Raw genomic sequence first — 64,547 nt, forward strand, 5'->3', positions numbered from 1 at the left:
CTATTAATGGTGTTTGGTTCTTTTGCAATTCTTGAACTTGTGGGGGAGGGTTTGCATTTCAAGAGGGAGGGGCTTTATGGGGTTTCCCTTTGGTTATTTGTAAATGCAGTATTAACTACTTTCTAGAATTACCAATTCGGAATCAAAACATAGATCCATTTAATTATAATTAGTCAAATTGTACATTTGGCCTATACTATGACTAGTGGGCGTGTAGTATACGGATTTCTAACAGTTAGTGTCGTTTCTTAACTAGAATTTGACTTTGTGATGAATTGATTAGAGTTTAACTTCCTTTGGAAAAGGCGTGAAACCCATTTATGGGAAAGAAAGATATTTTGGGTCTTTGAATTGACAAACTGTGGTAATCAAAATTAGAAATCCATGTATTTTACTACGAATTGAGTGAACTATATGTTTATTTTTACATATGAATTAATAGGTGTACATTTAACTGATTATATCAACTCGTTTCTTTTTAATTAATATAGCCATGTGGTAAAACTATATTTTGGAGTTTAAATACTCTACCATTGTTTAAAGTATCAAAGTTTTTAAATATCTAGAGCCAATCCATATAATTGACATGTTCTACTTTAGCGATTATGTTTTTTTGTTCACTTGTTTTAATTAAAAAAGAGGAATTTTAAATTTAAATCTTTGATTAAGGTACATATGTTGCGGATTCACATTTTTAACTCAAAAAAGAAACTTAATTATCAAGTGAAGAAAGACTCTTATTTATAAGCTTAAAACTCATTTCATCTTTTACTGACATGAGATATATGACATTCTACCCAATAATTGTGTAATGTTTTTTTAACATTGGTTCTTTTACCCATAAAAGAGAGAGACTCATTTTCATCTAGATTTACCTCGATCTTAATATATCTCACGAAAGTCCCACATAAGTAAAGATTTTGATAAATTTTGATATCATTTGTTATAGATTCACGTTTTTAACCCAAAAGACGTACATTAAGTGAAGGGTTATGTTTATAAATTTAAGACTCATTTCGTCTTTTACTATTTTAAGATTTATGGCATGTGCACCAACCGTCAAATACTTACGTAAATTGATTGAAATGGGTCTCATATTCTCATTTGATGTCTGTTAGATTCACTTGTACTCATTTAGGTGTCATTTCCATTAACTATTTACTTAACAAATTGAGTGACCTATTCCTTTGTTTTTTTTTTTTTTTCTATTTTAGACTAGCTATTGGACTCGTGAGTTGTAATTTGTTCTTTTTTGTGCGTAATAATTATGATTAAAAAGGTTGTAATCGGAATTCTTTTGTAATCTTTTTGTGTTTCTAATTTAGGAAAGGGAGATGAATAAAAAGAGCTATTGTTTACGTGATTTATTTATTACAAGAATAAGTCTTTTTAGGCCAACTTGAGTGATTTTATATAACACCAAGCTACTAGATCAATTTAATTGTAACTTAGTCCTTAGTAATTCAAATTAAAAATGGGATAATATTTATATTTAACCTCTATAGTATAGGAAAAAAAGTGTAATGCCACTATAACAAATTTTGCTTAAAACAACACATTTTTAAAATATGCTACTAAAAATATTTGTAATAACACTTTTTAATATTTTTTAAAATATTTTTGTAGATCTAACTTCATTGTATAGATTTTTAGATGCATTATAAATAAAATGTAACAATAAAAATTACATGCATTAGCAAAATTTGCATTTTTTTATATTGCTACTAATAGTGAAAAAAGTGAAGCTAAAAATTTAAATAATTACATTTTTTAAAATTTTATTATACAAAAAAATATGTTGCCTAAAAAAATGTGATTAAAACTCACATTTTTTGTACTATGCAACACATGTACTAAAAAAAATTCAATGTGGTATATAAACTTTCATTCCATTTATCAATATAATATAACGTCTAATAAGGTTTAACAAATTTGATGTTGTATCAATGAGTCACTCAAAACGCTCAACATAATCAAATAAAAGTTACGTTATTCTTTTAGGATTGACGACTAGAATAAACATATCGTAAACATGTATCATAAACTCATTTAACCACCAAAATTAAGAAAATTATCGATAAAAATATCTGTCGATAATCTTCAAAATACTCATGACGTTAATTTAAATTTTTTTAATTTATTCTCAATTATCACCTTCTCATTAAATTACATAATTTTGTATCATTATAAATAGTCTTTGTTAATAATTTGAAAGGGTCTTTTATTTATTTTTTTTTTGAGAGATTAATAAACACTCTACTAAGAGCTTCTTTACTAAATATTCTCTCTAGCCTTATCTTCTATATATATCCATTAAGCTTATATACATCTCTTAAGGAGGAATACCTTGCCTACTCTCCCTACCTCTCTATTTCTTATTTCATTACTACAACGTGACGCTACTTCCACTTCACCTGCCCCTCCCAAGATTTGTCCAAAATTTCAAAATAATTGTTTTATAACATTAATTAATGATATGTTTTAGAATATATATATAAAAAACAAAAAGTCATCTGTACTTTTTACATAGTTTAATTTTTTCTATAAAAAAATCTTTTCTTCTATTAATAAATTGGTTGTGATTAATTGTTATTAATTATAGGAACTTTTAATCACGTGATAGTTTTGTAACTTTTGTACAACTTTTCCTACTGGTATTTTCCCCTTTTTTCTGTTGCCACATGCTCGTCATCTGATAAAACGTATTATTTTTTTTTCTCATAAATAAGTGTACCTTATTTAACCAGCCTGGCATCCATATCCTTTCGTATCCATTGAACTAGTCGTTGTGCTTTGAAATCTAATTAGCATACATTATTTCAATATAAAAGAAACTAATAAATAAACCAAAATTGATAAATAAATCGAACAATCAAACAAATTTAACAAAACCATGAGAAGATGAAAGCTAAAGTTTAAAGTATTGACTAAATATCGTCTACTTTTTAATTGTGTTTTTATTTTTTGAGTCGGTTTGGTCTATTTTTTAATTTAAAAATTATTATGAAAAATAATAATTTTTAAAAGTAAACTAAATCTATTAGATAAATTTACTTTTATAAGTTTTTTTTATAGATAAACACTTTAGTAAAACAATTTATATAAACTTTAATTTTAATTAAAATTACTATAAAAATATTTAATAAATAACTTTTTATTAATTACAAATCCCTTTATTCATAATAAAAAAGTTAACTTTATATTTTTTATTTATTTACAATAAAATTTTAAAAATATAAAAAATATGTTTATATAATATAAAGTGTATAATTAATAATAAATTATTTAAAAATAAAAATAAATAATATTGAGATTATTTTTAATAAATAAAAATATTTTTTAAATAAAAAAAAATTTAAAAAATAAAACATGTTTTCTTTAAAAAAAGAAAAAGTTCTTCTTTAGAGCTTTTCCTCAAACTCTTTTTAAAATTTTTTTTTAAAAAAATTATTTTCTAAGAGGTTTTTAAAATCTCTATTCAATTTGACTTCTATTTATCAAAAGTAAATAAATTGACAAAAATCAAGTCAAACAAGTACTCTGTCTCATTTACTTGCGCTTGACATGTAATATAAAAAATTAACAAAAAATTATCTCTTTTTTTTTCTTTTGGGAAAACAGCAAACAAGAATAACTTAACAAGCCAATGAACCTGCACATTTGCAATTCCTATAAATGAAGAATTTTAGACTGAAAAAGCGAAACTCAAAATCAAATCCAAAATACTGTTTTTAAGTCAAACAACTTGAGAAGATAAGAGCTCCAATCCAACCATAGTTGTTCCCATCAAAATTCCACCTTATCCTTGTCCCATTCCTTTCTTCTCCATTAACCATAGGTCTTTTTCATTCTAACTAATCCAAATCAGTCAAAGCTACAATAAAGGATCCACCCAAAACCATCTCCATCATTAGAACCTCAAATCTCAATTAACAATAATAATGACAATAATTAAAATTACAGGGATAAACTTAAACATTTCGACAAAAAAGAGAAAGAATTTTTTTTTTTAAAAAAGTGTGTTAGATTCAATAGGATAGAGAACTTATGTCGGTATTATAAAAACTCATTAAATTATTGAACATTCCAACTCTGCTTTATACAAGAAGAATTATATATTAATTAATAAATTAAATATTTAAATATTTATTTATTATATTTTTTAAAAAAATTAATTTATTTATACTATATGTTAAGCACATATGAATGAGGCAGGCAGCCTAGGCACATTTAAAGGACAAACGATTTTTATTCTAAAAGTGTCTCAACCTTATCACTGAGATAAGGTGTCGTCAATTATTTGAAAGTAAAAACGAACAAAATTTGTATGGGTGAGAGCAGGAGTTGAACCCCACCTGCTTGATGAGTACATGATGGTTTAGCGAGAAGCCGACGCTGGGATGGAACAGTTAAAGTAACGTTTTCCACACATTACCCTTTACCTGGGACAGTGCCGACACTTTGTACAGGACAGTGACTAGCTTTTTGGGCATTAGTCACGGGAGGTAGTGCCGTCTCAAACTGTCCAAGCTATTGAGGGCATTGACCTGTTTTCACTTGTCTGAAGGGGACCATTTTAACAGTTTTCGAAGATGCCTGTGTTCTCACTGACATCGAATTCTATGTTGTTTCATCTATACAACAAGTACAAATTTCACGTACTGGTCCACAGAAGAACTAGGTATCATTAACCTCAGTTATTTGCTTGTGACCTTTGAAAGTTACTCCTATTAATCAACCCTTTTCAATTACACAAACTGAAATTTGAATTTTATCATTCTACTATTTCAATCCCATCGTTTTATTTTTGACATAATATTTAAAAAAGTTATTGAGCTATCTAAATATATATTTATTTTTTAATTATCTTTAATCGAATTGTTATATTTTTATTTTAAATTAAATAAATTTTTATAAAAATTAAAATACTATTTATCTATCATAGACGATGAAAAATATTACACAATTATATTAATATATTATATTAATATATCACATCATCATTTATTATGATATATCAGTATGCCAACTCCACATGACATTGAATAACATGTACCGATTGGATTAATGATAATTAATTAACTATTAATATCTATTTGATTCAAAATAAAAATATAAAAATTTGATTGAACGTACTTAGTTGAATTCTTTTGAATAATTTAATAACTTTTTTTTTAAGTGTTATGCTTTTTGTTTTAATTTTAATGAATTTAATCTTTATGATTTTATTAAATATGACTTTAATAATAATTGATAATAGTATTAAATTTTTCTATTGATTTTGAAGACATATTATTTTGTTGAAGACATGACATGATGAGATGGATTAATTTTTTGATCACATTGCACGTATCGATCTAAAAAAATAAATTTTTATTTTTAATTATATAACAGTCAATGAATTTTTACATTAAAAATAAATGCTTTTTTTTCTATTAATCATTAAATTCATTAAAAGTTGAAGCTGAGAGATCAAAACCAGTGAAAAGGAATAACAAAGGGACCCAATTTATACATATCCACCATTCAAAATATATTGGTTGTGAATTGAAAGATGCTAGAATGTGGACTATGTACAACTGACAAATGCGGTCAAACTGACTGGGGAGGGTAGAGAGGACCACAAACCTTTTCTCTAGACTCCTATCTTATTAGTTTGAATGATCCCATTTGTCGAACTAGAAGTGCTCAAATTAATTTTTTTAAAAGAAAAATTAAAAAGAAACATTTTACGAAACTGGAAATTTATAATCGGATTCGAATAAGATTTGTAATTATTACCCAACTTCAATGCAGGAGTTTTTATTTCTCTAAACTCGATTTAACTCTTATTGCCAAATATCATAAATTTGGAAAATTTGGAGATTTTTTTACTATATCGAAAGTATTATTGTGAATAGCTTGTGACAACATTAGAAATATAGAAATGTAAGTATTCAAAGAAACAGAGGAGGAGGAAAGCAATTAGTTCCTTTCATGGTTTGCTTAAACTTAACGTAACTAAATTGTTTCATGCCCAGCTAGATAATTATGTCTAACTAGTGATGTAAGTCACACATACATTATGAGCACTATAGAAAAAGTTTAATCATGAAAGACATATCAACATCTACTTAGGCTCATTCAAAATTTAACTGGAAGTTCGAGAAAGTGCATCACCACCATGCGTATGACCTTTTTCCGAAGTTATCTTGATAACATAAGGAAAACCAATAATAGAAAAAAGATGAGAAACAGGCAAACTTCTGGAAAACCAAACTTTCAACAAATCTAGACTCATTTGTTGAAGTTTGAATTAGGGTAAATTATCTCTGAGTCCTTAAGATTTCACTCTAATTCATCTTAAGTTTATTAGTATTCAAAAAGTAATAAAATCTTGTGTTTTACCTTTGTTTTCAAAAAAGTTAACAGTATTTAATTTTCAATTAATTTTTTATAAAAAGAAAATAAAAACCTTTCGTTTATAATTTTTTTATTTTTTGTTTATTTAATTAAAAATTAATTTCAACGTTTTTTAAGTTTCTTTTATGACTTTTCTCTCCTCACTCAAATCTCTTTTTTTTTTTTTGGATTTTTGGATTGTTGTATGTATATTAATGTGTTTTTTTTATTTGTAACTTTAATTTTTGGTCTATATCTAATGACCAAGAGGAAAGACTTAGTAATACTTCAGATTTTGACGAAGGGGCAGATAACATACTCAGTGGGGTTTCCTGAGAAAATGTTGGTGGCATTATTTTTGGTCAGTTAACAGTGGTAGCTACTAGCTAGAATCTCTTTTGCTTTAATATAAACCAAGAAAGAGTTACATACTTTTGTTTTTTTTTTTCTGTTGGTTTTTCTATTTCCCACTTAATTATGTTGGACATTTTCAACAATAATTAATGAGGAAACAATCCAACATTGGAAACATAAAAGAAAGAAGAGTTCAATAAATAAAGCTGAGAATAAGTTCATAGTAATTAGGTTGAAGTGTTAAATGAACTATGGGTGGGCTTTCCTAATCTTGATTGGTCTTGGAAATAATTAAATTAATAGTACTTAAAATATTATAATGGCACTTGGCACTTGGCTATGTGGCACGTAGATAATTAAATAATAAACTATATTTATTATTTTAATTTATTTTTTAATTACAAAAGTGATAGACAATCAAGATTGTTGAAAATAAAAATCATGTCTGCTGGAAAATCAACAGATATGGCTATTTGAACTAAAAGTCATGTTTGTTGGAAAACCAACAATTTTCTATTTGAGATAGAAAATTATATCCGTTTCAATTGTGCTTGTTGGAACAGTCACCTGTGCCTATAAAAACTCTTCTTTGGATCAAAGGAAAACATAGAAACAACAAACAAACAATCTTTTTTTCCTTTCTCAATACTTTCTAGATTTCTTCTATATTATTTGGTTGTAGAAAATCATATAGAAGTTTAGGTAATCTTACCACAATTAGTTGATATTTAGTGGATTGATTACGTTAATACGAAACGTAAAAAATCACTAGACTTTATTGTATCTTCAAGGTTTTTTGTTTGTAATCTTTTTGCACACTATTGATGAGAACAAATAAAACCTTAAAGACAATAGCATTATCATATGCCTTGAAGCTATTTCCTTATTTTCCAATCATGTGACCCAACAAATTATGGGAACTTGGAACTGATTCTGTGATTCACTTTTCAATGAAGGAAAATTGTCAAAGCCTAGGTATTAATTTTGTTTCATCATTCATTGTATGTGCATCAATTACTTGGTAATTTAATTAGTTAGACTCTAACTATCGTGATTAAGAAACGGTTGCCAATCGTGATCAAATTGATCATACATGGCTAGATGATTTGAGTGAGAGGAGAAAGTGAGAAAAATCATAAATGAAACCCAAAAAATGTACAGATTTTTTTCTTCATTAATTAAACAAGCAAAAAATAAAATGATCATAAAAGAAAAGTTTTTAATATCTTTTTACAAAAAAAATAACTAATTAAAAATTGAACACTGTTACCCTTTTTGAGAACAAAAGAAAATCACAAGTTTTTTTATGAGAAAAAAATAACTTGAAGGTGCTATGTGAGAAAATGTCATACTATAAGGAATTTATGTGAGGTTATTATCCTATTCAAAATGAACAATGTCACTCCAAAAATACGAAACGACATTAACATATATTAAAAAAATTACTAAACTACCTATGACCCTAAAACACAAGAGACTAATAGAAAACAATGATTGACATACTAAAATCATTTGGTGCTTAGAGTTTTTTTTATTTTTTTAGAAAAAAAGGGTGTTTGAATTGGAATTGATTAATTAACAACTTTTGAAGAGGAGATTTGTTGGTGTATTTTTAAAATCAAAAGTTATGTTATATAATGAAAAGCTACTTTGGCTCAAAGGTCATATCATATAAAGTGATATAATGCGACTATTAGATTGTAAACAGATTTTCATATGAATGGTTATGTCTCTTGGTAAAATGACATTCAAAAGTTATGAGACAAATTGAAAAAACACTATAACTTAAAAGTTTAAATATGAAAAGTTATTATTTCAAATTATAACTCAAAGGTTATGTTTTATGAAATGAATAGTTGACTTATACATACTACATTTTTCCAAGTTGCCATATTATCAGCTCACACGATTTTCTATCGTATGTGATACATTCTCTATCCACTTATCAACTTAACCCTTAATTGTAAGGAATTGAAAATGTTTGATCTTTAATTGTTACGATACATTTGCTATTTAATTGAAAAAGTGTCCCAATTTTTAACTATGATTTAAACATTTAATCTAATTATAATGGTAAAACATATGAAAGGAAAAATTCGTATAAATTTATTACTACAAAGTTAACAAAAATTGATATAGTGGAGTAACAATACTACATATATATCTTGCGAAATATAATAATTTTAAGATGAAATGTCTATTTTTTCAATACTAATAGATCCAAAACAGTTAAAATGAAATCCTAAGATGTAATTTACTTTTGAATTTACTTTAGTCCTATATTGCAAATAACTAACCATATGAGTTGACATATATTAATGTTATCAGGATATGATTCAATGATAGGAAACATGAATACTTTCCTGGAATTAAGGGAATCACCTAAATAATGACATAATTGAAGCCAACCACAACAATAATAACAATAGGGAAAAGCTTTAGAACATAAAATCGGAGATGTAAATGTAGAAAGCTATTAAAAAGGAAAAATCAGTAAAGGCAATTTGAAATTAAATAAAGACTTTATACTATTCGAACTGAAAATTCAACATGTTAAGCAACAATCATTGAGTTAACTACCTCAAGGGAGGTGAGGTGTCATACCTCACAATCTAAAACAGTAGACAAAAGAAATGGATATTATCTATCCTAGAAACTCTTTACTGGGAAAAAAAAAGAAACTATCATAGTTCAAAATAAAATCATTAAGGCCATTTGTTTGAAAAAAGGGTTTCTTCTCTTCACTCTTATCTTTATATACTCAAAATTCGGTCAAAGAATCTCATAAGTTTTTATATTATAGAATTTTTATCAATTTAGTTCTTTAATTTTAAAATTGATTAATTTAATTTCTATAGTTTGAAATTTTGTGCAATTGAATTCCTTGGTCTAACTTCGTCCTAATTTATCTTTTTATGCTTTTTATCAAAAACACTCATTTTGCTTATTTCTTTCTGTTTTTCCCAAATAGGATTTTAATGAAATATAAAAAACAATTAAATTCTTGGTTATAAATGTTTGATCAAGTTCACTAGAAAAAAGGACGAAATTGCTTTTAATGAAAGGTCTAAATTTTTTTTTCTTACATGTTTCTCTCTTTTTAAATCTCTAATTTGGCTGGACAAAAATTGAAAAATAGATTTTAATAAGAATAAATTATTAACTCTACGCGTATATAAAAATATAGAATTCTACCGTTTATTTTGTGTTTATTATTTTATTGTCGATGCTTGAGATATCGGTTGATTTATTTTCCCATTTGATTGATCGACTTTAGTTTATATCTCTTGTGATTGTAGTTGTCCTCATGTATGGTGTATGTTTATTGTGAGTATTGTGGTATTGCGTAATTTGTTACTTGAGATCCAACAATAAATTGACACATAAATTATCATTCATTTTTTTTTTTGTTTTTTTAACCTATTTTGCAATGTATATCTATATACAAAGATACAAATAGATTAGCTTAATTTCTCAACGAGGCAAAGGTTGGAATCCTTACTTTTTCTGGTCATCAGCTGCCAGTTCCCAAGTAGAATTGAGATGATGAGAGAGGAGTTTGGAATTTGGTTGCAAGCATGAGTCTTAAAAGCTCAAATTGCACCCAAATTGGGGTCCAAAAGCCTCCCACTGCCACTGGCCTAAAAGCAGCCCACAATGGAACACAACTACTTCTTAATACAACTAGTTCTTGATAGTTTAACTCATATAACCTAAGATATCCAACCCACTTAATCACATTTATTGAATGTTCAACATTTAAAAGCTATAAAACATATTACAATTTGTGTTTAAATAGTTAATGTTTTTGTGTCTAAACAGATAAATCATGTCATGATATGTACAAGATCACTTATATTTTGATTAAACTTTTTAATTCTTTTGTATATTATAACTTTAGTAATAAACATATTTTGGGCGTGTAGAGATTTTACACAAGCACAATGAATAAATTGTTTTGTGTTCATATCCATTCATTTATGTATTATTTCCGTAGTTTGACACTACACTTTTATGATTACTAACACAAATTGCCAAAACCTTAATGCTGAAGTTTTTCCTTTATTAATTGAGAAATATTCTTATTAAAATTTTGAAAATATTTATAATTCATTGTGATTTTTAATGCAAGGAATTCATACAATCAAAAAGTAAAACTTATAAATATATTATATATAAATGAAACCACTAGATATTAGTGATGATAATCCTAGGCATTTTGTCACCTAAAGGAATTTGATTCTAGAAAAGAAAAATGTCTAAGGATATTAATGATGATGGATTGAGCACAAGTATGATCCAACTTTATATTGGATTTGTTCAATTATACAATGATTTGTTGGTTGATTTGTGTTTGTTATAATTGTTACTTATACATATAACTTCATCGAAAAAAAATAATAAATAACATTTTAACATTTGAATAGAATTAATCTCCACTCAATATACATATTTGAAGAATTAACCTTAGCTCACTCATATGGTTGATATAATGTCTAAGGATATTCCAAGAGGGGACCCATTTTCTTCTTCAAGAATAACTAGCAAGTTGTCTGTGGGTTTGAGGAATGATCGTGGTACATGGTACCTAAGTATAAAACATCAAGATTAGTAGAATTCTTTTGACTTAATAATAAAATGATATAATTAATCATAAAATTTTAAATATAATAATAGAACTCAATTAAAAAAGTTAATAGCTGAAAAAGAAATTAAAATTAATTATTTGTCACGACATGTTCGAGAAATAAAATGAGCATTATAAATACGATGTTGAAACCGTCTCTTGATAAATTAGCAATATACAAATTGTGTATTGCAATAGATTTCAAGTAACAAAGATCAGATTAATGTAAGCATTTTAATTGAGTCTTGAAATTAATATATTATTTAGCACTTTTCAATCAAATAGTCAATAGCATGATTAAATTATGAATTAGGATTTACAAACATATCATAAATTTGTGTTTTCAAAGTAAAACAAAAACATAAAAATTTTAAATTGTATAATAATTCTATTTAAGTATTAGATCAAATTTATATTATTATAGCTTAACTCGATGCTTTGACCTCATTTTTTTTTCTTTTTCCATTAATTTCTCCTTCTTTTACTTATTATCCTGTATTAGTTTACTTCTACTATATTCACTAGCAATGAAATTATTAGATAATTATAAGTTATCAGACCCAGTACAAACTTCTCTACACTTTCAGTTCTTTAGTGATTGTTTGTCTTTTATGCATGAACTTGAAATATAAGATGCCAGAGGTTGAGAACAGTATGGAACTTACCAAGTTTGATAAGGTGATCCTTGAGACGTAACAAATGAGACCCAATATCTGCCTATGCTTTGGCCATTAACCCATGCTTCACCTTTCCCCAGTGAACCAAGATTTAGTCCAAGTGACTCATTTCCTGCTGGTGCATCAAATGAAGTCTGTGACATTATTTGAAATTTTATGCATGGTTAGCATACTTATATAAAACATTTTATGATGTCAAAAATGCATCTATAATATATATTATATCAATAAATAAAGATATAATACTTGAAAAAATTTCCTAAATTATTTTTAAAAAATCCAAATAAACTCTTATATTTGTCTGTTATATTTAATTAAGTATTTGTACTTTTACTATGGTTAAATAAACTTATTTTTTTTTGAAAGATGAGTTTTTATTAATGATAAGCTGGAATGCCGTGGGGAAACTAAATAAACTTATAACTAATGGTTGATTAATTGTTGTTAGTCAAAACATGTCACTTTTATATCATGTGGTACTGACATGACATTGATATGGATGGTAAAAAATGTAATATGACCATTTTATCATATCATATGATCAGCGCATCACGTTATTGTTCATTATGATATGTCAGCATGTTATGTTAGTGTGACGTGTCTTAATTAAAAATAATTAATCAATAATTAGTTATAAGAATTTATTTAACTTAAAATGAAACTATAAAGGTTTTATTGAACATAACAAAAGAATAGAAACTTATTTAATTTTGTTTCGAATAATTTAGATATTTTTTGAAGTATTATATGTTATAAATAATTCAATGGGCTGTGCCGAGTTCCAACCGAAAACCTTAAGCCCAAGCTTGGCTCATGTTGGGCTGGGCTTAAGGACTTAAATGGGCATGCTAATCCTACTTAGTCATACCTTATACCACGCAAGGGGATTAGGAGAAGTAAATGGTCTCCACTGAACTTTGCTTGATGCTTGCTCCAGGTAAATTTGTAGTTTCTCGCCTAATAGTCCAACCTATGCAAATCATAAGGTGTATCAATAACTCAATTAACGAAAGCAAGGATATCGTTGTTGCATTTGTGTTTTTAGTGTGAGAAAAGAGATTACCTGGTATCCCCATGAATAGTTGGTTAAATCCTTAAAGTCCTGTATATCATGAATCCTTACCCTCCGAAGCCCGGCAACCTTACTCTCTAAATATGCTCCAGAATCCTTTATATCAAGAGGGAAAAAAAAATTATTATGCCAATGATAAACAATGAATGTAAAATTTAAGATATATTTACATGATATTTGCATGATATTAACTCTTAATTAATTAAGAGCTAATCATCAGCACGAAGATTAAAATAGTCGTACCGGTAATCCAACCATGACACTTAGGAGAGAGATGTTGTTGTTGCCCTCGTTCAATGGAATTGTATTCTCCAATGTAAAACGTGTGTTCTTATGACTTCCATGTGTAGATCCTACGTATTAACAAAATCAAGATTTTAGATTGTTGAGATTTTGCAGAATATATAAGGAAAATAAGCAATCATAATAATTTTTTTGACATATATAATATCTAAAAAAGTTCTTAAACTATTTAAAAAATATAAATAAATCTTTATTCATTTATTGCATTCAATTAATCTCTTATACTTTTACTTTGAATAACATAAGCCTTATGACAATAGTTGATTAATAGTTGTTACTCAAAGTGTCATATGTCATTTTATGTTATATGACATAAACATGGCATTTTCACCCTCTATCTTAACAACACATGAACATAAAACGACAACTGAGCAATTAGTGAACTATTAGCCATAAGGGTCTATTTAGTTTAAAATAAAAATATAAAAATTTGATTAAATATAATAAAAAAATAAGTGCTTATTTAAATTTTTTTGAATAGTTTAAGACTTTTTCAACATTATGCCAAATTCTTTCTTACTTGTTTGTTAATTATGAGTACAAGAACATACAGATCATTTACTACAAGATTAAACAAATATCTGTTATTCGTTCCTACTTAATCAAAATATTCATCGTTAATATAAAACTAGAATCGGACTTACCTACTAAAACACCATTGACAAATGCATGTAAAGCATGCCCAGCCGAGTCCACCTTTAGAACTGCTTTACTATTTGATGATTCATGTCGATACATGAAGGTGTACCAAAGATAATCCGACATGTCTTTTGTGGTATTCATGTGCTCTAACAACGTATTGGATCTTTTTGATGTTTGTGCGAAGGTGGGAATAATGTCTCTGAATTCTTCCCACATTTCGGAACCGTTAAACTTCATGCCTGTTGTTATCGATCTGGTGTTGTTCTCAACATTTATCTATTTAAGGCAAACAAGAAGAACAAACAATCAAATTCAATTATATGCATTCAAATTCAATTACTTCAAGTTCATAATTTTCTAAAATTAAATTTAGGCTTGCCTTGGCAGTGTTGTAGGCTACATTCTTGCAATCAGGTAAAACACTAATTGAATTTGGACTCAATTCATATGATGAGTTTTGGAAGGGCACAACAACAGTTTTTGTATCGTCATTGTTCACTAGAAAAGCAGCACATTCTCCTGATTCTCGTCGGTAGATGTAACCCTACATTACAACATATTTATTCAACATGTTTTCCATTTTTAATTATTTCACAAACAAAAGAAAAAAAAAGATGCAAAGGTGTAGATACTGAATATTTATTGTTTACCGTTTGTCGTTCACCAAGGGAAAACATTAATTGTGTTCCAAATAATATAGGATTTGAACATGACTTAATTGCCGCGTGCAACTCCTTCAAATGGCCCCATTTCGGCTGCCTAATCAAACCTACATGAATCAAGTGAGGCTATTAAATAAGTGTTTGTTTTTTTACTTCAAGAGGAATACATAGTATTTGTAGAAAAGAGATTGTTTCACTGTTTTAAGCTAGAGTTTTTACAATAGGGTAGAGGGTTAAGTGATTAAAACATAAGAGTAGTTGATAATAGTTATTATTACTTGTTGTTTTTGTTGAGTTTTAGTTTGATTAGAATTTTAAATTATATTTGATTAGATTTTATGTTTGTGTACAACATTGAGTAGTTGTATGGTTTTAAGCTTCTTATTTTATGTTGAGTCCTAATTTCCATTCTACTTTGGACTTTTATATTATAAAAATGGTTCTCTAATTTTTTGAAGTGTGAGTAGTGCTTTGGAAGCTCTAGAGAGGAAACAAATTTTAACTTTGTCTTTTACTTGAGGTGGAGCTAGAGTGGTGTAGGTGCTTGGGAGGCTAATAAAAAAGGGTGTACAAGGGATCTTGGGTTAGTTTGGAAAGCCATAGAGGTCAATCTTTTTTGTTTCTCATGCAATTTTCATAACAAATGAGTATCATAACTTTGGATTCAATAAATCAAGATTCAAGAAAGATGTCAAAAGTTACTAGTTACTTAAATTTCTCAATTGAGAAGTTTGAAGGGAAAACTAGTTTCACATAGTAAAAGAGAAAGATGAAGGATCTCCTTGTGTTGAAAAGTTTGATGTGCTCCTTGCTAAGGAAGGAGAAAGACTAACCAAATGGCATGAAGGATGTTAAATGGGTAGAGTTGGAGAAAAAGTGTGTGAGCACTATTCAACCTTGCATCGAAGATAGCATGTTTAATCATGCTATTGATAAGGATTTTACTCTAGAGTTGAGGGCAAAATTGAAGAAGATTTAGTTGGTGAAAAGCCTTTTCAATAAGTTACAGCTTGATGAAGGTTGCATCTTTTAAAAATGGTGAAGAATGGAGACCTCATTAAGCATATGAATAGATTCAATGGGATCATTAATTAGTTGAAGAAGGTTACATGAAGGTGGAGGAGCAGGAGAAAACACTGTTGTTCCTTACATCGCTTCTAGTTGTGGAATCTTTGATTTACAAGAAAGATACAATAACATTAGAATAAGCATCAAGCAATGTTAATGTCTCGTGAAGGTGGTAGAGATTTAATTGACTTGGCATTAGGGGGTGAGGTTCTAAGGAGGAAGTCAACTAGCATGGGATCTAATGGTACCAAGTTTAGATCCAATAGTGTTCAATGCTTTTGATACAAAGGATATGAACATATTCGGAGGGATTGTCTACAAAAAAGGATGAAAGTTACAAGAACAAAGGTGAGTGTTTTTTCATCACTGATGATGATGATTATGCGGTCCTAGAAATCTCAAAAGATATGTATGCAAATTCTAGTTGGTATTTAGATTTTGCTTGTGTGGCTTATGTATACTATCAAAAAGATTATTTTAATTTACTGCAAAAAAGTGTGGTCGGGAATTTGACTTTGGGTTATAAAGCAATGGTGAAGGTTATGGGTCTTGGAGAGGTGAGAATCAAAATGTTTGATAGGATTGTGCGCTTTTTGATTGGTGAGACTTATATCCTAAAGATGTGTAAGAATCTAATATCATTGAGCCTATTAAACTCTACACGGTAGGAATTTTTTACTTGTGGGCGACTGGTAAAAGTCACAAAAGGTAACATGGTCATGGTGAAGGGGAATTTGCATAATGGTTTGTATTGTCTAGAATATGAAACATCAAAGAGAAGTGAACAGTGTGCAAGAGATGGTAGTTACCAAAAAGAGCTTTTATTTGTTGGGAAAATGATGAAAGGTTCCTATGGTACAGACAATCATGAAAGGATGAAAAATCTTGCTAGAAATTGGAATGGTCATCGAGGTCTTTTTTTGAAGACAATTAGTGCCATGGACTTGATGGCTAATAGGTGCATTGGTTGTTTAGGGAATTGAGTGTTGGACCATGTTTGATTTGGTTTGTGTAGTTGGCGTAATTTTGAAGGCCAATAGTTTAGAAAGTTTTGTGCTTGGAAAGTTATTCAAGGTGTTGGAAAGTAGGAGGAATTGGAGAGTTGCAATTGGCTACGACTAGCGGAAGAAGTTTAAGAAGTTTGAATTCAAGTCAAACATGAAGATTTGTCGAGTTTTAGAATTATAAATTTTAATTGACTAGGATTTATGTTCATGTATAATATTGAGTGTTTGTACCGTTTTAAATTTCTTGTTCCACATTAAATCTCAATTCCCATTCTAATTTGAACTTTTATATTATAAACGTGGATCTATTGGTTTTAGAAGTGTGAGCAGTGCTTTGAGAGCCCTAAAGAGGGAACACCTTGTACCTTCGTCTTTTGTTCGAGGTAGAGATAGAGTGAGGTGGGTGAGTGTTCTTGAAAACCTATTAAGAGAGGATGTTCAAGGATCTTGAGTTGATTTGGGAAACTATAAAAGTCAATTTATTGTACTTTAATTTTTTAATACTTGAAGAATTGTTTCACTTTGTGGACATAAATAAGAAGTCAAATAACGTAAATTCTTGTATTTTTTTATTTATTTAATTTTTTTATATTTTTTCTTTGTTATTTCTTGAACGATTTTCATAGCAATTTTCAAAATTCGAAATAAATATATCAGTCCACTCCCAAGTTAGGATATTGATGTTGGGAATTACATTCCGATCGTATCAAGATATTTGGTAATATTACCAAAGTTTGAAATTAAAATTATTTATTTTAAGACAAATGATCTTATCGATTAACTCAACTTCCAGCTAATAGTAAATGTAGACAATGAAGTGCATAGTTATCTACTAGACTGCAATATGTAAGACGTACCATACTCATCAAGGGGTCCTTCGTCATAGTAACTTGTTGTTACGTATGAAGATGTGGTTCTCCCAAAATTAGTTCCACCGTGGTACTGAGAAGAAACAAGAGAACAAGAAACGTTTCTCTAGTCAGATGCAACTTGTAGGAAAACATATAACTAGCATAATATTTTTCAAGGAAAAAGGAATTTATTTATATCCATTGCGAGTACCATATAATAATTTACGAAGGTCCCATTCCTTGCAACAAATAGAGCGACTTGAAACGCAATGTCTTGGGGAGATCTTGTATTTGGTTCTTCACCGTATGCCTGATACCTTCAAGGGAAGCCAGTGACATTGATTAGAAGCAAAATATATTGCTTAAATCATTCGCTAAAAATAAAATTTGGATTTCACAACTTTGGTGCTGTGAGATTCAACAAAATCCCATTTTTTGTGAGTGGTGGAAAGGAAAACCAATGCATATATGTATAGGGCAATCCTTGCACATACCGAGATGTCCAATTCTCTGTCCACATCCAAGGCTTTTTAAATGAATTAGGCCCTGGAAATGACTCCCCGCATTTCATCCCATTGCAAGTGTTGATCTGCCCAAGAGATTGATCATGTCTGTCAGAAGCAGTCTTAGCAACATGGCATCCTATGTGTCTATTTCAGTAAATAATTTGTAAATCCTATGGTAAGAGGACCAAAAAGTTGAAATTGTAATGCCGATGTAAGTGACAATACCCTCAAACTTAAAGAGTCAAAGAAGTATTGTACCTTTCTACTTTTGAGATAAAAGTAAATTATCAAATAATTAAAACAATTGTGATGACCTATAAAGAGAGTAAGGGGACTAACCACTGGATCAGGAGCATCACTTTGCTTGCACATCATCCAGGGGACCCCAGTTTGAAGTCCTACGGCCATTTCTGCTGCCCATTTAACGTACGGAGGTCCTTTCTCATGAAATGCTGGTTCTACTAATTGGTACTCATTCTCAATCTACATAATTAAATATCAAAGCAATTGATAATTAATTAAGCCTTCGAAAGATAACATTGTGACATTAAGCAATGAATGGTCAGATATACACAACCTGTGATACTATGATGGGTCCCCCTTGTGAAGCATACAAGTTTTCTGATTTCATCATGTTAACGATTATTGTGGTAAAATTTTGCATATGCACCTGCGCCATCCATGAATGTGTCTTGGGTTCATACTCATTATGATGAAACAGGGAAAGAGGTTTTCCAGCCATTAATATACCTTAAATGGTTCATTGTCAGATCGGTATACAATGCCTGGGACATCATGTAACCAGAAAGGAAATCCACTGCAGAAGAATTAGCTCAAGTTGACTTAATTAATAATGATGTTGCAATTGCGGAAATCAATCATATGCATGCTACTCGATTATAAGTATTAAAAGCAAAGGTAAGTTTTCTTCTCTTTACCCATAATTCCATTCACCCTCAATAAAGGGGCCAATCCTGAGACTTGCATATAGGCCTTGTGCTTGGATTTCCTTAATGAACCTAACTAGGTCAGCTCTTCCATTGAAATTATACTGCAAGGAGTGGTGGTTGAAAATTCTGATCACAACAATTAAAGGAATATGTAGATGGATAACAAGAGAGTAAATTGCACTTGTTGTCCCTGAAGTTTTGATCAGAATGTCACTATAACCTTTCAATTTTGAAGTCATTTTTTATTTTCAAAATTTTAATTTATATTAAAAAAATTGACATAATATCTAAAAAAAATTTATAAACTATTTAAGAAAATTTAAATAAATTTTTATTCTTTTATTGTATTCAATTAGATCTTTTACTTTTATTTTAAGCCAGTTAAGCTCTTATAATTAATCGTTGAATAATTATTTTAACTAATGATAATTAATTAATTATTAATTTAAGAGATTATTTGATTTAAATAAAAGTATACTAACTTTATTAAACGTAATAGAAAAATGAAGATTTTAATTTTTTTAAATGGTTTAGAAAATTTTCAAGCATTAGTCAACCGCATCGTGAATCTTGTCAGTTACTTATCCATTAGTATCTCGACGACGTGTAATTATGTGTGTCACCAATTAGGAAGTTATTAATTGAATTAACAAGTGAACTAAGAGGAGCAGATTTTGACACAAAATGAAGGTTTGATAACACAAATATGAAATTTAAAACTATAAAGACGAAAATATAATTAGGCTAAATTTTTAGAGACAATTTGTGCAATTTTACCTGGCCTTTTTGGGGCTCATGAAGGTTCCAAAACACGTAGGTCTGTATCACATCTAATCCTCCCTCTTTGGCTTTGGTTATTAATGAAGGCCACATCTGCAAACAGTTGACATGCTTTCTTTCTTTATCATAACTATAAATATATAAAAAATTTATGAGATATGTAAATATTTATGCATGTTGCTGGAATTCACCTTTTTGCAATAATAATGATCTATATTTAAAAATATTTTACCATGCTTTTGTAGGCAATAGTTTTGTATTAGCATACCATGCAATATTAAGATTGATAGTTTTCATAACGAATTCTTTTACTATATTAAAAGTTGAACATAATTTGATTATATATGTTAAATTATTTTTTAAATTCTATTCAAGCATAATTTATTATAATCTTTTAATCATTATTATTTATATTAAAATTTAATAAATTTTGATGTATGGTGCATCACAGAAAGCAAGGTATCACTACATATTGAAGTAAGTTGGGCTAATAGCTTTAGACTTGTGGTGGTGTCAAGCTTGCAGAGCTCGAATGGACTCGGCCCTACTCACCAACCTTTGTAGGGACCCAAAACTCTTTTACCAGTTAAGCAATTTGTGGAGGATTACTACTCTATACGTTGTGGGTGGGTGAAATTTTTAAATTTCATAATTAATATTAAGTGATTGTTATATATTTATATAATTAATTAATTTATTAATATTTATAAATATATCGAATGAGACGCATGAATTATTTAACTTGTCGATGAAATTTAAAAGTACACTATATACTGATATATAAATGATAATTTTTTATTTTAAGATCTTAGTTTTAGACGAAATAGTTACCTAAAACATTAATAAAACAATGAATCCTGACGTTAAGAAAACCATAAAAGCGATTCAGGTGTCTACATGTGTACAAAGTTTTAACCTTACTCTACTTGAAAATGTTCACGATGTCTCTTACAAGTTCTTTTGTGATGGAGAACATGATTTGGTTAATTGCATTGTTTTAAAAACAAAATATGGCAACTTGCCAGTTTTAAATGCTGTTGACTGAATTTAGCAATGGAAGAGGCCAAAGCTCTAGCATTTTTGATGATTAAACAAATACAACTACAAGACATTGGCGAAATAATCAATGAGAAGAAATTAAGAAGCTGTGGACAGAAAGGAAAACGTAGCATATACTCTAGACACCATAGTTTCCTTTCAAGCAATGGTTTCCGCTTTCCTGTGTCAGATCCTACAGCAAATTTAGTCACCTCAATCTACCATGTCCTCGATATCCCAAATAAGTCGTTGGCAATTCAAGTAGAAATCTTGAGGACAAGGGGTCAACTCAATTATAAGATAGATGGTGTCGTTGACCAGAATTTGTGATCTGATCTATTTGGCAATGGACTCAACTCAAAGATTGAGTAATACCATTTTCGAACAATTGGATATATGCGGTTATTCAGAAATGATACGATCATTTATTTCTTTCTTACATGAGTAATTAGACGGTTTGATTGTTGGATTTTTTTAATGTTGTTAAGGTTCATTAGCAAGCTATTCAGTGACACTACCAGCTAGCCATAAGAGAAGTACAATCCTGACAAGTTCAATCTAATTCTGTTTAAGAAAAAGACTTGTTTGTCAAAAACACAAAAAAAAAAAAAATTGAACAAATTAAGTGTGTGATTTGCCATCATGTACACGATAGATAGACATGCACGAAACTACAAGGAAAGAAGAAATACCTCAGGGGTGCTTCGAGGGTAGTGTATAGAACCAGAAAATAGGAGTTTTCGCTGCCCTTGTATGATCAAGGATCTGCCATCGTAAGTTACTTCTCCTCCTTCAACAGTGGCGACAGCAGCAACTACTGCAAGTATAAGCAACCAAAACTGCCTTTCCATCACTTCACACACTTTGCACTCAATGCCCAAACCAAAGTACATTGGAGGAGGAGAAACTCTCTTTGTTGTGCTAGTGAAACTAGCCTTCGAATTCCCTCCAAGAATGAGGCTGGACTCTCCTGATCGACACTTGGTGGCCCTTATCTTATAACATAATACTAGCTCATTAGATTGAATAACACGTCAGGAAATCATAATCTTCGGGATTTGAGATATTAAACTGGGTCTTGTACCGAGAAACGGGAGCAATTAAATGGGGTTTTTGTTTTCTTCTTATAATATTTATTCAATGAGATTGGTATTAGGCTGTATAGTAACAAGATTATGAATATAACGTAAAAGCCACTTGTGAGACAGAGAGGGAGAGAGAGAGTTAGAAGGCGGCAGATAAAACGGTATAATATAATGTTGCACGTTAATTAACTTAGTTTTGCATAGGGATGGACGGTGGTTTCAGTGCAAGAGACAACGATAAGAAGCCTTTGATAGATCCGTCCAGTCCAGATAATGTCATGGAATTTCTGTGACAGGCTAGGCAAGCAGCCCATGATTCAACTTCTCTCTCAACCTCAATTTACTCCCATGAAAATGCCATTCTTGCACTTTATAGTCACAATATAGAGTTCATCAACTCTGATAACTCATTTCTCCATTTCCTTTTTTGAACTTACATATATATATATATATATATATATATATATATATATATATATATATATATAAATGGTTAGGACAAATCCAGGATCTTACGAATAACAGCCATTACGTCAAATTTGAATTAATTTTTTTTATAAAATAAGAAAATCATAAAGTAAAATTATTCAAATTCTGATTATGAGTATATTTTGTTTTCTTCTATGTGTATATAAATTTTAAATGAAATTAAAGTCTTGAACCTAAGAAATCTGTATCTTAGAAATATATATTGGGGCATTTTAGATAGGTTACCCAAACATAAACATATGTGTTTTTTATTTAAGCATGACCAGCCATGCATGTGCATGAAAACAACACATACAAAAATATTATATTATTTATAATTTGTTTTTGCAAAATTAGAGAGTAGGAAAAAAAAAGAAGAAAAAGAAAATTTTCAATGTTTAACTATTTAAAAGCTTTTAAGAAAAAATATAGTTATTGGACTTCCAAAGATATCATTTGAAAATAACAAAGTTTGTGATGCATGTCAATTTGGGAAACAAGTTAGAAGTTCATTTAAATCTAAGAAAGTCATATCAACTTAGAGGCCACTTGAATTATTACATGTTGACTTATTTGGACCAGTCACTATTGCTAGTCTAAAAGGCAAGTCATATGGCTTTGTTATTGTAGATGATTACTCTATATATATATGGGTATTTTTTCTTATTAATAAAGATGATGCACTGCCAATATTTGTTAAACATTTTAAAAAAGGTTAAAATGAAAAAGGCTTTACTATTTTTAATGTTAGAAGTGATCATGGTGGTAAATTTGAAAGTGACAATTTTGAAATATTTTGTAATGAAAATGGTTTTGATCACAATTTCTTTGCTCTTAGAACTCCACAACAAAATGAAGTTTTTGAAAGAAAGAATAAGACTTTTAAAAAAATGGCAAAGGTTATGCTTTGTGAAAACAACTTGCCAAAATATTTTTGGGTTGAATCTATGAACACTGCAACTTACATTTTGAATAGAGTTTCCATTAAAGCCGTAATTTCTAAAACCCCTTGAGCTTTACAAAGGAAGAAAACTAAATATTTCTCACTTAAGAAGTTTTGGATGCAAATACTTTGTTTTGAATAATGGAAAACACACTTTGGGAAAGTTTGATGCAAGAAGGGATGAGGCAATTTTCTTAGGCTATGCATTGAACCCTAAAGCATATAGAGTATTCAACAAAAGAATTTTAGTTATAAAAGAGTCAATTCATATTGCTAGACAAAGGAAGCTAGTGTTTGATGATGATGATACAGATGACATTAAGAAAAAAATGGAGAAGATGAGCTTATATGACAAAGAAAATGATGAAAAGAGCTCAAAGGAGAAAGATGATGAAAAACCACCATTAGAAGACTTGCAAAAAACTTAAGAATAACACAACAATCTTCCTAAAAGCTGGAGATTTATAAGAAATCATCCTAAAGAGCTAATCATTGGTGATCTTTCGAAAGGTGTCAAAATTAGAAGAAGATTAAGAGAAGCTTGTGAGTATCTAGCATTCATATCACAAGTGGAACCAAAGAACTTTAAGGAAGTTGAAAAGGAAAAGTATTGGATGATAGTTATGCATGAAAAGCTGGGTGAATTTGAAAGAAGCAAAGTTTAGACTTTAGTTCCAAGGTCAAACAACCACCCAATTATTGGTACAAAATAGGTGTTTAAGAACAAGATGGATGAGTTGGGAAATGTGGCAAGGAATAAGGCAAGGTTAGTTACTCAAGGATACAATCAAGAAGAAAGTTGTGTGAGAATTTTGAGAAGGAAATGTAGGAAGAATTCGAAATGATCATAATGGGAGAGCTAAAGTTCTTACTTGGTTTACAAATCAAGCAGTGTAAGGATGGAATATTCATCAACCAAGAGAAATATACCAAAAAAATGTTGAAGAAATTCAGTGTGATGAATATGAGTTAAATTAGAACTCTTATGAGTCCCTCCACAAAGCTTGACAAAGATAATAAAGGAAAAGATGTGGATCAAAAGCTTTATAGAGGTATAATTGGTCCACTTTCTTATCTAACTGCAAGAAGACCTGATATCTTATTTGATGTTTGACTACGTGCAAGATTCCAATCATGTCCCAAGGAATCACATTTGACTGTAATGAAAAAGATTTTTAGATATCTCTTGGATACTCAAAGTTTGGGCTTATGGTATTCAAAAGGTTCATATTTTAATCTATTTGGCTATTTCGATGCTAATTTTGCTGACAGTAAAACTAATCGGAAAGCATTAGTGGTACTTGTCAATTTTTTAGAAACATGATTATATCTTGGTCTTGCGAGAAACAAACTTTCGTTGTTCTATCAACTGCTGAAGTTGACTATATATCACTAGGTAGTTGTTGTACACAAATACTATGGATTAGACAGTAATTAAATGATTTTGAAATGGCTATACATAAAGTTTGCATATATTATGATAATATGAGCACCATAAATATCTCAAAAATCTTGTTCAACACTTTAGAACAAAGCACATAGAAATTGAACATCACTTCATTAAAGATCATGTGTTTAAAGGAGATATTAAAATAGACTTTGTAGACACCTTGCATCAATTAGCTAAAATTTTCACCAAACCATTGAGTGAAGAATAATTTTATAGAATTCAGAGAGATTAGAAATGTTTGATGCTAATGAAGTCTAAATTATGTTGAGTTGATCATGTTTTTTATGATGTACCATATGATGATCATGTTCATTCCTTGATGTAATTGATTAGAAAATGTTTTGATTAGTTAAAGCGGCATTAAAAGGGAAATAAGACTGACATTAATCAATTAGGACCTTCTTTAATTAATTAGAACATCTCTATCTTAAGTTATCTAAGCCAAGTCAGTGAACTTTTAATCTGTTAAAAGTTTCCCCAGTAAGTTAATGAAAGTCAGAAACTTTGAAAAGTTTTACGCTAGAGACACAATAATTAGTTAAGACATGCGCTACTTGATTAGAGCACCCCTACTAGTAAAAAATTATCACATAGAAAAATTTCAAAAAAAAAAAATACTGTGCAAGTGGTATGGAAAACCACTCACTCAAAACGTGGGGTAAACAGTTAATAAACTATTCTTAAAAACTCTCTAACTACTAAGAAACCATTCCCTAGAAGATCAAAGCCCAAAGAACTTCCAATTTCTCTCTCTCTAAAGCTTGAAAAACCTAAGTGCACTCTATAAAAAATCCCATGGCTAAAACCTCTCTCACACAGAAAGTTGTTGATAAAGGGAAAGGGCAAAGAGAGGGTGATAATCCCCCATCTCTTCCTTTGACAAAAAAGGGGAAAAACTCAAGATCCTTTAACCGAGAAGACGAGATAAAGTAAGAAAAAAACTTTAGTTAAAGAGAAAGGAACAATTGTTACGGGATTTTCACAAGAAAAAGTACTAGTTCCACTTCTTGATTTAGAAATACGTTGCATGTTGATAAGTTTAAGAAAATAGAGAATGCAATAGTTTTATATGGGAAATTCTTTGACTAGCCTAGCTTTAATGAAACACCAACAATAAAGAATTTAAAGGGGTATTTTGAAGAATTGAAATTGAGGAATCTGAGTAGATTTGGGGATAAAATGTTTAGTCCCTCTTTAGTAAAAGAGTTTTGCTCTAGCATTGCAGTGAATAGAACTACATTGGTTAATCAAAAGAAATATATAGAAGATGGGCTAAAAGTTATCTTGAGTGGTAAATAATTTCATATTAGTGCCAAAGACTTAAGATAATTCTTAAAAATAGAGTTTAAAGTAAGAGAATTTAAAATGTTAGAAAGGTATTATCCCAATCATGTTTAGGAAATAGTGACTGAAAGGAAAGAAAATTTTCCATTTGGAAGCTATGCTAGTGATATACAAAATGCATAGCTCAAAATCCTTCATTATTTTATTGCAACCACAGCATATGGTAGGAGTAGTAGCTTCAGCTACGCTAGTGCTCAAGAGTTATGGTTGATGGAATCTGTGTTTAATGATATCCCACTGAATGTAGGCAGATATATGATTAAGAGAATCAAAGGAACATTATTAGGAGATAAGGCTAACTTGGCATATGGAAATATTATTTCAGCTCTTGCAAAAAAGAAGCAAATTTGGAGTATAAGGTTTCAAGCTGGTTTAACAAAAAACAAATATCAAAGAATTTTTTTGAAGAGTGTTTTGAAGATGAGGTACAAGCTAGAAAGAAATTAGTGTATCAAATCCATAAGAGGCATACCACTTCCTCATGCCATTGAAACTCCATCCACCCTTTACTCAAAAGTCAAGCAACCTCCACTTCAAAGTGAAATGATATTCAATCTTCTCATGAGGATAGATGGAAAATTGATAAACTAGGCTAAAAAAATAAGCAAAATTGAAGAAAAGCTACAACATCTTGAAGATCTACTACTTCAAGGAAAAAGACTTACAACCTTTATTTCAGAGAAGTAAGCAACAGCCACAAGTGCCTTCAGTGAAAGAACTATAGAGTAGTTTAAGGTCCCTATATTTGACCATGAAGGTAAAACTAGAAAAGAACAACTTGAACTTGAAAGTATGAATCAAAAAGGGGATTTTGAAAAAGAAAAGGCTATGCAAGAGGAGAAGGAAAAAGAAAGAAAACCAACAATAGAAGAAATAAACAAGAGGAAAAAGTAAAAGTAAAATAGGAAGTTGAAAAAGCAAGGCTGAATGAAGAACATCCATCAGTAGAAAAAAGGAGCATCAATTCTCCCATGGAATCAGAAGAGATAAAGGTCTCTCAATTCATCAATGAATTGCTGAAAGAGGTTGAAGTTGATTAGAAAAGAAAAAGAGTAAGAATGGAACAAGAGGCTTAATTTGCCTAGAAAAAATCAGAAGAAACTATCACTCAACTAGTCCAAGACAAGGGGAAGATGGCAGCTGCTAAACCAACCTCTTAGAAACCTACTGGTAAAGGTAGAAAAACAATGGCCATTAAGACCACCATCTTCAAGAGAGAAAAATCAGCAAGATTGGCCTTGATCTCCACTACCTATCTTTTTAAGCTTGCAGGCCCCCAGATTATTTTATCTACCTTTTCATCCTTATCATCTAATTCTTTATCTAACTCCTTTCCTAGGCCTCTAAAAGTGCATTTTGGCATTGATGAATCTTCACCCTCATCAAACTTTGATTAAGATCTTTTTTGGATGATGACAAAAAAAGGAAAGATAAGATTAGAGAGTAAGTGTAGAAAGTAATGTTTTAGACAAAACAAACTCAATTTTTAGCTATGTTTTATGTTGAACAATGCTTATGTGCTATGTGTTGTGTTGTTGTGTTGAAGTTTATGTTTAGGTTGGTATGATGAAATTGTGTTGAATGGTTGAACAATGCTCTCTCACACACACACACATATACATTTTCTTATGATTCTTATGATTGAATGGTTTTATTTTTCATGCTTTTATATTGGATAATTTTATTGTTCATAGGGTACATATTTAAAAAGAGCACATATTCAGGGGGGCCAATCCCCAAATCTGCACATAAAATATTTTTTATATAGACATTGTAGTTTTAATCTAGAAGTGTTTTGTCATCATTAAAAATGGGAGAGAATGCTGATTTGTTTTATTTTTTATGATAACAAAATATTCCTCCATTAATATCTAACTTCACTATTTAAGTGTGCAAGATAAAGTTAATTCCCTGAATAAAATTAGTGTTTAAAGGCAAGATCACATAATAGATAGGTTAATCAGTTAAAATGAGAAAGATGAAGAGGGTTTGTGAAGACAAAGCCCTTGTAATTGATTAATATGAAGCCTTAATCAGTTGAGGCATGACTGGATGACAAGTTGAAACAAAACAGAAAAATCTTAATTAGCTAGTGCTGGACAAAGGAAAATAGAGGTGTGCTAATCGGTTAAAGCATTAGACTTGAAGAACCTCTAAGTGCCAAAATTCAAATTTGAAATAAGTTTGACTATTGAAGGGAGCCAAAATGAAGAAACTCAAATTGAAAATTTTCTAATTGATTAGAGCTTTTGTTAATTGGTTAAGATTGAGAGAAGTGAAGCTCCAATCAGTTAAGGGAAGAGTTAATCAATTAAAGGAAGTCTGCTGAAGTAGAGAAACCTGAAGACAAAAATCTCTTAATCAATTAGAGTTTTCTATAATTGGTTCACGCAAAGTACATAACAACAAGACAATGCAAGGCAAAGAAGCTATAATTGGTTAGAGCAGCCTCTAACCAATTAGTTGAACTTTGTTTGCCTTTTGAATTTAAACACTAGAAAACAAAGTAACATTTAGAATGGCATCAAAGTTTTCCCTAATGTCTAAAGTCTGTCTTAAATAGTAAAATCTAGCTCCCAAAGTATAAAAAGAAGCTCCAACAATCAAAGAAATGAGATTGAATGAGAAAAGAGCTAGTTTGAGTAAAATGCCCAATATCCTTCATAAAAAGCACTTGTTTTTTACTCTCATTATAGAAAATGTGTTTGAGCTTACTTATAACCTTTCTAGATTGTAAAGACTTCTTGTTGTACTTTTTGTTTCTTCTTTTTCTTGGGTAATTAAAGTGTGGGAAGCATTCTAAAAGGTCATTGTAAGGGAATAGAGCTTGGGTTAGAAGCTCACCTAGTAAAAGCTTAGTGGAAGTTGTTAATTTCACTAGTATAGTGAAGTTAGGTTAAAAATCCTTGATTGAGAGATCAAGGTAGGGAATGTAGGTCAAAGGGATAGAACCACTATAAATGCTCTTACATTGTCCACTATTCTCTACCCTTCCTTACTTAATGTCTTTTAATCTTAACAAGTTTTAGACCTTCCTTCATCTAGTTGATGAAAAGCTCTATAAGTTCTAAAGGGCTAACTAGAAATTTTTAAATGTTATTCACCTCCCTTTAGCACTCCAACGAGACCAACATAAACAAGATGCATAATATGCCCTAAGTGTTACGAGTAGTTATGAGTCTAATTTAGGTGAATATCACTAGATAGTAGTAAAAAATATTTTCAAGTACTTCAGAAAAACTAAGGATATCATCTTGGTCTTTGGAGGTACCAAACTCAATGTAATAGGCTACAATGATGCTGGATTTGAGTTCAACTTGGATGGTAGTAAATGACAAAGAAGACATGTATTCACTTTAAATAGAGGCGTAATTATTTAGAAAAGTTCCTAAAAAAAATATTTGTAGATTTTATAATGGAGATAAAATACATCTTTGTGTTTGAGGCTATGCAAGAGGCAATTTGAATTAAGAAGTTTGTCATAGAACTGGGTGTGGTTCCTAGAATTTTTGAACCAATATCCTTATATTATGTGACAACAAGGAGCCATTGTGAAGCAAAAGAACCATGGTCTCATCAGCTTTCCAAACATGCATTGAAGCAGTACCACTTGATTAAAGAGATCATTAAGCATGGTTACATAAAGATTGATGGGTATTGTTAGTAAAAATGTCATTTGTCATTCTATACCACGTGACACTGACATGACATATTGACATCCCATAATAGATGATAATGTGACATAATGATATGGTTATGTGACATTTTCACCATCCACGTTAGCGTCATGTCAACACCACGTGAGTATAAAATGGCAAGTGACATTTTGACTAATGACAATTAATCAACCGTTAGTCATAAAGGCTTATTAGGCCCAACATAAAAATAAAAAGACTCGATTGAACTCAATAGAAAAATAAGAGCTTGATTGAATTTTCTTTAATAGTTCAAGGGTGCTATGCCTTGAATAAATCATAAAATATTTCTCTTGCAAGCTTAGGTTGCATAAAGTAGAAAATAAAGCGTTATTGTTCATTGCTACACTACCATATTGAATACTACGCATAAAATAGATTATCAAGAAAGTGTTATTGTTCATTGCTACACTACCATATTGACTTCAAGTCAATAGGACTAAATGATATATATGATTGTAGTTGTTATCATATCCTTGCAGATGTAGTTAATCGTATGATATATATGATTATGAACTGGAATCTTGGGCCTATCAAATTCATTGCAATGTTGGAAATCTCCCAACAACATATTTATTACTACCTCTTGGACCTTGTTTATCATCTCTTAAGAGTTCGAAACCTTTTATTGATAAAGTGGAGGGGAAATTGGAAGGATGGAAATCCAAATTTCTATCCATAGGTGGTAAAGTCACCTTGTTAAAATCAGTCATTAACATTTTGTCCATATTTTCTATGTCTTTTTTTCAAATGCCAAGAGGGATTAAAGATGAGATAAAAATAATAATAAAGCATAGGTTTTAATGGGAGGGAATTAATCATAACAAGGGAATTCATTACGTTTCCTAGGACAAAGTATGTCGGCCTAAAGAGGAAGGGGGCTTGAGATTAGTGGATTTGGAGAACAAGAATAGGGGATTTCTTTTAAAATGGTTATGGAGGTATGGCAATGAGAAAAAAAGTTTCTAGAGATGTTTGGTGGCAGCCAAGAATGACTATGATCCACATGGCCTGTTACCCAAAATTGCTTAGACTCATAAATGTTCTAAAATTTGAAAAAAAATTATTTCTCCTCTGTTGCTTACTAATAAGATTTTCTTGTAAGTTAAAGCTAATTTGGGAGTTGGTATAGGAGATGGATCATAAGATTTTCTTGTAAGTTAAAGCTAATTTGGGAGTTGTTATAGGTGATGGATCATCTATTTCATTCTGGCATGATGCATGGTTGGAAGATTTAGGACTAAAAGAAGAATTCCCAAGACTATTTGCATTAGTAGTGAATAAAGATGGAAGGTTAAAAGAATATGGTCAATGGACAAATAATGGTTGGCAATGGCAAATTAGAAGGCAATTGTTTGGATAGGAATTCAAGCAGTGGGCACGATTATGGAGCTACTTGAGGGAATATATGTTAGGTAAGAGATTCAAGGATGAAATAATATGGATAGCTACAAGGATGAAATAATATGGAAAGCTACACCTAGTACTATATTTTCTTCCAACTTTGAATCTGATGAACTTTGGCAACGAATATGGCTTGGGTATGCATGAATGAATCTGTAACAGTTAAACTGGGCTTGAGTTGAAATTTTCATGTGGCAATTGATGTGGGAAAAAATTACAGTTAAAATGGAGTTGGCGAAAAGAAACTTAATTAAAGTTGAGCAAGCAAATTTTGTTTTACGCATGAATGAATCTGAAACAGTTTCTCACTTATTTTTTTCATGCTATGAGACATGAGGTTGTAAAGAATGTGGATTTCTAATTGGGTTGTTAATTCGATTTCGTCTTGTTGTCCAAAAAAAAAATCTTTTTAGCTTGGAAAACTGTAGGGATGGATGATAATAGAAAGAAAATTTGGGTGCTGGCATTTGATTCCATAACTTGTTCCATTCGGTTGTTTCAAAACAATGTTGTTTTTAATGGGAAAACTTAGGATATTAGACAAGTTTATGATTTGATTAAGCTTCGAATTGCGGTTTGAAATAAAGCTAAATGGGTTGAGTTGATAATGTCAATGGATGATGCATTCAGAAATCTTGCTTCAATTTGTTTTGCTCAGAAATTGGATAAAATTAGCAAGGAAATTAAATGCTCAACACCTCAAGTAGGGTGGATTAAATTTAATGTTGATAGAGCTTAATAAGTAATCCAGGTAAGGTAGGAATTAGAGGAATTTTAAGAGATGTTTAAGGTAAAGTAATTATGAGATTTTCAAAGCAATTTGGTGTTTGTAATGCCAACCAAGTAGAGATTTTAACTAGTCGTGAAGCCTTCTAATTATCTTTTAGATACTTAAAAAAAGGCACAACTTAAATTGCGGATTGCAAGTGATTCCTTCAATGCAGTGACACAGACATGCAAAGTGGCGAAAAGCACTATGGATTTACAGACAGTATATGCTACAAAATGAGTGGCTGCAAAAGCATATTAATTCTTAGAAGGTTAATCAGATACTAAGGGAGTTCAATAATGGAGCTGATGAATTAGGCAAACAAAGTGTTATAAGGGACAATGATCTTGTGGAATTCCATGGAGTTCAGAAGTGGGTTATGGCTGGAATGCTTATGGTAGAGTCCGAGTAAAGCGGAATTCTAAGATAAGGAAGTGGACATAGACCTGATTTCTTAGGAAATTGAGTTTCATTTTAATCGGCTGCATTGATGTGATGGTCCTGGTGGAGTTGGACACGGCTTTAAGTTCAAATTTGACTCTCATCTCACTCGGTGTACACGAGACTCTGGCTGGTAACAGTTGGACAGTTATTTCGAGGCAGCTGGACAGCTTTAAAGAATTTAGTGTGAATGAAGTTTTAGGACAGCTTAATCGGGACCAGTGCACAACGTTGTTCAAATTTGGACATTATTGTCTTAGTTTGGACATTAAACCGTGGGAGTCACATCAAATGATTCTTTGTTCTATTATGTTCAGATAATAGGTAGTAATTTTTGGTTTTCATTTTGCAGCTCCGGTTTTGTGAAGTCAAGTTGTGTTTAGGCATCCAAATTCCGCAACTCGAATGGTTTTAGGATTGGGGTTGTTTTTAGCTTTCTTCATTTTATTTTTATTTTTATTTTCATGTAATCATAATATCCATATCGATTTGATATTGACATTAAGCAAATGAAATTTGTATTTTATTAAAAAAATATTATTTTTCTATATCACAAATTTTATTGAACAGAAAAAAAAATTTGGAGTAGTCTTAAAATCAATTTATTTTAAATTGAGCTTATAAAGATTTTAGTTGTCTTAGCTTGTGAGTCATTTTTAAGAAAAATTATTTCAAGTTTTGAATTTAAACAATATAGTTTAAATGGGAGATTATTGAATGTTTTCAAATAATTAAAGTATGGACTTACATTGTTTGATTTATTTTTTGATTTTTATCAAATTGGGCTAAGTTAATTTGCCTTTATAAGAGACAATATCATAATTCATAATATGATTTAAAAAAAGGAGTCGGACTCCAATATTATATGTGGGTCTAATAATATAGGCTTATATAAAAAACCTTAAATCTTGTAATGATTGTGACTATGGATTCATTGTATAAAGCTAAAGTTGTTGAGGATTTAAATCATACTAAGTTAACTCACACGCAATGGAATATTATTAAAATTTTAATCTCCAAAGCCATAGATTACTTTAATTGAAATTAATCTAAAAAAAAACTATAAGAAAAATTTTGACATATATGAAAGTCTGCTTTTTTGGGTGAAGTCTTCCTTGGCTTTTCATTTTAGCTTCTGTACATCAACTAGGACTTATTAAATTATAGCAGCACAGTTGTCCTGTCTTTAATGGTGATTCAAGCAATTATTTATCGAAATCTCTTCACTAAGAGTGTGTGAATCCTTAAGTCAAATTTTGTGCTAGAAAAGTCTCAACTTTTGAGCTCTCTTGTGTTTCTCTCTTCTGGCTGTTGTCCTATCTCAACGCATAAGAATGTAAAATAGAACTATTCTATATACACAAGAGGAGGCGAAGAAATTCTTTTATAGAGTGAATTGACATACTCTTTATCCAATAAGGATTATAAAATGTCTTGGGCTAATTTGACCTTTATTTAATACTCCATCAAATCATATTTGATTTAGCCCAATACTTAATTGGATCAAGCCTCTATAAAATCAATTAGATCACATCCAATTGAACTCAAATTAATTTCGACAGTTCACTTTATGTGTGTGACCCATTAGGTTCTCAACATATTGGTAATAAATATAAATTAATTTAATTAAGAATTTATATTTATATTTATAGATCATGAGTGACATGTAGTAATACATCATGATCACTCAAATGTTAGGAGAGTTAATAGGATTTGACTAACCTTTCAGTGTACAGTATCTTAGTGTAATTCGATCCTTTTATCATATATCCCAGATAGATAAAAACCCCGGCTCGGTGTCTACTTTCTAACTTATCCATATTAATCCTACAGCTTCTATATTGACCTATCAAGATTGCCTTGACCAAGAACTTTTAATCAATATAAGCTAGGAACAAATGAGGTATGTCCTCTTTAAATCACTTGGGCTGATGAATCCTCTCTAGATTACTCATTCATCTTCGTGTGCTTCATGCCATGCCCAAAAGTACCCTATTTAAGCATCTAGTCATCTCCAGACCCGTAAATGTGAAATCAAATTATAACAATTCACATACAAGATAACTTGATATCACAAGTCTAAAGATTACTTACACTACTGACACATAAAAGTATTTCCTTAGACACTTAAGTGAAATACCAAATGAAACTCTTATAGTGGGTCATGTTTAGTGAACTTGTTCTATAACAAGCTTCCACATACTATCCCTAAGTATCTCACATAATTCAACCTATAAGATCAATTGCTTACTTTTAAAGTAAGGAGGCTTAGCATGTATTAACCTTTGAATATTGTCAATGCCCTTATTCTTGACAATATAATGATCAGAAACATATTTAGGATCAAGGCTTTGATGCATAAGAATCTCATAATTATAACCTTTATAATTTCTTTTCTAAGGACTTTATCTACTATAAGTCTCTCATAACTCTTTATAAATAAACTCATGGATAAAAAAATACCTCATACATTATATAAAATATCCATAATGTAATTAACATGAAATATGACTAATTAATGTAGTGTTTTACAAGCACAAAATCGATTGGCTTGCGGGACTTACACTAACAAAAGCTAGGTCTTCTTTTCTCTCTACAAAAACATTAGGAATCTCATACATTAGAAAGTTATAGATAAAGCAAGAGAAATATCCTAATGCATTGAATTTTAATAGCTAATTTAGCTAATATCATTTTCACAGTCAAATCATGGATTGAAAATCAAGTATATGTTTTGTGTTTTAAATTCAATTATGATGAATTTTAAATTAAGAATAAATTAATTTTATATATATCCCATGTTAAAGGATTTTCTTCTTGACTGAATTGAGTAGAAGCCACTAGAACGAATCCTTGTTTTTCATTAAAATAGACAACTCGGAAATAGTGGCCATTGTTATTCCAACTTTCTAAATAATCCTTTAATTAATAATGTGGTCCTTTAAAGGTGCATCATGTCTTGTGGAATGATTTTCTTTATGCTAAGCAGTTGGGCGAATGATTCCTTCCACACCAAACTATATTTATTCCAAATTAAGAATTGAAGTTTTAATTAAGCTATTTAATGAATTGTTGTTCCTTCAGATAACACTGTAACGGATAAAACTCGAACTTGTATATTTATTCCAAAGAGCTTTGGGACTAATTGGATAGGAGATAGCTACCTCCTCTCATGTAAGTTTAATCAATTTTCACTTATACCTGATTAATGGCTACTAGTATTTAACTGTCTAAAATAATTAAAAAAGGGACTGGTTACTTTTGTCAGAATATTCATTTCATGAGCAATTCAGGCTTCCAACTTCAAATTAGTTCAATTCAATGAATGAACTCACATTTTCAACTCAAACAATTGTCTAATGGGTCTCTAATCCTTGATATCTTCACTATTTCCATTCTTCCAAAAACGTCTTGCAGTCAAAGATGGAGTGAAATACACTTTCTATTCTTTTAAAATGCATGGTGCATGGTATCCCTCTAAACCGTTACAATGCTATAATCAATAATAACGTATAAGTACTATAAGTCATAATTGCCCTTTTAAAAAATAAAAAAAATAAAAATTATGAAAAATTGAAAGATATCGTGTGATCTAATTTAATTAAATAGTAGTAATAATCTTAAACATATATCAATTTATATATGAATAAAGAAACTAATAATCATGAAAAAAAAGGAAAAAATTTTTATGAACGGTTTGACTAACGGTAATGGATGGTCAAAGGAAAAAAATGCAACTAGCATGGTGCTCATTGGGTCATTCCATTCTTTCTCACCTTTTTTTTAAAAAATTATCATGGATTTTTTTTAATTGGGAAAAGGAGATTCGAATTTTACTCTTTAGACAAAAGATCCTGTACTAATTAATGAATCAAATGCTCGAGTGCTCATGGATACTTTGTTTTGGACAAGGTTATGTTCATTGCTTTCTTATTACCTTTATTAGAACGCTGCAATTTGATGAATAGCTTTCTTACCCAAAACAATTCGGAAATGAGCATATTGGCACAAACTTTATTTTAAAATAGTTGAAACTTCATAAACTATATTACTAGCCTTAAGTTGCATCTAAATCAGGGTTTTCCTCTGGGAAATAAAAAAAAATGTGGAAATCCCTCATGTATACTCTGACACATAGCCAAAGACAAGTTCTAATTTTGAAGAAAGATTGATATAAAAATTCTTTTATGTAATACATGTGAATATCGAATTACAAAATGAAAGGCAGATATTTTCATTTTATAAAATCAATTATGTTCTATATATAAGATGAAGTAAGTTCCAACCGTTAATGTTCTCTTTAAGATGATCGTTGATATAATTAAATATTGTTATTTTTATTTTAAGAGAAACGGATTTAAACTCGCTTTTTGATTAAAGAATTACATATACTTATCATTATATCAAATGCCCGTATTCATTAAATAGTATAATTAAAATTTTGTTTTAATTACTTGTACTCTTATTCATAGATAAAATCTCCTCGACTCCTTGATCCGTCAAATAAATGTGTTGAATGGGAAGGTTTTTGTAATGTGAACAGTGAATTTAGGTAGTTTTAATTATTCTCGTGCACTTGCAGCGACAAACTGAAGGTGGGGATAAAAGAGGTGGTCGTCACCTCTCAATTTTTAATTTTTTTTTATTATATATATAATTTGAAATATATAATATCATCACTTTTGTATGATATCTACCTTTTAGTTATTAATCCAATTTTCTATTTTTTGTAACTTATTATATGTATTTGCAAATGATTGCTTTTATATCTAGTTTTGGGTGAAAGTCATAACGATATGCATATGATAATCTATCCCATAAATGTCAAGAGATTATTGCCATGAAAAATATATTTTGGTAAAAGACTTCAATTTTGAAGTTACACTTTGGATCACATGGTCTTAACTTTTTTAAGCAAGCACGATTGGGGGAAAGGAAATAATTCGTACCCAAATGCTCAAATGCATTAATATAAATATTTTTCCATCAGGAATAATGTTGAAACCATTTTTCTAATGAGCTCTTGCAGCAGTCAATGCTACTTAAATCTGGAATCAAACCTATTTTGCTGTCCTTTAAATATACCACTTCCACATTGGTGCCCCCATCTGCAGTTGCTTTTGACCGGAATGTTACTAGGAAGACGATGCAAAGCAAAGGCAGATCTTGTGTTAAGCCTGGTTCAAGTTCATTGGTCATTAACTGTTTTCTCCACATAATACAACATATTCGTATTCCAGGCTTAGGCTGGAAGAGATATATAGAGATACTTGAACTTATTAAGATCCATGAATGATTAGTTGTTGGAAAATATATTTGATACTAGTAAAAGAATATTATTTATCAAGTACATAAGCGATAAAACCATGACCAAACAGACAGCAATTAATTTTTTCCTTTTATTTTGGTGTGATATTCATTCTCTTTTATTGCACAGAATTTGACATCCAACGACTTAAATAATTTTATATAAAGCAGCATAAATTGCAAAAATAAGTGATTAATCGTGATTTCTCTGTATAAATTATTTTATTGTATTTAATCAAGTTTTTATATTTTTATTTTGAAACAAATAAGTCTTTATGACTAATGGTAAACTAACTATCATTAGTTAAAATGTCAATTGTTATGTTATAAAACATGGCGCTAACCTGGCATTTTGACATATCATAGTGGATGGTTATTGGCATTCTTATGTAGCATGATGGCATAGTCATGTAAAATATTCACTCTCCATAACATAAGGATTTGATTAAATGAAATAGAAAAATAAAGATTTATTTGAACTTGTTAAAATAGTTTAAGAATTTGTTAAAGCATTATGCTTATTTCCATTTTCATTTTCATTTTTGAAAAGCATATCAATTTTTATTGATTACTTCCTCTAGGATGCCATTGACAGTCTTTAGCCTTAATGACAAAAAATTGCAAATGGAATAGCAAAAGACCTAATTTAAGGGCTTTCATTTTTGTACACTTGAGAACCACCCATTTCTAGATCATAGAGTGATGTCCATTTGCCTTTAAACTAGGTTTTAGAGGCTTACAAAAAATTACAAGTAATGAAAAACTTCGCCTAAGAGTTAATCTAAACTTTTTTATACTCAAGCAATCCAAAAGAATAAAGGTAAACAAACCATGACAAAACTCATTAACAGTTGACAAGAGTAAGGGCCAAAGAAACCTAATAACCAATTATCCTCGCATACATATAGCCAACACAAGGAAACTAGACTACCATAAGTAAGTGCAAGAACCTCATTGGATCTCCATCTGTAACATGTTACCAACACTTGTTGATTCCACCACTCATAGTCATCATGCCTCTACAAAAAGATTTTATTGTATACTCTCCCCTAAGCATCCCTTTTCAAATGACTCTATCTTGATTGTTATCCATTATCATATTCCCTTTAATCATTTTAAAGAAATTCTCCAACTGGTTCATCTCCCACTTGAAGAGTCTCTTCTTTAGTCAACCTTCAATCTCCACTCATCATTGACCTAAGAACTAAAATCCTTGACACTCCCTAACTTTTTAGTAGCTACTGCATCGATCTTAAGGAAATCCTTCTTTAAAACGATTCCTAGTATCCATTCATCCTCCTTAAAAGCTACACTAGAACCATGTCCCACCAAAGTTCCTAAACCCTTTAAAATATAGTCATCGAATTTGTCTGTTGGGTCAAGGACATTTATAATATTTCTCCACACCGAAGATCTCTTTTGATTGGGGCTTTCATAGGTAATATTGCCAGGAAACCTCCATTCTCCTTATCCAAAATATTTCTGTGTCAAAGATTGTCCTTTTCATTTTCAAATCTCTAGATCCACTTTGATAGTAAAACTCTATTCTTTAAATGTAGGTGTACTAATGCTTAGTCCACCTTGCATATTGTACCTATACATTGTCTCCTAGTCCACATAATGGATCTTTCTACTTTAGAGGAACTACACCAAAGAAATTTTCTTTAGAATCAATCAAGAAGTTTTTTTACACCAGTAAGGATCTAAAACACAAACATGGAAAAAATTGTTAGGCTTAATAAGATTGATTTCATAAATGTGATTCTACCACCACTTGAGAGAAATTTACCTTTCCACCCTACTAGTTTATCCTAAAATTTCTCCATCATTGATCTTCACATCTATTTAGAATCAGACTTTGCTCTAAAGGAAAGTCTCAAATAAGTTGTAGGGAATAAGTTCACTCGACACCAAATTCTACAAGCCTATCTCTCCAAGACCTCATTTTCTATACTTACTTCAAGCAAATTGCTATTCTAAAAGTTGATCTTGAGGCTTGAGATTCCTTGAAAGCACCATAGAATCCTTTTAATGGTATAAAAAATCTCAAGTTAGGCTTGTATAAGACAGCCGTGTCATCTGTGAATTAAAGATGGGAAATCTCCATACCTCTATTACATATGTCAATCCCATTACATTCTCCTAATTGGATTGTTTTGCTCATCAATACACTAAAGCCTTTAGCTATACAGTTAAATAAGAAAGGTGATAAAGGTTACCCTTGCCTTATCCCTCTGCTTATTTGGAATTATCATGTAGGAGTCTCATTCACTAAAATTGAGATTCTAATTATCGTCACACCTTTTTTTATTCAACTCCTTTAACTCTCAACAATCCTTCTTAGAGAGTACCAACTCCAACAATTCTTAACTCATTGTGTCATAGGCCTTCTCAAAGTCCACTTTCAATAAAAAACCATCATCATCACTTTGTTTCATGATGTTTTCCACTTCATTTGTGATTAGAGCATAATCCATGAGTTGTCTACCTTTGATGAGATTGAACTATTGATTCCTTACTACTTCTCCCATCATTTTTCTTAATTTATTAGCTAGAACTTTGGTCGTTATCTTATAAAAGCTGTTTACTGCATTTATTAAGCAGTAACCTTTAATGCTCTCTAGGTTGTTTCATTTTTGGATCAAGGTAACAAATGCGGAGTTGACTTTCCTATCCATTTACATGTGTGAAAAAACTCTTACGTGATCCGTATTATTTTCCTTTTAACCGATTTCATTGACTTTTAAAGAAATTAAGATTGAATCTGTTAGGTCGAGGTACTTTGTTCCATCGTATGATTCAATGGCTACTTCAACTTCATTTTCCAAGAAAGGTCTATCCAATTCTCTTGTCGACTTAAGACTTAATTTCTTGAAGACCTGTTGAATCTTCTCAAACTTATTACCTTTTAAGATCAGTGTCCTTGTTCAAAGTAGTTGAAAATTCTCTCTTTAATTAACTTAGGATCTTCGACCTTTTGGTGACATATTTCACTCTTTATGGAAACTTCTTTCTTCTTCTAGTAGAAGCAACAACATGGAAAAACTTTGTATTCTTGTCCCTTTCCAAAAACCATTTCACCCTTGACTTTTGTTGCAATGACCCTTTTTTATCCCTTTATAGCTTCCACTTCTACCCTATTCCTTTCTCTTACCTTTCCATTCTCTAACTCTAATTCAAGAATGTGGATATCCTATTTTAAAACTTTTATTCTTTCCTTCATGTCCCCATGTATTTTTTTTTTCCAATTTCTTAAATAGAGTTTTAACACCTTTAACTTCCCCATACCCCTTTCATGTTTGCCCTTTTCCCTTCCATACTCTCCCACACTGGACAAAACATTTTGAAAAACTCTCCTCCTCCAACCAGTGATTTAAAAATTTGAAGGGTTTTGGGCTTCAGTCAACCTCTATCTCATTTATTACCACAAGGTTATGGTCAAATAACAACATTGGTAAGCATCGTTGGATGATATTATCATGAATCTCCAAAATCTCTCTAATAATTAAAAACCTATCTAGTATGTTGAAGGCAATTATCTCCCAAAAATATCTCCAACTGAATTTACCACTTATCATGGGGAGGTCTACTAGTCCTATCTCCTTTATAAAGTCCCTAAATTTTTCCATAGGTGTACTAATCACATAGTTTCTTATCCGTTCATCTAATGTCCTAGTGACACTAAAATCTCCCCTCCCAAGAATCTATGGAACCTTGTTCTCCTTTAATTTGGTTCTAGTTCCTCCTAGAATCTTTGTCTCTCATTGTTAGAGTTAAGTGCATAAATATTTCCTATTCCACATCTTAAATTGTCCCTTTTAAATCTGCTTATCCAAAACCCATATTTCAAAGATTCCAGCTTTTAATCTAAGACGAAACAATCTTTATCACAAATATTAATCAAACCTTATACAACGGCTACCTACCTAATACAATTTCCTTTAAAACTGTTACTTCCTCAAGCCTCCCTAAACTACATTATATTCATATTTTCCAATTTGGTCTCCTATAACATGATAAAGACAAGTCCCTCCTTACACTCTAAACTTGTGACCACCTCTTTTTCTCCTTACAACCTAAGCATTTAACATTCCAAGTATAAATTACATAATTAAAATTAAAAACCACTAAAAGAAAGATAAGAATGTGTACCTTATTAATGTGTCATGATTTTCTCTACTGCTAGTGATGATCTGTTTTCTCTATTTGCTCAAAATACAATATAGTTTCTTCTTTATCCCACTAGAAAACCACGCCCAATTTATTGCTCAATTCCCAAATCGCCTCAACTTTCTTTTTGACATCGAATTGCGATATTGGATGTTTCTATTCGAGATTGAGTCTTCTTTACTCTACGTCATTTCCTTATTCCCATCGATTATCACTTGATTGATTTCCCTTTCCAACTTCTTCTTCTCTTTGAGCTTGATTCTGCTTTTATCTTCTTGGGAATGCCATTCTTATTGTTTTTACACTGTCTATCTCTCATTCTTTTGATTTGCCTAGTCGCTTCAATTACTTTGCGTTCCATTAAATTGCCATTTTCCTCAATCCCCTAAATAAGCTTCTTCATCTTTTTCAAATTATTATAATGAACCATTGATCCCTCTCTTTTGTGCCTTAAATCATATACCCTTAAAGCAATACTCTCATTCGCTATATTGTCATACCTTTTAAAATCCATCGAATATTTGATTATCAGAATCACTAGTTTTCATTCTACTAGACACCCCTTTCACCTCCATTCAATTATTTTCCCTATTCTATTCCTATGTTATGTGAGACTACCATACTGTAAACATCATTCTTGATGATGTAACAGGCCAACTTTTCCATGTGTTCAATGTGTGTTTTGTTGTGAATTTTCTTTTCTTGCTTTTCTACACTTTTAATGTGCTCCTTTACCTCTATTATCGGTGTTATCTCCCTTGTCCTTAAAGCCTAGATATTATTTTCTCATTCTATTCTCAATTGGAAAATAGGCCTTCAACTTATCATTCTTCAAACCAATAGCTCAATGGTGGTTGACTTCCACATTTAGGCTTTTACCCATTATGACAAACATAATTACTAGATCCATTTTCTCCCCTACATTGTCTAGTTCGATTTCATCTACAATGCTCCTATTTTCTCAATCCAATTCCTCTATTGACGAGCTCCCCTCTATAAGCCCTTAATTGTTCACATTGGCTTGCTCTTGGAGGGGTTTGTCTGTAATGTTTTGAAGTCCCATTTATATAACTTGGCCTATCTCTTTCTCCCTCAATTTAGGTTAGTTCGAGGTGTCTAATTGTGTCCTAACAATACTCTCCAATCTTGCTCCATCACTCATCCATCCTTTGCCTTTATTTCGAATCAGTTGACGTTTTTCTCTTTTTAAATAATCCATCCATCTTTCTCACCTTTTTTGTAGCCTCTTTTTTCCTTTTTCCTTTATTGTCTATTAGTCAGACTTTTTACAGTCATTTTTTTTTTGACAAAATTGCATTAACAATGTAATTTTTTGTTAGTACTCCATATGTAATTTTTTGTATATCCAAAAAACACGTCACTACTTAGAAAACTTATTCTCCTAAAAACCTAAAAATGATGAAATGCATTTGGTGCAGTGCAACTTTTTCGGATGAAATAATGATTGATCTCAACTATCATAGGCTAATTTGTGCCAACAATCAAGTAATATAAAAATTTCATATATCATTTCTGCAATTTAACGTGATGTTGTTCTTGATTTTGGTCTTGCTAGCATATGAATGTAGGTTCATGAGGACAAGAGTTTTAGATTAGGAGCAGAGCTTAATGTTGGCTAGAATTGCTTAGGTTGTCTCCAACTGCACAATGTCACTTTTTTTTTCTTGCCTGCATACTTTTAATAGCAACTTTCTCATTCTCACAAGTCAATTCGAACTTCCTTGACTCCTCTTTTCCTACCTATACAACATCCCTTACCTCAGGGGTTGGGTTTATCTAGCCCTTGTTACTTGTTGACAACTCACCATTATGAGTTCCCTAGTTTTCTGTTTATTAGAATTCTTTCAATGTGGACTCCTCTTCTCATTTCTCCTTTTCATTCTCATTATACATGGAAAGGCCACACTGATCCTTTGGGTAGACAAGTGATAAGTAGACTGCATATGTCTTACCATTTTCCTTGATCTCACCCTTGTTGAAATGACATTCTTTCTTTTTACTTCAATCAAGATAAAGGCTTTGTCAAATCTCTCTTTCTCATGAGTGGATTTATCCATTACCACCAATTGTCCTTAGCTTTCACCAATGGCAATGAAAGTGCTCTTGTGTTGGAGAACAATTATAAGTTCACATACCCTTATTCATATCCTTATGTTCCTCAAGAGGGATAATCTTCTCAAACCAATTCAAAATAGTTTTGAATAGTGTTCGACTAAAGCTTCCATTTCTTCTGCGTCAAAGACAGTTAAAAAGATAAAGAAACCTTCAATAGGATAAGCTTTGACTAAGATTCCCTCCATGGATAATCTCGTTTTGACCATTGTATATCTCATCCGTGCCTTTAACTTCCCTACCATAATGCATTTAAGCCATGCCATGTCTTTATTTGGAATGATGGTGGTCAAGCACATCTTTGCCTCACCCCTGGCCTTTAAACCTTTGCCCTATTGCATTACATCTTATATACTAGGCTTTTCACTGTTACCTTGTTCCACCATTAACTTGCCTTTGACCTCCTTATACTTCATTTGCTACTTTCATTTTCTTAATCATTATTGCCTACCCTTTTGAGCACCTCACTGTACGTTCTATTGTCTAGCCTCTTTTCCATGTTTACTATCTGCACCGGTTGTCTTTGCTTTACTTTTTCCACTAGTTGTCTTAGCTTTACACTTTCGCTTGCTCTTTCCCTTTTGTTCTCACCGGTTTACCTTTGGTGACTATTATCCTCCTCCCATCAATTAGCCCTACTTAATGGCTTTTTTCCATCTCTTTCGCCTTTTCATATCTAACAAATGTAAAGTTTGCACCTCTCTTCTAAATCTTAATGTTACTCCATGAGATAAAAATGTCTAGCACCTCGCTGTACCTCTCAAAGGACTCCTTCAGTGCAAACCATGTCACCCTCTTACTAAGGTTATCCATGAATACAGTATGATGTCCATCTAATAATCTTCAATTTAGTTCTATCTCGTTGTTAGGCCTTTTCTCGCTTCCCTCTCTCCATCGTAACTTATTCCTTTTTTTTTACAACCCTTTCTTTCTATGCTTATTGTTGTTGACTTATTACATGCTTGTAGTGTAATGCTGTTTTCTAGATTCAATAGTTGGAGTACTATCCTATCACTCACAAATAATATGGAATTAATAAATATATCGAGAATATATTTATGAGAATAATCATCAGAGAATTGAATTATTGTATAGTTTTAACATTTCTCAATATTCTAGATTAAGTTATCCATGCCGCTTATTAATTATGACTAATGAGAAGCTATGGATAAAACGACAACCCTTGGATTTGTATCATGAAAGTTGTCCACTGCCAGCAAGCTAAGCCCACTACAAATAACAACTCTCTAAAAGCCATCTTTGGACAAGCTAATTTAATCACTCCAAAAAAAGTTATTACGGAATTGGAATCTAAACTTTATATCACTCTGAAAAAGGAACAGATCCACGTAGCAGCTTTGGAGAGAATATCCATGTGTCGAATGATTAAGCAAATCTGAGGCAAACCTTTGATCTTGAGAGATCAAAGGTAAAAATCACTTTTAGGGTTTTTATTGAATGTAAGTGATTTGACAAGATTCTTTGTCCGTGCCTTTATTAATTAAATTGTTTAATTAGGATGGTGGGAGGATTGTTAACCTGACTTTAAGGGGTTTTGGTCTATAAATACTTATACTTTGCTCAGAAAAGCAGCCAGTGCTTTAAAGGCCTTATAATGACTTAAGAATTTGTCACTAAAACAGAGAGCAACGCGTGAAGGCCAAGATACATGGAAAAAGTGATGGGAAAAAAGCCATGGAATCTAATATAGGGTGGCTCATTGGCTGGTGATGGAGTTGGGTTGCACATGAAAAGGCTATTTTCTGCTGACTAAGCTATCAACTTTCCTCCTGCGAAGCCATCCCCTTTCTAGTGGACGACTTCAATTAATATACCTTTTGATATATATCGATAATCTTGTCACAGAGTCATTATCTTCTTTCCGAGAAACTAACCTCATAAAATGTACAGAACCCACGTTTAAATGTCTAAAGATCTCTCTCCTTATCCGATGTCCGATTGAAGTACTTCAATCTATTTTCTATGAAGAATTGGGCGTGGCAGTAGATATATATATATATATATATATATATATATATATGAAAGTTAAACGAAAAATCACTGAGTCTCTTTTTGTCACCATGCAGCTGTAGAAGGTGCTTCGCTACAGAATGGAAACTGAAAAGGCAGAAAGATTAATCAAAAAGCTAGTTGGTGTGAGAGAGATTAAATATTAAAGAAAGATTATTAGTGAAAGTGTGTAAAGGAAGGCTGTCGAGTAATTATTCTGTCAAAGCGATTGAGGAGAATCCAAGGGAACAATATAAGGGCTGAAACTCTAACGCAAGAGAAGCCACTGTTAGACAAGTTCTTGTGGAGGGGAGTAGTTTTGCAACAACCTCGAAGCTAGTTAAACTAGTGGGAGGTTGTCTGCAGAGGCGAGCTAGCACAACACACACTCTTACAAAACAAAACAAAGAGAAAACAGATTTAGTCAAAGGTTAATCAGATGGCCCGTGGTAGAGTTCAGATGAAGCGCATTGACAACCCGGTGCACAGGCAGGTTACCTTCTGCAAGCGGCGAGCTGGCCTCCTTAAGAAGGCTAAGGAGCTCTCTGTGCTATGCGACGCCGAAATTGGCGTTGTCATTTTCTCCGCCCATGGAAAGCTTTATGAACTAGCCACCAAAGGGTTTGTTCTCTCCCTCTTTACGTAAATTACGTTCATTGTATAAATACACACATATAGATAGACTTAATGTAGCATGACAAACAAACAAGCCTTAGTCTTGTCAAGGAGACAGAGAGGGATAACAATCCTTAGAGACCAACTCTTAATTCTTCAATAGGTTAAGCACAATTTCTTTGCTGCATGTGAAAGGTTATTTATCTTTCTTGATTTGTATTTTTCAAGGACCATGCAAGGGCTTATTGAGAGGTATACCAACTACAACGGAAGAACTCAGCCTGTTGAAGCCGTAGCAGAACCTATGGTAAGCGAAATCTTCACTTCTTATATTCTTCTGTGTGCATTACATAAAGTACAAAACGAATATTATCACTATGTCTATTGTTATTGGCAAAGTGGATGTTGAATCAGATTCTTCTTATTCAACTTATCTATAGAAATATTATCACTATTTTCACTCAAGATGCCCAGAAAATATCCCAAGCTCTAACCACTTAAGAAATTCTTTAGATTGTATAAATGCTGATGAGTAGAATAATTGTTGAATAGTCAAAAATCATATTTTTCTTTTTAAGAAAAATGCTTTCCATGAAATTAACTTGCTCGAGATGATGCAGAAAATACAGAAATTGTTTGACACAGAGCCGATAACCAAATAACCAAACACAAAGAATAGACAATTTTTACCAGGGAAAGACTCTACAAGTTCAATAACAAACTTCCCAGATTACAATTTTCACAAACAAAAAAAGATAAACTTGAGATATATGTACTAGTTTACCTTGTTCTCAACAAAATCAAAAGAGATTATAATTTCATCAAATTTAAGATATTACAAACGAGAAGCTTGTTTAAACTCATGAACACACTTTTGATTCTACACACAAGATAATCTCCACCGTAGTTCTTAAATCCTTCAGGTTGCAATGTATAAACCTACTCAACAAGATTCCCATTCAAAAAAACAGTCTTAACATCCATTTGGTTTAGTTCTAAATTATAGTAAGTTACTAGCGTCATGACCACTCTAAACAACATCCTTATATGATACAACAAAATATGTTTCATTGTAATCAATAACTTCTTTTGGAGTAAAATCTTTACTAACCAATTTAACTTTAAATCTTTCAATCTTCTCTTTGGAATCTTTCTTGGTCTTGTACACCCATTTACAGCTAATGGGATTGCAACCTTTATTTAGCTCAAACAATCTCCCACACACCATTGTGTGAAATAGTTTGCATCTTATCCCTCATTGCATCTCACCATAGATCTAATTAGGACGAGAAGCACTTCTAAAAACATTACTAGATCAACTAAATGGTCAATATAATAATCACTATCTTCAAAATTGAATTTATAAATGTCTAAGGAAAGAGCAGACTTCTATATCCTAATGGATCTTCTTTGTGGCATCTGTTCTACAACATTCTAATGTCAAGTGACTTCATTAGGAACTAGTTAACCTTTTTCATGTCCCCTAACTAGTGTATGTGCCACGGTATCCTTTTGTATAGGTATAAGAATACTTAAGTCCTAATATGCTCTCCTCTATCTCTATCATGAGAGCGACTACTATCAGCCATATGTAACTCCAGAAACTTAGTTATTTTACTTTAACAATTTTATCACATTTACATGAGCAATAAAATTTATAACCTATATAATGATCTAAATTCTTAATAAAATAGCAATGAGTGAAACAATACTATATCTTAGTTTTAATGGATCATAAAGGTGCACTTTTGAAGAACATCCCTAAACATATAAATGACTAAAAGTAGGTTTCCATCAAGTCCAAAGCTTGAAAGAGATTTAGGTATAGATTTGGTAGGAATTCTATTTGCGATATACACATCTATTTTGATTGCTTCAAAATTCTGGTAAATTAGCCTTACTCATCATATCCTTCAAGGTATGATTCTGACTTTCAGCCATATCATTTTGTTCAAGATTACCAAGTATCATATATTGGGACACTATTCACAATTTTTTTAAAATTTTGCATATGAACCCTTTTGCTATCCAGTTGTGTAGTGTCCACCATAATATTCACCACCCTTAGAAGAGTTGACAATTTTAATGATTTTTCTTAACTATTTCTCAACTTTAGTCTTAAAGATCTTAAATTTATCAAGAGCTTCAAATTTTTTTTTAATAAATAACATGTAACCACAACGAGAAAGATCATTAATAAATATTACAAATTATCTACTATTGTAGATAGTAGGGGTATATGGTCCACTTATGTCAGTGTAAATGAGTTCAAATAAATCAAAGTTTCTATTTGATCTCTTTATTTTATCTCCGTCATCTTACCCCTACAACAATTAGCATTTGCCTCCATGTCATCAAAAATAAATCTAGGCATGATGTTATACTTTATCAACTATTCTACCAGTTCCTTAGAAATGTAATTAGTTTTTCATGCCACAATATAGAAGATGTTTCTTTAATGTAAGGTCCTTTGGCAACTCTTTAAACTTAATATGAGGTGACATAAATATTGATTAGTAAGCTACACGTAGTCTATATAATTCATGAGTCAGAGAATACAAGTCAATATTTCCTGAATCATTAGTTATCCTAATAATTGAATCCTTTATTTCAAAACTTAACTAGCAATGTCTAATAAAAAAATTGAAACTAATTTTAAGGCAAACTATTCCTACTAACTAGACTTTCACCTCTACTTTGTTGCCAATCATGACTCTAAACTCATCCTTATTTGACTTCATCTTACTTATGAATCTCTACGTGTTCGTAAATCACTAGTCAAGCTTTGTGTTTGGGACAATTTTGTTTCTTCTATCCTTTTTTCTTACAAAAAAAATGCTTATGCTCCTTCTTGATGACAAGTTTAAGATCTTTTACAGTGGCCAATTGATTGACTAGATTCTTTCCTTTTATCTTGAACTTTTTAGGCTCATTAGATTTAATAAACGATCTTAATGATGTACTTTCTAACTCTTCCTATCCCATCTTAATTTATGGAACAAAATCTTTTTTGAAAAGTGTCGATTTCAACATTTGATGACACCCTATGCCTTTACGTTACTACAATTAAGAACTCCTTTATTTTAATGGTATCAGGAAATCCACTTAACATGTGTAGAAGAATTGACCTCTTAATAACCAGCCATTAATGTTTTGAGCAATTAAATGGGAGCTCACTAATGGAGGGTCTTTTTCATTTACTAAATGAAGAAATGGCTTAACAAAACAAAAAAGAAAAAGCAGGTAAAATTATTGGATCTCTTTCATGTATCAAAGGCTTTCTTATCATTTTCAAAACTTTCAAAAGTGTGCTTTGTAGGCATATCTACATTCATAGCTAGATCTATGACTTTTATAGATAAATCTCAATGGTGGCTATATTATTGTAGACAAAGAAGGTAATTGAAAATTTAACCAATGTAACTTAATTTGAAAAACTAGGATAATCAAAATAATCCAAAATCATAAATTAATATATCCAAAAGATATAGGTTATCATCATGTAAACACCTTTGAGTTGAATTAGGGCGAATCCAAAACTTTTTCTGAGTGGTGTCATAACTAAAATAATAATAATTAAAAAATATGTTAAAATCTATAAACTAGACGTGTTAACATTAAATTTAAAAAAATATAAATTTAGTACATTTATTTAATACTTTAGAGTAAAAATATCTAAGATAATTATAATTGTCCATGACAATTTTTCATACTTTGAAAACGGTGCAAGATAGCATCAGTTGAAACACTTTTAAATACATCTTTTTCAATACATATCACCGAGCTATCAAATTAATCAAAAAATATTTAGACATGAAGTATTTAAAAACTTAATTTGGATTGAAAATTACTTACAATTGAAGCTTAGATGAATTATTTTGAGAGAGTGAAAAACAGAACCAAGGATCAAGAAAAAAGAAATGTCACTGTGGGTCTCAAAGAGTAAAACTGAATTTTTTGTGTGGAAAAGTAGTTTAGGTTTTGACTTTTTTAATAACATCTTAAATTATTGAAGGAAATTTTTTGTCTTTACATGTGGTATTTAAATATTAATATATAAGTTACTTTTTGATAAATCTACTTTGACTTGGAGTCTTTGATCCCATTCCTCACAAAATTGCAAACAAATTATAGGGTTAATTAGTATATTAAACTATATAAAATTTTAGATAACTTGTATAACAAGTAAATATTTTTGGTAAATGAGTGGCGTCATTTGGCACTACTTTTATGAATGTAGGTCCACCTTTGTGTTGAATGCATGACATGTAATCAGAAACCTTTTAACATAAAAGCAATTGTGAGAATATAACACAACTTTGTAACTTACCACGTTTAGGTGAATAAACTACTAGAGCTGGCCATCTCCATAAGCATGCATTAATGTGCTAACTTTTAATTTTAATATAAAAACACCACCTTTGGGTGAATGAAGGTACACCAAAACTAGAGACATCCCAAAAACATATGAGAATGATAATTCCACAACACTAGCTAATTGGTCACTTTGGTGACTGCAAATCAAATAGCATATATGGAAACTTCTTCCATAATAGGATATTGTTTTATAATATGTACCCATACAAACTTCATAGTATGATTTCTTTATTTTGTCATTAACTTAATAAGCATGGGGTATTATACTTAAAAAATTTTACCTACATATGTGACATAATCTCATGAGATATTCAATCATTATATCTCTAGCCATGTCACTAAATAAACTTGTTACATTGAAAAATTGGAAAATATCACTTTATAAGGCTTTAATTATCGATTTGCACTCTATAACTTTATTTCGAAAGTATATAAGATATATAAATATTTAGGGAGAATACATGTTGCCAGTAAAATCAAAATATGCATGTTAGTTTTTGGTCTCATGCATTCTAGAAATATCTCACCAAAACATATGGAATAATCAATTAAATGCACATAATAAATAAATAGACAAATATTGAACATGCACTCAAAATCAGAAATATTACACAAACAAGTAATGATAAGAGAGCGGACAGAATTGTGGGAAAAAAAAAGGTCAAACTCGATTTGAATTTTTCCATTCAACCTCAATTAAAACACCTTTTTTATGAATCCTATTCATCAAAATCTTTTAAAGCGACATAAATCAAGATTAACCGCCTAATGATTTTGGCTTTCATGCCCATTCTTGACCAATTTTGGTTTTCTAATTATTTGATCCTTTAAATCCTATATTTTATGCAATCAAAACTTATGTTTTATCTCTATAAAATAAACCAACTTATTTATAAAAAAATAAATTCAAACGAGAACACATAAAATACCAAGGTTTTAATTGATTCATGAATTGGATTTTAAATTTAGCCTTCGTATTAAGAGAAACAAAAGATTTGTGTTAATTCAAATTAAAATGCATCAATTAGGGTATGTTTTCGACAAATTCAAACCAAACTAGAAGATCCATTCTGCCAAATATAATATCTAAAAAAGGTAGTGCCTAAGTTGATGAAATCTATAGGTTTAGTCAAGTTTTACCTTAATAACAATTTTAACTCATTAGGAATAAATAATCAATGTAATTTAACAAAATTACATAGAATCAAGTTGTTCTTGGCTTAAAATTGTTTAAACTTGCAACCCTTGAAAAACCTAATTAAGCATATATCATTTCATTCAATTACATGTATATAAGCCAACCTAACAACCATATGATCGATAATATATCATCAATTAAGCATGCTCGGAATTTAATTACACTATTTATAAGGAAATTATGATTTTTAATAGTGTAATCATACAAATTCAAAACTACATGAGACCTTAACATGCAGTCATTATTAATATCATAAAAATATAATTCTTTATGTTTCTAAATCCTAATCATGGTGGCTCTAATATAAATTGATGAACCTTATGTATAATTAATTTATACTAATCTAAGATCTACTATAGCAAGAATTTGCACACAAAAAAGTGCATGATTTCTTATTTGTGATTTGATAACAGAAGCAATATTGACTAGTTTAACTGTTGAGATTCAGATCTTCCTCCCTCTTTTCTAATCACTCTCTAATGAATGAGACCTTAATGTAGTAGTGTAAAAGGAGTGGAGACCTAGCCATACTTTTATGTAGTTAGTCCCTAGTCCCACCTATCATAGGATTCAGGGTTTCCTACATAAGCCAACATTCTTAAACCACATTTAATATTGGAGAGTAGCCATTTTATTAGATCATTTTTTTTTTGGAAAGTAAACTATTAGATCATATTATGGACTACAATATTGTCACTTTATCAAGACCAAATAAGCTTAACTTGTTTTTATATAAAAGGTAAAATAAATTAAAAAATGTAAGTCCAAATTTTATTACTTGAGAAAATCTAACATAATATTCATGTGTCTTATGCACAAATAGAAAAAGTTTACAATTTTTATTTTTTTATTTATGAAAATTTTATTAAATGTATCCAGGAAGCAAAAAAGGAGATTGACATGTTGAAGCAAGAGATCGAAATACTTCAAAAAGGTCTCAGGTAATAGAAATTCATTTACTTTTGACAGTATCACATATAGTTTCTCCTAGGTTCTTTATCTTATTTATTTTTTTATCAAAGTTTGCTAGAAAAAGCTAATATATTCATCCTTGCATACTGTTATACTAAAAGTTTTATCTTTCTCATAAAGGTACTATTTTGATATTGTCCAAGAAACAAGAAATATAAAATCGTGAGAAATCAAGCAAATAGAAAAATACACGAATTTACATAATTTGACCTCTTAACTACGTCCATGAAGTGAAACTATTCTTGTCTTATTGAGAAATTAAATTACAATAAACCCAAAATTCCTTGCACATCCTCTTTCAATAGCCTTTCAAGAACACTCACTTAAATCACTCTAGCACCACCTAGAGCAAAAGATAGATATCTACTTTTATAAAAGATAGTGTTTCTTCTCTAGAGCTCCAAAAGCAATACTCACAATTCTAAAGCCTAGATATTTACTTTTATAATATAAAACTCCAAAGAAAAATGAGATTCGAACTCGATATGGAACAAAAAGTTTAAAGCTGTACAACTATTCAATGTTGTAAATAAACAAGAATCCTAGTCAAATAAGATTTAGAATTCTAGTTAACCTAAAACTTCAACAAACTTCCATCTTTGACATGAACTCAAACTCCTTAAACCTCTTCCATTGGTTGCATTAAACTACAATTTGCTAGCTCCACCTATTTTCCAACACCTTGAACAACTTTCCAAGCATAAGAATTTCCAATACCTTGAACAACTCTCCAAACACAAGACTTTCTAAACCATTGGCCTTTAAAATTACCACAACTACACACACCGAATCAAGTATGGTCCAATACTCGATTCCACAAAATGGCCAAAGCACTTGTGTAGTCAATAACACTAATTAACACTGAAAAGGGACCTTAATGACCCTTCCAATTTTCCATTAGTAAGATTTTTCATCCTTTCATCCTCTTCTACACCATGGGACCTTTTCATCACCTCTTCAGCAAATGAAATCTCACTATGGTAGTTACAATCTCATGTGCACTGTTCCCATCCCTTTAAAGCCTTACATTATAGACGATACAAACCTTTATGCAAATTTCCCTTCATCGGGACCATGTTGCCTTGTGTGACTTTTATCACTCTATCGCATGTAGAATGTTCATACCATTTAGAGTGTAACAAGCTCAATGATGTTAGATTCTTACACATGTCTAGGACATACATCACACTATCCAAATAGCACACAACCCTATTAAAAATTTTGATTTTCACCACTCCAAGACCTATAACCTTCATTATTGAATTATTGCCAAAACTTAAATTCTTGATCGCCTTTTCTTGAAGTAAATCAAAATAATCCTTCTAATAGCTTATGTGAGTAGTCGAAGCAAAAATATAAATACCAACCAAAATTTGCATCCATGTTTTTTGAGATTGTAAGGACATCACAATCATCATCATTAGTAATGAAAGCACACCCAACTTTATTTTCGTTACTTTCATCCCTTTTATAGGACAATCATTGAGACCATTTAAGCAATGGAAAACATTATCTTTTCTGGACTAACTAATGAATTCCTAGAAATATTTTGTGTTAAAATTTTCACACTTACAACGAGGAAAAAGCCTGTAATTTCTAAGCTCTTCCCATCCATTCAACTTAGAAAAAATACGCATCAATTGACCTAATTCCCTATCTAAATTCACAAAGAGATAATTGTAAATTATATACTCATGCATCATCCAGTTGACTAAACCTCTTTTTCAAGGTTTCCCATATCTAACGAGTAGTGTTCATATAGAACACAATAGCTACCACTTACAATAAGATGGACTCCAAACGCCAAATGACTAAAAGGTTGTTATAATAACTCTATGACATAATGTCTCATCAATGGTTTGTGGCTCCCATCAACAAATCCAACTTTATTCCTAATCACCAAGGCTAGACGGAAAGGACGAGTTCAAATTGCATAATTGGTGGAAGTTAACTTAAGAGTGATGACTATTGAGCCTTAGTTGTTGGAGTGGTGGAGGAAGTAAGGTAAAATGAGGCAAACCGTTGCTTAGGATTTTAACCCCAAGATTTGACATTTCTAAAAATTTCAAAGAAAAAATAGATAGAATGCAAGAATCAATCAATAGAATTGAAGATAATAAGAAAAAGAACAATAGATTTAAAAATAAATACAACAAAGAGTGATTAGTACTTTGATACCATATAGAAAGTATGAATGCCAAAGAAGAACGAGAGAGAAAATGGGTTTTGATCTTTGAACTCTCTATTGAATCCAATCATGAAGTGTTTGTAAATTATAATGTTGGTTTATATTGGCCATTAAGTTTTTAGTATTTACAAAATTGACTATAATTTAATTGTATTGCTATTAACACCATTTACTTAATTGCCACTAATACATTAACTTAAAGTACATCATATGACTAAATTCTTCAACACAGTAAAACAAATCTTATTGTATTAATAGCCATGTATATTACTCATATATATATATATACATATACATATACTTATACATATATGTAAATATATATCATGTATATTAAAATCTTATATGGATTTTCCACAGGTATATGTTTGGAGGGGGATCAGAAATTATGACATTAGATGAACTCTTTGTGCTTGAAAAGCATTTAGAAATTTGGATCTATCATATTCGATCAACAAAGGTATAATTCATTTTCATTAAAGTTTACTTGAATTAATTTCCAGTTAATACCACAATTTTAATTCATAATTTTTTGTATTTGTCACTTGAAATGCAGATGGACATTATGTTTCAAGAAATTCAAATGTTGAGGAACAAGGTTAGTATGATTAATATCATATATAGACAAATTAAGTAAGATTGAAATATGCTGAAACGTGCTACAAGGTTACATATATTTTTATTTTTTAATTAAATATTAATTATTTTATGAGTAGGTAGATGAACAGAAAAAAAAAGAATATAAATATTTTGATTACTATTATTTTAATATGATAATCAGTTTAGATTAAAATCATAAAAATTATAACTTCAAATATAAAAATATAAATTAAATGAAAAATTAAAAAATTGAATTTAAATAATAGTGATAAATGTACATTAAAGGAAAGAAAAAAGAATAAAAATAAAAATGCAATGATTGGTTTTTTTTTCTTTTCTTTACTTTTGAATAAATTGTATATAAAAAAATTTATTATAACTTAGAATAATTTGTGTCTTTAGGTGAGGAAAAAAAATTTGTTATAACTTAGAATAATTTGTGTCTTTAGGTGAGGAAAAAAAAAAGAGAGAGAGAGAAAGCGTCATTTGACAAAGAAGAAAAAAAATAAAAAGGACAATAGAAAAATGTTATCATAATTTTTCTCTTAATTCATTTTTCCACCCATCTTTAGTTTTCATATTTCTTTTTTAGATATTTTTTTTAAAATTATAATTTAAAATAATACATGAATATAAAATTGAATTAATTTATTTATTTTTTTTAAATCACAAATACCACTGCATATCATGGAGAAAATGCTACTTTTATTAACAAATTTGACAAAATTTTCAGCATTCAACAACAACTCCGGTAAATTTTGTGTATGAATACCATTTTTAATCAATTCTTCACATATTCCTATACATTTACTAAATTTTTTATCCAGCTATTTTTTAAAATTTTAATTTTACTTTTTATTTAATTATTTTAGGATGAAATTTGATCTAAAAAATTGTACTTAAACTTTGCCCAATATAAATACTTCAATCAATTTTATTTATTCTTGAAAAAGAACATAATAGTTTAATTACATAAATGTCAAATAAACAAAGTAAGAAAAAGAGAATTTAAATATAAATATGAAGCATTTGTATTTCCTTAGTGCACACAATCTCTTTCTAAAATTTATTTATATAAAAATGTAAATCCTGGTTTTTATTAAAAAAATAGTATTAGTAACTAAATTATAATGTAAAAAGTATCATATTAACATCTCATGATTGTTTATGGAAGAATAAAATAAGCAAATAGTTTTGGTAAATCTCTTCGATAGCTTTTCAAACTCTTCTTGTTCTATCTTTAGAGTTAACTTTTCATTGTTACTTAAATTTAAAAATGAAAGGATTTTCCTCTAAAATTTGTCAATACTTTATTTTGGATAAGTGCTATGTTAATAATTTTACTCATCTTCTCCTTTAAAAGATCCACTTCCCTCTTTCTATTCAAAGTGTTCAATTTTCTACTTCAATAGTATTTTATAGAGTTGAAAATTATCAATTTCATATCCGAAGAATAAATATCACAATAAAATAGCTTTTGTTTATCAGTTTGTGCATCTAAAAAAATGTTTTTTGGAATTGAAAATAAAAAGACAAAAAATTATCAATTTGATCCGTTAAACCCGATTATCAACAACTTGACTAAGAAACTTGATACTTAACTCAAGTTCAAGACCGAACTCGAATTCAAACCTTAAGTAGAACTTAAAATATGTGAAGAAATATAATATTTTATTTTTATATAAAAAATAATAAATGTTATTAAAAATTTTAAAAACTTGATAAGACTCACCACTTGAGTTGAGTATTAAGAAATTTGAAATTGACTTGACTCATTACTCGAGTGGCTCAATGGGTCAAGTTCAAGTATTCACTAAGTCAAGTCTGAGTAGCTTGCTCATTTACACTATACCTCGTTGATGTTATTATTAGAGAATGTTATTTTGTAGTAGCTGAAAATTAGTCATTCAAAGATGGTTTGTGAGTATTAGGATACTTTCTTTAGTGATTACTAATATCTATAAAGTAATTAAAAGATAAATCTAGATATCTTTTCTAGTTTTTAATGATACTAATTGTAAAGTTTTTATCTATCTATCTATTTATTTATATATAAGCAATTCAAAAATTTCATTAGCAAATGAGGTTACTTTAAATTCGTAATCCTCCATAGAGGAACACAAGTTTACCCAATCAACCTATCCATATTTTAGCCTTAATTAACCCTTTACAAAAGTAGAAAACCACCATGTGCAAGTCCCAAAAAGATCACCTGGAAACAGAGTTAATACACTACCTAAGGCCATTCAAATTCCCTAATCAGAGAACAGTGCACAAAGACCATTCAGTGCTCAACAAAGCATAAAATCAGCCAGCTGCAAAGGCAATCTCTTGCCAGCCTCCAAGCATAGGTATCATAATGCAGACTTTCGAACATCAGCTACGAACCACAAGCGTAGAGTTAACCCATAATAAACATGCACAGAACAGCATCAAACACATATATAGGAGAGGGAAATTGCACAACATTAGACAGCAGCTAGTTAGGTCACAGATCACAATCCCATGAGGAATCAATGCAGAGGCTTCCTAGAATCTTCGCACATTTAGCTGCTCACAAATCAATGTAACAAGGCCTTCTCCTCTTCAAATCCACACCACCAGTATGTCTTGCCTCGAAATGCCTATTTTGGCCAAATGATGGGCACACTTATTTGCCTCTCAATGGCTTTAATCTCTGCATAATTTAAGTCAGCTTCCCTTATTAGCTTGGAAAGTAGCACTAACATCTACCCTTGGTCATCCCTCAGTACTCGTTTTATGTGCTCGGTTTTCCTTTAGCAAACCCATCCATCTTAAATTTAAGGGAGTTCTCATTTGGAAGTTTCCACACCTCTTCAAGTCTCTTATCTCTCCTTTTCTTATGCTTTGATACAACCCCCTCTTATGGACTTTATCACCATGTTGACTTAATGATATTTTGATTCTCCTCGGCAGCTTTCACCCAGTAGAATGATATTAATTTCACCACGTCCACCAAAGTTCTTATTTCCCATTTCTTTCCTTTAAACACCATTTCATTTCCAGCATCCCACAAGGACCATAGTGCTGCCCTCACACAGTGATCTACAAAACTCAATCACCCACTCTCCTTCTCATGTTTCCTCATTTCTAAAGTAGACGCTTACCCTCACTCTCTTATGGCATACCAAAACGAAAAGTCATGGAAATAGGAGTTTCAAAGGTCTATCCTCCAGCCATTCATCCGACTAAAACAAGAATTTTTTGTCTTTTCCAAGTAACCACCTATGACCCTCTATCCCAATGTAGCTCGATAACCTATCGACTTTCTTTAAATTCATCACATTCTCCCACATCTTTGATATTGTTTTGCTCTTTTTGGCCTCCTTATATTTTTCTTTTATGACCCTCCTCTAACCTTAGGCCTACAATCTGCTTCCCATCTCGCTTTCGTTATCTTCTTTTATCCTTTGTAATTTCTTCTGCATTTATATGCAATTTTATAAATGTTGTTTAAGTCATTTTGTGGTAGTATTTTCAAAATAGTATTAGTTATTAAAATAAGCTTATTCTTATTGTAGTTGCTTTCATATATAATACTGTAGGAATTTTATTTCATATATAAATGTTTTATTAAGTTTCTAGAGGTGGCTCAATTAGGAAACTCGTAATTGTCTAATATAATAAAAATTTGAATTCAAATAAATAATTTAATATTATAATTTTAAAATGTAAAAATATAGTTAGCTTTTCATGATTTTAAATATGAATTGAATGGCTTATATTTATGTTTAATAGTTTTTTTTAATTTTTTGTTAAAGGAAGGGATCCTGAATGCTGCAAATAAGTATCTTCAAGATAAGGTAATAATTATACATTATTAGTAGTTTATCATTATAATACATGCAACTAACTCATATAAATTGTTTGTTAATGCAGATAGAAGAGAATATCAGCAACACTGATTTTACTACAATCAACACTAATATGCCGCATCCACTAACCATAGCTAATAATATAGTTTGAATCTAGAATTTTATCCATCTATATATTATCAATGTTAGAGTTATTTGTATTGTAAAAATATATAGTAGTATTGCGTGGTATAGATGTGATACACTTAATAAATAAACAATGAAATGTTGTATTTCATGTTGAAATGTTGTATTTCATGTGAAAAAGTGTGTCAGTTAATTGAAAAATGTACTGTGAAACTAGTAGTATTACTTTAGTTTTAAAATTTACAATAAAAATATGATTTGATGTTAAATAAATTAATTTGGATCTCTCTCTCTGTCTCTCTCTCTGTCTCTCTCATTGGCAGGTATGGAAGTGTGCATATACACATACAATTACAAGAATGTGTATTTTTCTTTATTATTTGTACCTACAAACTAATTAAACTTTTTCTTTTCAAAAAAAAAAATATGATAGTTGTTAATTGTCATGGCTTATTCCTTTGTCGTATAAGTCAGTCGAAGTAAGTCAGGGAGGGTAGGAGAAAGGATAGGGAGATAGAAGACAAAAATGAGAGGAATGCCACTGGGTTAAGGCTATGACAGTTGGGTCGAGTTTCGATTTGGCCAACGGTTGGGGAAAGGAGGAAGTGTTATTATTACTTGTTCTAAGTGCTCACTCGATCGTTTGAGTCATGGAAGCCCAAGAAGGAAGCTAGCAATGGACAATTATAGGGATACCTATTGACATGATTATAGTAATCGAGATTTCAGAGCCCAGACGCATAACCAAGAGTGAATCAATGGAATATAAATTCGTGGAGAGATGTTGAAGCACGAACGCATACCCAAAAAGTGAATCAGTAGAATATTAATCCGTGGAAATCATGAAAGCCACCTTAAAGACGCCACCATCTTTCTCATTTTTCTAAACAACCATCCATCCAACAAAGATATAATCAGCCTTTCTCTTGTATCTATCTGAAAGTTTTTATGAATTCAGAATTTTAATTTTTATTTAATAACAACAATTGTTATTTAATGTAAGAGCCACAGATGTACCACAAGAAAAATATAAATCAAAATAAAGATATTTTAAAAAGCAATTTACGTGCCTCGCTTCCAAAGGGATTTATTTCCAAGGAGCCGTTTGAGTGTCTCATTGAGTTGTTTGTCGTTGCAACAATGGCTCAAGGATTGCTTGTGAGTTACCTATCGCCGCTCTGTCTCTGCAGATGTTGGTTTTTGTGTTTGTGGTGTTGCTGCTTCCTTGAGTTTATGGCGAATTTGTTGCCTCATCGTCTATACTTCATGAAGGAAATTTTTCTTGCTGCGTTCTGTGCCGTTGCTTCATCGATGCGGCTTCTCTTTTTTGCCCTGTTGAGGCACACGTTGGTTGTTTTTTTTCCATAGTCTATGTTTGGTCTTCTCTATTGTTTTGTGGTGTTCTACGAAGGACCTAAAAGGATTCGAATCATGTTAAGGTGGATCATATGCAGCGAAATATTAAAATTTTAATCCCTTAAGATATAGATTACTTTAATTGAAATTAATTTAGAAAAAACCACAAGAGAAAGATTTCAACATACCTGAAAGTTTGATGTCTGCTTTCTTTTGTAGAGTCCTCATTAACTTTTCGTTTTTAACTCTTTTATACCAACTAGAACTTATCAAACCATAGCAGCATAATTGTCCTACCTCAAATGGTGATCCACACAATGATTTGTCGAAATCTCTTTATTAAGAGTGTATGAATCCTTAAGACAAACCTTGTGTTAGCAAACTTTCAACTTTGAGCTCCCTTGTGTTTTTTTTTTCTTGGCTATAATCCTATCTCAAAACATGCGAAAATAATAATAGAACTCTTTTGTTTGTTCAAAAGATAGCTAAAGGATTCTTTTATAGAGTGAATTGACCTATTTTATGTCCAACAATGATTCAAAAAATATCTTGGGCTAATTAGGCCTTTATTTTAATACTCCATCAAATCATATTTAATTTAACTCAATATTTAATTGGATTAAGCCTTTATAAAATTAATTAGATCAAATTCAATTCACCTAACGTGTATGACCCATTAGGTCTCCAACATGATAGCAATAAATATAAATTAAGTCAATTAAGAATTTATATTTATATTTATAGATCATGAGCGGTATCTAGTAATACAGCATGACTATCTAAATGTTAAAAAAGTCAATATGGTTTGACTAACCTTTTAGTGTACAGTAGCTTAGCTTGATGTCTACTTTTTAACTTATCCATATTAGTCTTATAGCTTCCATATTGATCTATCAAGAATGCCTTAGCCAAGGACTTTTAGTCAAAATAAGCCGAGAGCAAATGAGCAAATCACTTAGGGTGATGAATTCTCTCTAGACTACTTATTCATCTTCACATGTTTCATGCCTCACCCAAAAGCACCATGTTTAGGCATCTGGTCTCCTTTAAACCCATAAAGGTGAATTTAAAGCAACGACAATTCACATACAAGATGACCTGGTATAATAAGTCAAAGGATTACTTACACTACTAACACATGAGAGTTTTTTCATGGACACTTGAGTGAAACACCAAATGAAACTTTTATAGTGAGTCATGTTCAGTGAACTTATTCCTTAACAAGCACTCACATACTATCCCTAAGTATATCACATACTTCAACCTATGAGATCAGTTGCTTACTTGCAAAGTAAAGAGGTTTAGCATGTACCAGCCTATAAACATTATCAATGTCCTTTTTTTAACAATACAATGACCACGAATATATATAGGAATAAAGCTTTGATGCATAAGAATCTCATAACTATAACCTTTATAATTTCTTTGTAAGGCTATTATGATCCAAGGACTTTATCTACATAAATCTCTCATAACTCTTTATAAAAAAACTCATGGATAAAAAAATACCTCATACATTATATAAAATATCCATAATGTTTTTAACATGAAATATGACTAATTAATGTAGTGTTTTACAAGCATAAAATCAATTAGCTTACAGGGTCTACACTAACAATCTCCTACTAGCACTAAAGCCAATTGCCCATGTATCTACTACCAAAGCCATCCAATTAGCGATCACGTTTCTGCAAGGATAGAGTTTTAGTGAGAGTTCAACTAAATTGTCCTCCGTGGGTACTCTTTTTGTATTAATGTCACTTCTCTCAATGATCTCCCCGATCAAGTGATAACATCACAATACATGTTTAGATCGTTGATGAAACCTCGATTCCTTTGCTTGCACAATGGCTCCATTGTTGTTATAGTACAAAGTTACAAGAGCAACAATGCTAGGAACCACACCAAGTTCAGTTATGAACTTCTTGATCTAAACTCCCCCATTCGTTGCCTTAAACATGAAGATGTATTCAAATCGATTGTAAAATCTACAATAGTTGCTTGCTTGGAACTTTTCCAATTGACTATAGTGCCATTTAAGGTAAATATGAAACCACTTTGTGATTTGTTGTCATCCTTATAGGTTTGGAATGCAGCATCTCCATATGCTTTAACTTGGAGTTTAGCCCCTCTGTATACCAAGAAAACATCTTTAATTCTTTGTAAGTACTTAAGGATATTTTTCACAGCAATCCAGTAATTCTCACCTAGATTCGATTGGTATTTGCTCATAACACTCAAAGCATACACCACATCTGGTTTATTACATAACATGGCATACGTGATGGACCTAATAACCAAAGCATATGGTATTCTGTCCATTCTCATCGTGACATAAGCAAGTGTCGCTTCTTGGACTCAATCGTGCTAAACCTCTTTAACACCTTGTCTACATAAGTAGATTGGGACAATCTTAGCAACCTTTTTTATTTATCTCTATAGATCTTAATTCCCAAAATATAATCCGCTTCTCAATCTTCCATAGAGAATTGTTTGAACATTTAGATCTTGAAAATCTGCAACATCGGTATATAATTTTTAATTGGTAGTATGTCATCAACATAAAGTACTAAGAATACAATTGCTTGCCTGTTTACCTTCTTATAAATACATGGATCATCAAGATTCTTGACAAAATTATATTCTTTACTAGTTTCATCAAATCTGATGTTCTAGCTCCTAAAAGATTACTTTAGCCATAAATAGACTTTTGGAGTTTGCATCCTTTATGCTGACTCTCCTTGGATGTGAAACCTTTAACATGTGTTATATACACTTCTTCTTGAAAATTTCCACTAAGGAATGTTGTTTTTTTATCCATCTGCCATATGTCATAATCATAAATATGTAGCAAATAGCAAGCAAAATCTGAATTGATTTAATCATGGCAACAAGTGAGAAGGTTTTCACCTTTATGTTGTGTTATATACACTTCTTCTTGCAAATTCCCACTAAGGAATGTTGTTTTTATATCCATCTATCATCTTTCATAATCATAATATGCAGCAAATAGCAAGCAAAATCCGAATGGATTTAATCATGGCAACAAGTGAAAAAGTTTTCTCATAATAGATTCCTTGAACTTGGTTGCAACCTTTACCAACCAACTTGGCCTTTTACGTTTGTACATTACCATCCATGT

At 30.7% G+C, this 64,547-nt stretch overlaps 2 protein-coding genes across 3 annotated transcripts; one reads left to right on the plus strand and one right to left on the minus strand.

Annotated features, from left to right (window-relative positions):
• Window positions 1-11,211: 11,211 nt before the first annotated feature.
• On the minus strand, window positions 11,212-21,769 carry LOC110428536 (beta-galactosidase 16-like). Its single transcript, XM_021444380.2, has 17 exons — window positions 21,611-21,769; window positions 19,878-19,973; window positions 19,089-19,201; window positions 18,901-18,967; window positions 18,728-18,820; window positions 18,490-18,633; window positions 18,139-18,233; window positions 17,856-17,961; window positions 17,651-17,735; window positions 14,707-14,825; window positions 14,436-14,600; window positions 14,059-14,332; window positions 13,355-13,464; window positions 13,103-13,207; window positions 12,908-13,009; window positions 12,028-12,173; window positions 11,212-11,323 (listed from the first exon to the last, which is right to left on the minus strand). The coding sequence occupies exons 1-17, from the start codon at window positions 21,767-21,769 to the stop codon at window positions 11,212-11,214; spliced, it is 2,091 nt and encodes a 696-aa protein (XP_021300055.2).
• Window positions 21,770-46,437: 24,668 nt separating this feature from the next.
• On the plus strand, window positions 46,438-60,215 carry AGL12 (AGAMOUS-like 12). 2 transcript variants are annotated; one of them, XM_021444444.1, is made up of 7 exons: window positions 46,438-46,758; window positions 46,981-47,059; window positions 53,207-53,268; window positions 55,848-55,947; window positions 56,044-56,085; window positions 59,870-59,911; window positions 59,988-60,215. In XM_021444444.1, exons 1-7 carry the CDS (start codon window positions 46,577-46,579, stop codon window positions 60,072-60,074), a joined length of 594 nt encoding a protein of 197 aa, XP_021300119.1. In that variant the 5' UTR covers window positions 46,438-46,576; the 3' UTR covers window positions 60,075-60,215. The 2 variants fall into 2 exon arrangements, with proteins under 2 accessions (XP_021300119.1, XP_089641791.1); XM_089785665.1 differs by having other exon boundaries at window positions 59,874-59,911; window positions 59,988-60,080.
• Window positions 60,216-64,547: the final 4,332 nt, after the last annotated feature.

Source organism: Theobroma umbraticum, unplaced genomic scaffold (assembly GCF_002168275.2).
Source record: "Theobroma umbraticum cultivar Fairchild unplaced genomic scaffold, ASM216827v3 scaffold_302.0, whole genome shotgun sequence".
Classification (NCBI taxonomy): domain Eukaryota; kingdom Viridiplantae; phylum Streptophyta; class Magnoliopsida; order Malvales; family Malvaceae; genus Theobroma; species Theobroma umbraticum.

What these genes read in the sequence shown, in the direction of transcription:
- LOC110428536 (XM_021444380.2), bottom strand. Translation starts at nt 21,769, where the DNA reads ATGGAAAGGCAGTTTTGGTTGCTTATACTTGCAGTAGTTGCTGCTGTC. An exon ending in CTGACAATGAACCATTTAAG is followed by an intron (nt 18,821 to 18,900) that starts GTATATTAATGG and finishes TGGATGGCGCAG; the next exon opens with GTGCATATGCAAAATTTTAC. An exon ending in GACCCATCATAGTATCACAG is followed by an intron (nt 18,634 to 18,727) that starts GTTGTGTATATC and finishes TTAATTATGTAG; the next exon opens with ATTGAGAATGAGTACCAATT.
- AGL12 (XM_021444444.1), top strand. Translation starts at nt 46,577, where the DNA reads ATGGCCCGTGGTAGAGTTCAGATGAAGCGCATTGACAACCCGGTGCAC. An exon ending in AAGCCGTAGCAGAACCTATG is followed by an intron (nt 47,060 to 53,206) that starts GTAAGCGAAATC and finishes AAATGTATCCAG; the next exon opens with GAAGCAAAAAAGGAGATTGA. An exon ending in ATCATATTCGATCAACAAAG is followed by an intron (nt 55,948 to 56,043) that starts GTATAATTCATT and finishes CTTGAAATGCAG; the next exon opens with ATGGACATTATGTTTCAAGA.